Consider the following 68,704-nt stretch of genomic DNA (forward strand, 5'->3'; position numbering starts at 1 on the left):
CAGGAGATCGAGACCACCCTGGCTAACCCGGTGAAACCCCGTCTCCACTAAAAAATACAAAAAAAAAACTAGCTGGGCGAGATGGCAGGCGCCTGTAGTCCCAGCTACTCTGGAGGCTGAGGCAGGAGAATGGCATAAACCCAGGAGGCGGAGCTTGCAGTGAACTGAGATCCGGCCACTGCACTCCAGCCTGGGTGACAGAGCCAGACTCCGTCTCAAAAAAAAGAAAAAAGAAAAAAAAACACATCAATTATGTGACATCGATTACCAGCTGAAACCCCTCCAGTGGCTTCCCACCTCACCGAGTAGAAACCATGGGCCCTACCTCACTGCCCCCGCATCCCCCAGCCATCCTCTTTCACCCTATTATTACTCTGACCTCATTCCACTTTCCAACCTCACTGGCCTCCTTGCTTTCCTCGAACACACCGAGAATGCTCCTGCTTCAGGATCTTGGTACTTGCTGTGCCTGGTCCCCAGAACTCCAATAGCTCTCTCTCAACTCTTTAGGGTCTTTAGAGTCTATTCAACATCACCTTCTCAGCAAGAGCTTCTTTGACCACTGTAATTAAAATTGCACAAACACACACACACACAAATGTAGTAACATGGTAGACACAGGTGTTCTAGGTGTAATTCTTTCAGCTTCTCTGACTGTTCAAAAATTTTCATTATAAAATACTGAAACAGGCCTGGCGCAGTGGCTTATGCCTATAATCCCAGCACTTTGGGAGGCCAAGGCGGGTGGATCACAAGGTCAGGAGTTCAAGACCAGCCTGGCCAACATGATGAAACCTTGTTTCTACTAAAAATACAAAAATTACCCAGGCGTAGTGGTGCACGCCCGGCTACTCAGCTATTTGGGAGGCTGACGCAGGAGAATTGCTTGAACCCAGGAGGTGGAGGTTGCAGTGAGCTGAGATGGTGCCAGCCTGGGGCAAGACTCCATCTTGAAAAATAAATTAATTAAAATTAAAATTTAAAAATTCAAAATACTGAAAACCATACACCCACACAAACCTATCCCTTTCCTTGCTTTATTTTCCCACTGTTCTCACCATCAAATATACATCTTACTTGTCTACCCCCACCCCCAAAATTTCTAGAATACAAACCCCACAAGGGCATGGCAGAGATGTCTGCGTTTTGTTCACTGCTCTATCTCCAGCTTTGTAAAACAGTGCCTGTCAATCACTGCCAACATCAAATTCCTGGTTTTACTGTAATAATGGAAGATGTAACCACTGGAGGAAACTGGCTGAAGGACAGCTTGCCATCCTCACCCTCTCAGCAGCATCTCCGCAACCTCCTGTGGAGCTATAGTTACACACACACACACACACACACACGTTTTTTGAGACGAAGTCTCGCTCTGTTGCCCAGGCTGGAGTGCAGTGGCGCGATCTCAGCTCACTGAAATTTCCACCTCCAGGGTTCAAGCAATTCTCCTGTCTCAGCCTCCTGAGTAGCTGGGATTACAGGTGCTTTCCACTACATCCAGCTAATTTTTGTATTTTTTTTCTAAAGTAGAGACGGGGTTTTCACCAGTTTGGTCAGGCTGATCTCGAACTCCTGACCTCAGGTGATCCACCCCCCTCGGCCTCCCCAAGTGCTGGGATTACAGACATGAGCCACCGCGCCCAGCCTGTGTCTACTATATAGTCAGTACATAATAAACATCTGCGGGATGAATAAATCCCCATGACAGTGAAATTGATTTATATTAAGTGATAATTTACTACCATTTGCATCTAAAAATTATATATATTTGTATGTGCATACACTATCTCCAGATGAATATGTAAAAACTGATCATACTGGCTGCTCTGGCAGAAAATCTCAGTGGCTAAAGAGACTTTTCAACAAACCTTTTGTACCTCTTGAATTGTGAACCACGGATGTTTTACCTATTCAGAATACAATTCAAATCAGAAAAAATTTTGTGTTAGCCTCTTCCCCAGAATCGATGTCAACTTTACCGATCTAGTTTCCAGAAATCAGGTTATTTCCCTTTCTGAAAAACCACTATTGCACTTTTCACACTCTACACCCTTGTCCTTGCAGTGATCCTTCAACCTTCCAGGGCCTTCTCCACCTACAAGAAATTCCTCTTGAACTCAGAGGAGGAAAAAAAAAGCTGTAAGACATTTTAGGAATAGGAAAATTTTAATATCACAATTATCACTGGATTACTGTTATTTTTCTTAGGTTTGATAATGGTATCGTGATTATGCAGAAAAACGTCCTTAATCTTGGAAGATAATTTATGTTAAAGAATTTGGGATGGGAAGGGCCACGACGTCTACAACTTACTTTCACATGGTCCCATGAAAACAGAACTGTGTAGAAAGACAGATGTATAGATTAGACAGATATATGGTATAATAGAGATACGTCTACATGTAGACATGCGGTTTATAGGGATAAAAGTTAACATGACTAAATGTTAATTGGCAAATCTAGGCAAAGGTTATCTATTGTACTGTTCTCACTTTTCTGCTTGAAATTTTTCGAAATAACAAGTTGAGGGGTAACTTTTTAAAATCCTACTGAAGTTTCCAAAAATTAGCTCAAATGCCACCTCCTCAAAGGGCTCTTTAAGATAAATGTTGGGAAAAATGACTCCCTCTTCTGCATCGCGAAGGCACTTTACCTATGTTCATGATTCAATTGACTGAGTAAAAAAATCACGGGGCCCCTAGTTCAAGCCCACACATCTTGGTACCCTCTCACAGACACATCTCTCAGTTCATCCTCACACGTCCATCCCAGCAAGGCCTAGAACACGATTACTGCTTAAAGAAAACAGATACTGGGATGGCTGGGTGCAGTGGCTCACACCTGTAATCCCAGCACTTTGGGAGGCCAAGGCAGGTGGATCATGAGCTCAGGAGTTCAAGACCAGCCTGACCAACATGGTGAAACCTCATCTCCACTAAAAATACAAAAAGTAGCCGGGCGGTGGTGGGCGCCTGTAATCCCAGCTACTTATTAGAAGGCTGAAGCAGAGAATTGCTTGAACCCAGGAGGCGGAGGTTGCAGCGAGCCGATATCACGCCACCGCACTCCAGCCTGGGCACCAGAGCAAGAGTCTATCTCAAAAAAAGAAAAAAGATAACACACTGGGTGGGGAATGTCCACACCTCAAGAGTGAGCAGGAAGGCCTGGGGTGAGCTTATCAAACTCCTGCCAGGCAGTTGTGGGGGAAACCGTCAAGAGGACCAGACCCAAAACAGCTCATTCCCAACATACCCACTACAGACATCCTTTTATCTTGGAGTAAGGTCCAAATTTCCCAGAATTCAATGACTGAACTGCTCCACACCTTTTCCTAATTTTCTAAACTTCCATAGGCTGAGCAATCACTCAGCCTGCCCTTTCAGACCAAGGGGCCGTATGTGTTTGAGCACACACACGTGTGGGCATGTGTGTGTTGGCACAGGTCCACTCACTAGGAGACTTAATCCCATACATTCTCCATACGTTTCCCACCCCGAATACAAACACGAAAGCAGGGCTGTGTCTCTATAACTCCTCATTCTCAACCCTACACACAATTTCGCACGTTTAGCATCCAGCCAGAAACCTACAATTCTGACACCATTGTGCTGAGTGACGGGACAGTCCATTACCCCCGTATGTCAATGGTTCCTCTCTGGATCGTCGACAAGAGGACAGCTATGGAGACATCTGGGGAATACTATGGATACCCTGAAAAGCCCAGCAGACACCTGAGCTTCTGGCTGGGGACTCAGGTGTGGCAAAAGGCAGAAGCAGCAGTCGCTATCTAAGGACATCACTTTATTGGAAACAAAGAGTGGGGTGCAGAAGATGGCTAGGAGTCAGGCTCTGTGGGAGGCGGTGGCTTCTCATCATCAGGGGGACAATCGATGAAGTCGGCCAGCATGGCAGCTGTGTCATCCTGCTCCTTTTAGGCACAAAGACACAAGATTCAGAATAGTCATACACACATACACACACACACAGAAGAAGAGTTCAGGCTGGGCAAACGTCTCCTAAGATAAGCGGCTGCCACCCACTCTCCCGGCAGCCCCACCTTCTCACCCAAGGAGCCTTCCCTGCCTGGCCCTCTCACCTTTTCCTGTAGAGTTTCAGCCTCTGTCTCTGTCTCCATCTCTTCCTCTGCAGGTGTCTCTGGTGGGGGCTGTACCCTGTCACCCCCATCCTCAGTTCCCTCTTCCAGCAGGGTTGGGGGAGCAGAGGGCTCTTCTTCAACAAGCTCCTGGGGAGGGGGGCCTGCCGAGGGGCTCCCCTCTTCCCTCTCCACCTCTCCCTGGGAGGGGAGCACTTCAGGGGCCAGGGTGGGAGCTGTGTCAGCCCCATGCTCCTCCTCTGCCCCTGGCTCCTCCACTTCCAGCAGCAGCCCGGGTTCTGGTTCTGGCTCAGGCTGCACCTTTGGGGGAGACTCAGGGGGAGGCAGAGCTGGAGGCAGGGTTGGGGGCGGAGGTCCACCTTCTTCTACCTCCCCTCCTGCTGCGCCAAACTCCAGCTCTTCCACCTCTTCCAATTCTTCTTCCTCCTCCTCATCCTCCTCCTCTTCTTCTTCCTCTAACTCACCTTCTTCTTCCTCAAACTCTTCTTCAAACTCTTCTTCTTCCTCTTCTTCCTCTTCAAAATATTCCTCTTCATCCTCTTCCTCTTCCTCAAAGTCTTCTTCCTCTTCCTCTTCTTCCTCTTCTTCTTCTTCCTCTTCTTCCTCTTCCTCCTCCTCTTCATCACTGCTGTTGATATTAATAACCGTCAAATCCTCTTCCAGGGCTGGGGGTCCTCCCCCACCAGGAGTCCCTTCAGGGACCAACTGGGGTGGAGGGAGCGTCACAGGACCAGGAACAGGTGGGGGCGGAGGTGGGGGTGGCGGGAGAGGCCCTGGGGCTGCAGGAAGTTCTTCAGGCTCCTCCTTGGCTGGCACAGGAGGGGAGGCTGTTGGTGGCCCAGTGGGGGCTATAGGGGGTGGTGTGGCACCTGAGGGTGGTGGGGGTGGCAGGGGGGGAAGCCCCTCGGGCACGATCACCACGCTGTCATCAGAGTCACTTTCCAAGGAGATCTCCACATCAGATGCCTCCTCCTTATCATAGTGGACAAAGGCTGGTCTGGGCACTCTCCCCCCAAAAGTTTCATCTGGGGGTATAGCAGGTGGGGGAGTCCCACTAGGGGCAAGGATGGGGTCCTCATTTGAGCCTGCCCGGTGGTTCTCGGGGCCAGGAAGAAGCCGGGGAGGGACAGACACTAGGCCTGAGACAGAAAGGCCTAGGTGGTTGGCTGTGGTGGGAGGTCCAGGGCGTGCCGAGGGCACAGGGCCTGCTGAAGGCATGGGTCCTGCTGAGGGCATGGGCCCTGCTGAGGGCATGGGGCCCGGAGGATGGAAGGGTGGGGCCCTGAAGGGCGATGGGGCCTCAGGAGGGGGAACTGGAGCAGGTGTGGGGCAGGTGGGGCCCATGGGCTGCAGGGGAGGAACCCGGGGGTGGGTCAGAGCAGCACAGGTCACCAGTGCTTCTGCGCAGAAAGAGGAGACCTGAGGAAAGAAGAAGGGCAAGTGTGAGCACCAGGAAACAAGAGGCTCCAGGAACCAAAGAGGTTTGGCCCATCACAGTTACCTCAAGGCTATCTTCTCGCTGGCCGAGGGAGAAGGCTTGCAGGGCACAGGCAAGAGGAGGTGGGCAGCGAGGAGAAGGGGCCAGCAGCAGTGCCAGCAGCAGGCAGTAGAGTTCACGACGGCAGCGGGAGCTTGTGTACGGGGAGCTGCCTAGGACCTCACCCTGCTGGACACCCATGACCAGGGGGAGGACCAGATCATGCAGTCTCTGAAAAGGACAGAGCACACCTGGAAACATCCCCAAGACCACCCAACCCTTCTCCAGAGCCTACTCCCAGGTCTGAATGGACCCACCTCTGGGCCACACCCCCCAGTGTGTACAGAGCAGGGGCCCCTTCCCCCATCTCCTCGTTAGTGGACGAGGCTCCACTAACCCTGTGAGTCTCCTCCTTGATGAGAGGTCCACACATGAGGATGGTCCGGCTGAGGCCTGGGGAAGAAGAATGGTGTGTAAAGAGTAGGTTCCCAATAGGACTGACAGCAAGGGCTTCTGAAGCACATAGCCCAACGTGGGCATCAACTCTGCCACTGCCTATCTTGGCCAAGTCATTCAACTTCTCAACTAGAAAATGGGGATCATAAAAGTACCTCTACAGTATAGGGCCACTGACAGTATTTAATTGAGACCATGTAAGTAAAAAATTATAAATTTTATAATTTTCCATTTATATATTTGGGGACAATCAGTTCTCCTCTTCCCATGGGATGAGGTGGCAGGCAGTGAAATATATGGGACTCAGAGGAAAGTCATCCATTAACTGCACAGTATCCAACTAGTAACTCTGTAGACAGGTCAGTGGTTACGGTGAGAGCAGGGAGCTCCTCCAGGCAGCCTACCCTAGGGATAATGTCGACTTCACAGGGAGGAGGCTTCCCCACGTGCTAGAACTCTGCCTGACAGAAAGTGGATACGCCAAGGATGTGCTGAACGCAGGAGGAAGCAGAGGCCTTCGAGGGGCAGTGGCAGCTACCAGAGTCCCCGGTCTAACTGCAGGACCCGAGGCCACCTGCAGCCCTGGCAACAGGGTGGCTGCTTGGGCGCCTCCTCCTGGCCTCTCTGCAGGCTTCTGCCGGGCTCTGCATTTTACAGGCACCTTCCCCTTCACCCGCTGTTTGGGCGATCACTTATCACAGTGGACAAAGGTTGGTCTGGGCACTCTTCCCCAAAAAGTTTCATCTAGGGGTATAGTAGGTGGGGGAGTCCCACTAGGGGCAAGGATGGGGTCCCATTTGAGCCCCAGTGGTCCAGGGCACAGACCTCACCCACCTCTGAGTGCAGCCGCACACACATCACTGTTGGCATTGCTATCCCCTTTCCGGTGGCTTGGCGGGGCCATAGCTTCCCCCACATCCAGCTTTAGCTTCTTGGGGGCGCTGGGCTTCCCAGTCTGCAAACTCCCATCAGGGCTCCCCCGCGGGCTACGCAGCTGGTGGCAGAGGAAACATAAATCACATCCACAGGCAAACAAGAAGGCAGGACAGCCACAGTGGACAGTGTTTGCTGAGCAGGCACACTTGGTCAAAGGGCACAGGATGAGTCCTGAGATGGAGCTGAGGCCTCCTCACCTTAAGGGCATCAGCTGGTGGTGAGATGTCACTGAGCAGGTGGGTGAGCAGGGCCTCTCCAGAGGCTCCTCCCTGAAGCATTCCCGCCGAGGCCCCACAAACCTGCACCCACAGTTCTAACACCGCATACACCTTGGTCCGAACCGTGCTGTGCCGTGAGCAAAGAGGACAGATATGAATGGAGTGTCAACATGCCAGAAGCCCCAGCCCACCTGCACCCCTCATCCCCCTCTCGTCTTTATTCCCTTCCTGGATGGTCACCTGTAAGGCCTCTCCTGGCCGGGAGAGAGGGAATCTCTACCGATGCTCCAGGAATTGAGGACCTGGGGAAGCAGGCGGCTGATCAGGATCCCAAAGCGCAAGAGCCGGCTTCCACACCTGGGGCAGAGAAGGAACAGTGACCCTTGTTTCTGGCACGCCCCATCCCTTCACCACAGCCAGCCCAATCCCACTCACGCGAGGATGAGTGCAGACAGCAGGTCCAAGGCCTCAAGGTGGATAGAGGGCAGCAGCAGCAGCCGCAGGGGACCATCTCCATGCAAGCTCTGGAGAAAAAAGTGGTAAAGACAGAGTAGGGGAAGAAAGTGAGAGCCAGAGAGAGACAGAAACAGGGACAGACTATTTACATATGTACACATAGGTAAGAAACCTACCCCCAATCTCAACTCTCCCAACAAAATCAAAACCCTATCCTCTAAAATAGACCCTGGATGGAAGGTAAGAAGGATGGCTGGGCCTCTCAGCAATGACTCAGCTGATCCCCAAATTCACCCTCCCCCAAGGAAGCATTTGCTACACTCCGACAGTGTGCACCTGTGTCGGGACACACAGAGTAACAGTATTTGGACAAAAGTAGGAAGCCGTCTGGGACAATCCAGGATGACACCGTTTGGGGAGACTCAGGTCCCCAGTACTTTCCTGGTTGCCTGGTGTCCTGAGCAAGGGCTGTGAAGAGATGACAAATCCCACTTACAATATTCTTGCTACTGACGCTGAGGGTCCGGCAGATGAAATCCAGTATTTCCTGCACAGGGACGGACACGGGAGCTCCAAACTCAGAGCTAAAGAGAATCAGAGCAGGGAGACCCTCAGAGCAGGCTCCCTGGTATAACTCCGACACCCACCTTCATCTCCTTTCTCATGATGAAGGTGACACTCTCTCATCAACCCCTCCTGCTCCATGCCTCCGCTCCCTCCAACACCCCCACACACCTGAGCATGAGCCCTAGGCAGCGGGCCAGTCCCGAAAACCTCTGCCGAAGCCGGAGAAGCACATGGGCATCACCATCTTCTGAGGACAGCAGCATCTCCACCCCAGGGCCTTCGTTCTGCACAGGAGCTGGGCAGAAGCACAACTACCCTGTACACTGTCTTTCTTCCATCCCCTCCTCTGTCATTTCTGGTGGACGACCTGCCTGTATTCTAACCCATTTTCCCCAAAAACCAACTGCCCCCTGTCTCTGGGCTCCCCTCCCGTGCCTTCCTGCCACACTTCCTCAGCATCGTTCCACTAACTAGCAGCCCTGGTCCCTACCGGTCTCTGCTCCTTCATACAGGGCCCCCAGCAGGGTGTGCAGTGAGGCCAGCAGACTGTGTAGCTCCTGCTCCCAGCTCTCAGTGTGCTTCAGACCTTGGGAAAAGCCAGCCCCTAACGAGGGCAGCCGGGAGTAACACTCACAGGCCAACTGCGGGACAAAGGACAGAAACCTGGTCAGATGGGGATCCAGCCCAGCCACAGAACCCCCAGCCCCACTAATGCCCAAAAGAGATGGAGATCAGAGAGCTCTGAGGGAAACCTGAGATGGGACAATGAGGCCAAAGGACCCAGATGGGCACATGAAGGCAGGACAGAAAAGCTGAGGAGGAACAGCAAAAGACACTCCAGACTCAGATCCCCGGGCTCTCCCTCTCCCTCCCTGCCCTTTACCTGTTGGAGCTGAGGGCTCAAGGCATCCACCCTAGACAGAAAAAATGAGGCCAGCTTGCCCTGGATGTGGAGGGAAAAAGGAAGAGGCCGGTGAGCCAGCTCTGAGAGCCAGAGATGTACACCCCATCCCAGCAGCAGACTCTAAGCCCAGGTCTTGTTTTTCCTGTAGACACAAGAAGCAAAGCCCTCTATGGGGCATCAACACCGGGCACGGACATGCTTTCATGGTAGAAAGACTCCCCAACGCCAGCTCTGGTCCTCGGCTTCCTGCCTGGGGGGAAAGGGGTCTGGCCCTGTCCCACAGATAGCTGGGCTTCCTCCTTGACAGTTTATGCAAAATTTTTCCCTCAAGTCAAAAGGACCTAGTACTAAAAAACAATCTCCACACTCCAACTCTCTACCAGCTCACACACAAAAATGAGGGTCCAAGCCGGAAGTAGACTTGGACACTAACCAGAGGTATGAGGGCAAGACAAGGTCAAAAAAGAAGGCTGGCTGCTAGAGCAGAAGTAAGGCAGCAAGTCTCGGGGTAGCAATCTGTCATTCAGCACTTTCTCTGTGTGCTGTGTGAAGGTGCTAGGGCAGGAATGTTTAACCTGAGAACCACAATTTAGTTGGGTATACAATCAAAGGGGCCTGTGAACATGGGTGGGGAAAAAAATTACTCCCACTAACCTATTTGTAAAATGTAGTGTTTTCTTTTCTTTTTTCTTTTTTTTTTTTTTTTTTTTTGAGACGGAGTCTTGCTCTGTCGCCCAGGCTGGAGTGCAGTGGCGCGATCTCGGCTCACTGCAAGCTCCGCCTCCCGGGTTCACGCCATTCTCCTGCCTCAGTGGCTAGTTTTTTGTATTTTTAGTAGAGACGGGGTTTCACCATGTTAGCCAGGATGGTCTCGATCTCCTGACCTCGTGATCCGCCCGTCTTGGCCTCCCAAAGTGCTGGGATTACAGGCTTGAGCCACCGTGCCCGGCCATGTTTTCTTTACTTATAAATGCAGACAAATAGCCACAGTAGTATCAGCAATACCTGTGACTGTCACTAATAGAACCATTTTCATGTCACATTATAATTGTAACACATCCTGAAATATCATTCACATGAATCACTAATTTGCAATTATAGTCGATGTAAGACCAGCTTCTAGATCTTATTACTTAACATGTCAATAAAAAAGCACAGGCTGGGTGCAGTAGCTCACACCTGTAATCCAGGCACTTTGGGAGACCAAGGCAGGCGGATCACTGGAGCCAAGGAGTTTGAGACCAGTCTGGGCAACATGGAGAAACCCTATCTCTACTAAAAATACAAAAACTTAGCTGGGTGTGGTGGCGTATGCCTGTAGTTCCAGTTACTCGGGAGGCTGAGGTGGGAGGACCGCCCAAGCCCAGAACCAAGATCACAAGCCAGTCAGTGTACTCCAGCCTGGGTGACGAGAGTGAGACCCTGTCTCAAAAAGAAAAAAAAAAGGCCGGGCGTGGTGGCTCATACCTGAAATCCTGGCACTTTGGGAGGCTGAGGTGGGTAGATCATGAGGTCAGGAGTTCAAGACCAGCCTGGCCAACATGGTGAAACCCCGTCTCTACTAAAAATACAAAAATTAGTTGGGCACAGTGGCAGGCACCTGTAATCCCAGCTACTCGGGAGGCAGGAGAATTGCTTGAACCCAGGAGGCAGAAGGTGCAGTGAGCCGAGATCACGCCACTGCACTCCGGCCTGGGTGACAGAGCAAGACTCCTTCTCGGGAAAAAAAAAGAAAAAGAATTAGTAAGGACAACAAGACAAGCATATGGAAAAACAAGAATCTGGAGCCAACACTGGCAACATAGACGGAAGGGGAAAGAGCAGGCTCACGCTTTCCCCGAGACATCCTGGTGGCGCACACCTGTAGTCCTAGCTACTCGGGAGACTGACGCAGGAGGATCACTTGAGCCCAGGAGTTCAAGGTTACAGTGAGCTACAATCTTAACACTGCACTCCTGGGTCACAGAGCGAGACCCTATCTCCAAAAAAGGCTCAAAAAGCTGGGCTGAGGCCAACAGAAGTCTGCTTATGTGACTGCAATAAAGCAATGTATGGTGAAGTGACATGGCTCTAACCACAGGTCTACCCTGGCTGACCCACAAAGCAAACCAAAGTGATGGCTCCCTTGGAACAGTTCACCCAAAACGCACACACCCAGAGCACGTCCTGGGGCTCTCTCAAGAGTGGCTTAGTCTCTTCCCACCCATTCCAAGGAATCAAGCCGAAGGAAATGAGTTCAAGTCTCTGCAGGAATTGACCTCATGGACTCAGAATGCTTGATTCACATTACTTGGGAGGAGTAACCCTGAGCTTGGAGTCTGCAATTACCCTGAGAGTATCTCGGGAATGTAACAGAAAACACACAGACACTTCAAAACGGCAATTACCAGTTTCCCTAAGTACTAGTCTGCTAGATTGTCCAAGTGCAAACGGCCCCTGCAGCCTCTGCATAACAGATTCTTTTTTTTTTTTTTTTTTTTTGAGGCGGAGTCTTGCTCTGTCACCCAGGCTGGAGTGCAGTGGCACTATCTCGGCTCACTGCAAGCTCCGCCTCCTGGGTTCACGCCATTCTCCTGCCTCAGCCTCCCGAGTAGCTGGGACTACAGGCGCCTGCCACCACGCCCGGCTAATTTTTTTTGTATTTTTAGTAGAGATGGGGTTTCACCGTGTTAGCCAGGATGGTCTCGATCTCCTGACCTCGTGATCCACCCATCTCGGCCTCCCAAAGTGCTGGGATTACAGGCTTGAGCCACCGCGCCCGGCCACAGATTCTTATCTGAAGTGCTGGCAACCGACAAAGCCAAAATCCTCCACACCCTCAACAGAGGGAAGTTCTCCAGATGATTTTTTTTTTTTTGAGACAGGGTTTCACTCTGTCACCCAGGCTAGAGTGCGGTGCCACGGCTCACTGTTTTGTTTTTTGTTTTTTTTTTTGGGACAGGGTCTCACTCGGTTACCCAGGCTACAGTGCAGTGCCACGATCTCGGCTCACTGCAACCTCCGCCTCCCAGCTTCAGGGGATCTCCTGCCTCAAAGCTCTGAGTAGCTGGAACCACAGGCGTGCACCACCAAACCCAGCTAATTGTTTTGTATTTTTGGTAGAGGTAGGGTTTCACCATGTAGGCCAAGCTGGTCTCAAACTCCTGGCAGATGACACTTGATTCTTAGGAAAATAAAGGTACGTACTCCCTGCAAGGACACAGGAACATTTGTTTATTTGGAAAGGGTACTCAAAATGCAGGCCTTAAGTTCAATGGTCTGACGAAAGGTTGTGAATTATAGATAAATTCTCCTGACTACTCACACTGAAACTAAAAAAGCAACAGCAGAAGAACACTTAGCATTCTAGTCTCCTTAACTCTTACTATTCACACTTCTACCCGGTAAGTAACATTCAATTTCCCCTTTCATGGGGGGATGCAGATAGATAAAGGTAATACCGAACAAAGCTGAATCAAAATAGACTTTTGCAGTAAAACCAAACCTTTGTTCAGGGACAAACTGTGGGCCTGTGTCATTTGAGAGGTTAACTTACAGAACATTTGACAAGATAACCAATTTTTACTAAACCTAGTAAAACCTCAGTAAATAACCTCTGCTAAACTTTAACAAAATCGATGTCACTCCAAATACCTTCTTGACAAAAAGTCCCGCCCTGCCTACCCAAAGAGTCTATGAGCTGTGATGAGTGGCATTCACATGAAAACAAGGAACCAGCAAGGACACAACCCCATGCTCACTCAGAACTAGCATCTGCTCAGGCACTTTTCAGATACTGCGCGTAACCAGTTACTAAAGCCACAGCAGGTACCACTCCCTGATCACAGCGCTCAGGCCGGTGGAACTCTGACTCACAGTCCTTCCCAGGCCAGCAAGCTACACAGCCACTAACAATTGATTAGAGCTGCTATCTGCCCCAGTTTTACAATGACCAGATAATACAACCTTTGCTTACGTCACTTAAGTCCCTCTCAGCTGGTTTCCTCCTCTGTAAAATGCAATGATACCAATTCCACAGAATAATTACAATGATAAAATGAGACAACACATCTTAGACACTCAGGAGAGCGAATGGCAGTGGGCACCCACTAGACCAGTTCCCTTTCCCTCCAAGAGCTTACTTTCTTGCTTTGGTCACAGAACCACATTAATCTCACTTTCTTTTTTTTTCTTTTTGGAGACAGAGTCTCGCTCTGTCACCCAGGCTGGAGTACAGTGGCACGATTTCGGCTCACTGCAACCTCCGCCTCCTGGGTCCAAGTAATTCTCCTGCCTCAGCCTCCTGAGCAGCTGGGACTACCGGCACACACCGCCACGCCCAGCTAATTTTTTGTATTTTAGTAGAGGCGAGGTTTCACTGTGTTGCCCAGGCTGGTCTCGAACTCCTGAGCTCATGCAATCCACCTGCCTTGGCCTCCCAAAGTGGTGGGATTACAGGCGTGAGCCACCACGCCCAGCCTCATAACCTCACTTTCAAGACAACCTGAATAGCAAACTCCCCCTTGACTAACAATACTAACTAACAGCCAATACAGTTAACTCCACCAGTTAAACAAAAAAATTACTAATTTGCCACAAATTCCAGCTCTCTAGAGATTTGTGCTTCCATCTTAGTAAGCAGGTGTCCAATCGTTTATCAAACCAATGGTGAATACAACAAAATAAGAGAGAACATTTAATCTACAGGGAACACCTACTTGTTCTTAGGTACAGCTGGCATCCAATTATACTGCAAACAACAAATGTGCCAATTACAAATGGCCCTTTAACTGTGACTGCTTCGGTAGAATCTGTAATCCATTCATGTATGTTATTGCATCTCCTTAAAAACAAAACTGTAATTCCTCTCCTGACCTCCTCCATCATCTGACCCACACAGACCCTGTTTGTACAGTTACCTTGTATGCGTCATGACAACTGGCAGGAAGGGGTCAGGAAGTGACAGAGGGAGTTTAAACAGGAATATATGCAGAAAGAAGTGTTGGGGCAATTGTCCTAGGGAAGTGATGGGTCAGGAAGCATTCCCAGAGAAAATTACAAGATCTTCAAAAATAAAGTAAAGGCTGGGTGCGCAGGTGGCTCATGCCTATAATCCCAACACTTTGGGAGGCTAAGGCAGGAGGATCACATGGGGCCAGGAGTTCAAGACCAGCCTGGTCAACATGGTGATACCTTGTCTCTACTAAAAACACAAAAATTAGCTGGGCGTGGTGGCATACGTCGGTAAGCCCAGCTACTCGCATACGTCTGTAATCCCAGCTACTCAGAGGCTAAGGCACGAAAATCACTTGGAACCCGGGAGGTGGAACTTGCAGTAAGCCGAGATCACGCCACTTTACTCCAGTCTGGGCGACAGAGACTCTCTCTCAAAATAAAAATAAAATGGCCGGGCGCAGTAGCTAATGCCTGTAATCCCAGCACTTTGGGAAGCCAAGGCAGGCGGATCACGAGGTCAAGAGATCGAGACCATCCTGGCCAACATGGTGAAACCCTGTCTATACTAAAAATACAAAAATTAGCTGGGCTTGGTGGTATGCACCTGTAGTCCCAGCTACTGGGGAGGCCGAGGCAGGAGAATTGCTTGAACCCAGGAGGAGGAGGTTGCAGTGAGCCAAAATCACGCCACTGCACTCCAGCCCGGCAACAGAGTGAGACTCCGTCTCAAAAAAAAAAAAATAAAGTAAGATATGATGTGAAGGTTAAAAACTAAAAAAAGATTTTAAAAAAGGAATAAAGTAAGATAGAAAGGGGGCCAGGCACACTGGCTCACACCTATAATCCCAGCACTTTGGGAAGCTGAGGGAGGAGGATCACTTGAGGTCAGGAGTTCAAGACCAGCCTGGGTAACATAGCGAGACCTCCTACAAAAAATTTAATAATTAGCTGGGTGTGGTGGCACACGCCTTAGTCCCAGCTACTTGGGAGGCTGAGGTGGGAGAATTGCTTGAGCCCAGGAGGTCAAGGCTACAGTGAGCCAAGTGTGTGCCACTGCACCCCAGCCTGGGCAACAGAGTAAGACCTTGTCTCAAAAAAAAGACAGGATGGTAGAAAAGTGGGCAGGGCATTTTAAGAGATACAGAAAAGGCAAGGTAGAAAAAGGAAGGAGCCCATGGTTCAGAGTCTGGCTTAGGCATTAAGCAGATACAGGTTCCAATGCCTGCTGATCTTAGGCAAGGTTCTCGATTCCAATTTCTCTGGAAGAATGAGGATTCAGTGAGATGAGTGCTACAATGTGGTAGAAGTGTAGCTGTGGAGATTGGTCACTTTAAAGGATAATCAGAAGATAGGTGCTGAGGAATCTCAGGACAGGAATCTGAGGTAAGAGCTCTCAAGGCTTACACTGGTGGGGAGAGGAGTGCATAAATACTTACTTTGAGAGAACCACAAGCCCGAGGGAAATAGGTCATACAAGCCTTCATTCCTTCCAATGCTGACTGCTCACACTATAGGAAAAACAAAGTGAGAAATGAGAGGCCGAGAGCACCATATCACCATATTCCATCTCCCCCAGCACCCGGCAAGGGCCCTTCTCCAGAAATCACTTTTTCTCAGCCCCTCCCTCTTCTCACTTCTTCAATCCTATTCCCCAGTAATTTCCATCAACAAATTGAACAGTGTGAGAAGGTGAGGACTGTGGGGGGGACATAGGGAAGGGCCCGGGGAGACATCTCACCTCTGGCCTGAGGCCCAGCAGGGAGGTGAGAAGGCCAGGGAGGTGGTTCATGGAGATATCCCGGAACAGTGCAGGCAGCTGGGCTGCATATCGGAGGAGGTCCCTCAGGACAGCCACGGCCAGCTCCATTGTGGCAGGCGGGTCCTGGGTCTAAAGAAAAAATAGTGTCTTGTGCTTCCAGCCTCACCTCGACTGTCACCAAAGAGCAGCAGGAGGCACTGCAATACAAGCATTCTGAGAAACACCACAGTTAATGTCAGTATGACCTTCCAAGCCACTACCTGGCGGAAAAGAGGGCATGGAGGCATGGAGTATCCAAGAGTAACATCTCTGTCTACAGAAAGGACATGCGTTTACGTTTTACTATTAAGGGTTCTAGGGGTATCTGGGGTCCTAGGAATTTGTGTGGGGAAAAAAAGAGTAACAAAGCCATACCTTAAAGACCTGATTAACTGAGTTTTCTTTTCTTTTTTTTTTTTTGAGACAGAGTCTCAGTCAGGCTGGAGTGCAGTGGCGCGATCTCGGCTCACTGCAAGCTCTGCCTCCCGGGTTCACACCATTCTCCTGCCTCAGCCTCCCGGGTAGCTGGGACTACAGGTGCCCACCACCACACCAGGCTAATTTTTTATATTTTTAGTAGAGATGGGGTTTCTTCGTGTTAGCCAGGATGGTCTCAATCTCCTGACCTCGTGATCCGCCCGTCTCGGCCTCCCAAAGTGCTGGGATTACAGGTGTGGGCCACCGCGCCTGGCCGAGTTTTCTTTTCTTTTTGAGACAGGGTCTTGCTCTGTACCCCAGGATGGAACGCACTGAGGTAATCTCAGCTCACTGCAACCTCTGACTCCCGGGTTCAAGCGATTCTCATGCCTCAGCCTCCTGAGTAGCTGGGATTACACGCATGGACCATCATGCCTGGCATATTTTTGTATTTTTAGTAGAGACAGAGTTTTGCCACATTGGCCAGGCTGGTCTTGAACTCTGGGAGTCATGTGATCCGCCCACCTCAGACTCCCAAAGTGCTAGGATTATAGGCGTGAGCCACGGTGCCCAGCCCCCCCCCCCCTTTCTTTTTTTCTCTTTGAGACAAAGTCTCACTCTGTCACCCAGGCTAGAATGCAGAGGCGCAATCTCGGCTCACCGCAGCCCTAGAAGAATTTTCCAATGATCTCATACTAATGTTCCCTGCTAGAAAGGGAGAAGAGCACTTTTCAGACTGAAAACTAAGCCTCAGTCATAACAAAACTGCCCCATCTCTTTGAGGTTGCTACTAGCTGGCTCAAACCCACCCTGGAACTCATGGAGAAAAAAAGTTTGAATTTAAAAGGACTTCCTTAGAAAATTAGTATGTATCTAAGGAAAAAGCATCCAGCACATATCTCCTGCTAGACGAGAGGAGGCTATGTGTCAAAAAAAAGAGAATACTTATGAAGCAAAAACAGGCAGGCCTACCAACGACACACAGGCCCTCATCACTGCCCAGTAATCCTACCGCATTTCTCTCTGGTTAACTCTGCTACTTAAGTTTTCTCCTCCAACTTCCAACTCGCTACTTCTCCCACCACTGTCACCTGCTTAACCTTGCTCATAACTTCACAGAAAAAACCGAGGCCCAGAGATAATTACAAAGAACTATAAAAACAGCAATTACTTTTGCACCAACCTAATAAAACAGCCTTCACTTCCCACTCCCAAACCTCGAAATTTCATCTTCACACTATCCACTCTCTCCTGCCCTCTTCCTACCCAAAGACAGTCCCTCCACTGTGCTTTCAATACGGTCCCCTCCCTTCCTCTCAGAACCTTACACTTTCACTGGCTTTATCTCCCTTGAATTTCTAACCAGTACCAATAACACGGACTCTTCCCACTGACATTTATACAGCTCAAGTCTCTCCCATCTTAAAAAGGCTTGTCTTTTTCATTTTATTTACTGATTGATTGATTTTGAGATGGAGTTTCCCTCTGTAGCCCAGGCTGGAGTGCAGTGGCATGATCTCGGCTCACTGCAACCTCCGCCTCCCAGGTCCTGGTTCAAGCAATTCTCCTGCCTCAGCCTCCCTAGTAGCTGGGATTACAGGCACACGCCACCATGCCCGGTTAATTTTTATATTTTTAGTAGAGATGGGGTTTCACCATGTTAGCCAGGCTGGTCTTGAACTCCTGACCTCATTATCTGCCTGCCTCAGCCTCCCAAAGTGCTGGGATCACAGGCATGAGCCACCGAAAAAGTCTTTTCTTGAGCCCATACTTCACTTGCCAAATCCCAGTAATCACCCCATTTCTCTCCCTCATCATCCATTAGAGCCCAGCATCTTGAAAGGATTTCCCATCTTCCCTCCTTCCGTTTCCCTTCTCCCATTTGCTTCTCATCCCGAGCCAGTCTGGCTTCAGCATCCACTGCTCCAGCAGAACCACTCTCACTATGGTCTTACCACCCATGCTGCTAACCTAATCAACAATTCTCAGTCTGCATCTTGTCCCACCTCAGGAGGCACGTACAGAAATAACTCCTCCCTCATCCCTCAAGGGGTCTTCACTTGGCCCCCTCCAGCCCGCAATCCTGGTTATCTTCTTCTTGCTGTTGGCCCGTCTCAGTCTCCTTCGTAAGTTCATCTTCCTCTACCTGACCATTCAGTGTGATGTGCCTTAAAATCCAGTCCATAAAAGGGCTTATTTTGATAATCTCATCCTCAGTTTCAACTGCCATCTAAACACTGAAGACTCTTCCCTCTAGTAAAAGATGCCAGGCCAGGCACGGTGGCTCACACCTATAATCCCACACTTTGGGAGGCCAAGGTGGGAGGACTGCTTGAGCCCAGGAGTTTGAGACCAGCCTGGACAACACAGCAGGACCCCATCTGTATAAAAACATTTTTTTAACTACTAGTGGGTGGCGGTGTACGCCTGTAGTCTCCACAATTGGTGGGGGCGGTGGGGGGTACTGATGTGAGCACGAAATGTCAAGGCTGCAGTGAGCCATAATCACAACACTATATTCCAGCCTGGGTGACAAAATGAAACCATGTCTTAAAGAAAAAAAAAAAAAAAGAACAAAAAAGGGCTGGGATTGGTGGCTCCTGTAATCCCAGCACTTTGGGAGGCCAAGGTGGGCGGATCACCTGAGGCCAGGAGTTCAAGACCAGCCTGGCTAACATGGTGAAACCCCGTCTCTACTAAAAATACAAAAATTAGCCAGGTATGGTGATGGGCGCCTGTAATCCAGCTATTCAGGAGACTGAGACAGGAAAATCGCTTGAACCTGGGAGGCGGAGGTTGCAGTGAGCCAAAACTGGGCCACTGCTCTCCAGCCTGGGCCGCACAGCTAGACTCCATCTCAAAAAAAAAAAAAAAAAAAAAAAAAAAAGCCAACTAAAGTCTCCACCCACTGAACCATCGGGGCTACACTGAGATGCCTGGCCACTTCCACTGATACCAGATCAAGGGGATAGTTACTAATGGTGCTTCTACTGAATGCTCAAGGCCACAGCCACGGTATCTTCTTCCCATACCTCCAAATCTGTCTTCCAATGTTCAGGAATCCAGGAGTCACCCTGGACATGTGTTCTACTTGATGCTAATCTATCCTCAGCATCTGCCACTCTGCCACTAAATCTCTCTCAAATCTATAACCTTCTCATCAGTTCTACTGCCACAACCCTAGTCCAAGCTACTGTGAATGTTCTCCTAGATTACTTTAGTAACTATCTACATGGTCTTTCTGCTTCCAATCTGTTCCTTTCTAATCCACTATCCACAAGGCAGCCAGAGATATATTTTCTTTTCTTTTTTTTTTTTTTTTTTTGAGATGGAGTCACTCTGTCACACAGGCTGGAGTGCAGTAGGGTGATCTCGGCTCACTGCAACCTCCACCTCCCGGGTTCAAGCAATTATCCCACCTCGGCCTCCCAAGTAGCTGGGATTACGGGTGCCCGCCACCATGCCTGGCTAATCTTTGTATTTTTAGTAGAAACAGGGTTTCACCATGTTGGCCAGGCTGGTCTCGAACTCCTGACCTCAGGTGATCCGCCCACCTCGGCCTCCCAAACTGCTGGGATTACAGGCACAAGCCACCAAGCCCGGTCACAGAGAGATACTTTCAATCACCACCACCACCTCCTTATCTCTGCTTAAAACCTTCCATGAGTTGTCACTACTCCAAGAATAAAAGCCAAAATCCTTAGCATGGTCTATAAGGTCACACACAACTTGGTCCCCAGTCTCCCTATCTCCCCAGCCACATCTCATCAATTCTAGCCACATGCTGGAATTCTTCAAACAGGCTACGCTCCTCTTCTCTCACAGCTTTGGCACATTAGAACACTCTCTTAACCCAATTAACTCCTATTGATCAGTTCAGAAAAGCTCTCCCTGGACTGTTGGCCCTGATCACCACTACCCACACTACCCCAGCTGAAGTCAGATTAACCTGTTACATGTTTTCTGAGAACTATAGTCTTTACCTCCACAGCACCTACCTCAGTTGATCATTTCACATTCATTTATATAATTATTCATTTAATGTATCTTCGCCAGGCACGGTGGCTCACGCCTGTAATCCCAGCACTTTGGGAAGCCAAGGAGGGCAGATCATGAGGTCAGGAGATCGAGATCATCCTGGCTAACACGGTGAAACCCTGTCTCTACTACAAATACAAAAAATTAGCCAAGTGTGGTGGCACGCACCTGTACTCCCAGCTACTTGGGAGGCTGAGGCAGGAGAATCGCTTGAACCTGGGAGGTAGAGGTTGCAGTGAGCCGCGATCACGCCACTGCACTCCAGCCTGGGCGACACACAGCAAGACTCCATCTCAAAAAAAAAAAAAAAAAAAAAAAAAGAACTATCTTCAACTAGAACAGGAATCAACAAATGATGGTCTTTGGGTGCCTGTTTTTGCATAGCCCACAAACTAAGAATGGCTTTTACATTTTAAAGGATTGGAAAACAAACAATAAACAATAGAAACTATACGTGGTTCACAAAGCATAAACACTTCCTATTTGTAAACATTTACTTCACAGAAAAAGTGCTAGACTCTGAGCACCAAGAAAGCAGGGTCACGTACATCTCGCTGTCTCCGCAGAGCTTTACACTGCCTGCCACATGTGCTTAGAAATGCTTGTTCAATAACTAAGTGGAGATGTTATCAAAGGATGTAAAAGTAGGGAAAAATTAAGACGTTAAAAGAGTAACAAAGTATGACAAACCCACAACCAACCTTATACTGAACAGGAAACAGTTGAAAGCATTCCCCTTGAAAACTGGAACAAGACAAGGACACCCACTTTCACCACTTCTATTCAATGTAGTACTGGAAGTCCTAGCCAGAGCAATCAGACAAGAAAAAGAAATAAAGGGCGTCTAGGCCAGGCGCAGTGGCTCACACCTGTAATCCTAGCACTTAGGAAGGCCGAGGCAGTCAGATCACCGGGGGTCAGGAGTTCGAGATCAGCCTGGCCAACATGGCGAAACCCTATCTCTACTAAAAATACAAAAATTAGCCAGGCGGGATGGCAGGCGCCTGAATCCTGCCTACCTAGGAGGCTGAGGCAGAAGAATTGCTTGAACCCAGGAGGCAGAGGCTGCAGTGAGACAAGACTGTGCCACTGCACTATGGCCTGGGCAACAGAATGAGAGACTCCATCTAAAAAAAAAAAAAAAAAAAAGAAGAAGAAATAAAGGACATCTAAATCAGCAGAGGAAGTCAAACTGTTGCTATTCACCAGTGATATGATCATATACCTAGAAAACCCTAAAGACTCATCCAGAAAGCTCCTAGAGCTAATAAATGAAGCCACTGAAGGTTCAGGATACAAAATCAATGTCCACATCAGTAACCAAGCTGAGAATAAAATCAAGAACTCAACCACTTTTACAACAGCTGCAAAAAAATAAAAATACTTAGGACTATACCTAACCAAGGAGGTGAAAGACCTCTACAAGGAAAAACTACAAAACACAGCTGAAAGAAATCATAGATGACACAAACAAATGGAAACATGTCCCATGCTCATGGATAGGTAGAATCAATATTGTGAAAATGGTCATACTGACAAAAGCAATCTACAAATTCAACGCAATTCCCACCAAAATACCACCATCATTCTTCACAGAACTAGAAAAAACAATCCAAAAATTCACATGGAACCAAAAAAGATCCCACAAAGTCAAAGCAAGGCGAAGCAAAAAGAACAAATCTGGAGGCATCACATTACCTCACTTGAAAATATACAACAAGGCTACAGTTACCAAAACAGCATGATACTGATATAAAAATAGGCACCTAGACCAATCGAACAGAAGGGAGAACCCAGATATAAAGCCAAATACTTACAGCCAACTGATCTTCAACAAAGCAAACAAAAACATAAAGTGGGCAAAGGGCACCCTTTTCAACAAATGGTTCTGGGATAATTGGCAAGTCACATGTAGAAGAATGAAATGGGATCCTCATCTCTCACCTTACACAAAAATCAGCTCAAGATGGATCAAAGACTTAAATCTAAGACCTGAAACCATGAAAATTCTAGAACATCAGAAAAACCCTTCTAGACATTAGCTTAGGCAAAGAGTTCATGACCAAGAACCCAAAAGCAACAAAAACAAAGATAAATAGTTGAGACTTAACTAAAAAGTCTCTGCACAGCAAAACAAATAATCAGTAAACCCACAAAGCGGGAGAAAATCTTCACAAACTATGCATCTGACAAAGGACTAACATCCAGAATTTGCAAAGAATTCAAACACATCAGCCAGAAAAAAATAAATAATCACATCAAAAAGTGAGCAAAGGACATAAACAGGCAATTCTCAAAAGAAGATACACAAACGGCCAACAAACAGATGAAAAAATGCTCAACATCACTACCATTTGATCCACTAATCCCACTACTGCACATCTACCCAGAGGAAAAGAAGTCATTATATGAAAAAGACACTCGCGCACAATATTTTATAGCAGCACAATTCACAATTGCAAAAATATGGAACCAGCCTAAATACCCATCAACCAACAAGTGGATAGAGAAAATGTGGTATAGGCCAGGAGTGGCGGCTCATGCCTGTAATCCCAGCACTTTGGGAGGCCAAGGCAGGTGGATCACGAGGTCAGGAGTTCGAGACCTACCTGGCAAACATGGTGAAACCCCATCTCTACTAAAATTTTAAAAATTAGCCAGGCATGGTGGTGCATGCTCGTAATCCTAGGTACTCAGGAGGCTGAGGCAAGAGAATTGCTTGAACCCAGGAGGCAGACATTGAGATCGTACCAATGCACTCCAGCCTGGGCGACAGAGCAAAACTCTGTGTGTGTGTGTGTGTGTGTGTGTGAGAGAGAGAGAGAGAGAGAGAGAGAGAGAGAAAATGTGGTGTATATATTCCATGGAATAGTACTCAGCCATAAAAAGGAACAAAATGATGGCATTAGCAGGAACCTGGATGGCATCGGTGACCATTAATCTAAGTGAAGTTAACTCAAGAATGAAAAACCAAACATCGTTATGTTCTCACTTACAACTGAGAGTTAAGCTACGAGGACGCAAAGGCATAAAAACGATATAATGAAGTCTTGAGGACTCCGGAGGAAGGGTGGGAGATGGGTGAGGGATAAAAAGCTACATATTGAGTACAATGTACACTGCTCAGGTGACGGGTGCGCCAAAATCTCAGAAATCACCACTAAAGAAATTATCCATGTAACCAAACACCACCTGTTCCCCCAAAACTATTGAAATAAAAATATACATACTGGCTGGGTGCAGTGGCTCACACCTGTAATCCCAGCACTTTGGGAGGCTGAGGCAGGCAGATCACTTGAAGTCAGGCATTTGAGACCAGCCTGGCCAACATGTTCAAGCCTCGTCTCTACTAAAAATACAAAAATTAGCCAGGCATGGTGGCAGGGGCCTGTAATCCCAGCTACTCTGGAGGCTGAGGCAGGAGAATCACTTGAACCCAGGAGGCAGAGATTGCAGTGAGCCCAGATCATGCCATTGCCCTCCAGCCTGAGTGACAAAGCGAGACTCCATCTCAAAAAAAAAAAAAAAAAGTTTCTATTTGAAGCTTATCCTCTCCACTATCAGGGAATTGTTTTCCAGTTATTCTGTCCTCAGAACTACATGTCCAAGTTGAAAAGAACATGCCACATCCAAGATGGGGAATAAGGTGGGGGAAGAGGAGGAAGTAGGGCAGCAGCGGAATCCTCACCTGTAACACCTGCTGAATGCTCCGAAGCCAAGACACACAGTGCTGCTGGAATAGCTCTGTGGGGCTCTCCCCTACCAGCAGGGACAGCAGACACAGGCCCTCGAACCTTCGAAGAAACAAGAGAGTCATGATAGGTGGGCAGAGGCTAGACTTCCGAGACAGCGACTGACTGCTCTTTTCTTCTCACTAGGCAACAGAAAGACTTCACTCCCAGTCCACTGTGGTTTCCAACTCCCGAAATACTTGGAGTGAGGTGGAAAAAGCAAAGAAAGAAGGGAGCAGGGGTAATCCCAGGGGGAACAGGACATCTGGGAGCTGGAAAAGGTAGGGTTCGAATCAAGTGAGCTCACACAAGGAATGTAACTGTCCACATTCTTGGGAATAGAGAGGGGTCTTGAATCCTGGGGGCGGTGACAATGAAAGGAAAGATGTACATATGCCCACTTCCTAAGGGAACACGCCCCTGGAGAAGAAACAGGGCCAAAGACTTACCGAGTTTTGATGGAACTGAGACGTGCATTACTGAGACTCACCAATGCCCCAAGAGCTGAAAGGTTCTGGGGGAAAGAAAACGGGGAAGCGAGTCACAAACGGGATGTTAAAAATGCAGAAGATTCTCCAAGCCCTTCTCTGTCCCAGCACCCAGGAAGCCTTTCTGAAGTCACACCTCCTCTGAGGCCAAAAGGCCATCCCACTAGAAGCCTTGGACTTTTCCCTTTTTCCTGTGGGAAAGGCTGTTTCTCCGCCTTTCCTCGAGTTATACTTCGTCTGATCCCTCCCCCCATGCCCCACCCAAGTAGTCCCAAACAGGACAGCCCAACTAATCCCACTACCAGACTTCAAAGATGGGTCTGCTTCACCTCTGTATGTCTGGACAGCACCTAACATAGGAGACATCCATAAATGCTTTTGCTGAATGGACACTGAACTCATCCATTATCCTTCCTTCACCCTCAAACAAATCCTCCTCCTCCTGTTCCTGGCTTCCTTACAGCTGTAAAAATGCCAACATAGACCGGGTCAACCAGAATCCTCCTTCCAGTTCTCCCCTTCTCTCACATTCTGGAAGCCCACGAAAGATGTTTCCTCATCAGCCTCCCAGGTAACCTCTCCATGCCCTGAATGGCCAGCCTCCTCTCACGGCACCCGCATCTCCCTAAAGGCGTGCAGCGCTCCTTCTTCCAATACACACACTATGCACAAGGTTAGGTGAAGGAATACAGAGCTGAATAAAATTAATAAGGTGTCTTCCTTTTGTGGAGGAAAACGTTTACTCATTTGTTCAATAAATATTTACTTCACATGGCTGGGAGCGGTGGCTCATGCCTGTAATCCCAGCCCTTTGGGAGGCCAAGGCGGGCGGATCACAGGTCAGGAGATCACCACCATCCTGGCTAACACAGTGAAACCCCATCTCTACTGAAAATACACAAAATTAGCCAGGCGTGGTAGTGGGTGCCTGTAGTCCCAGCTACTCGGGAGGCTAAGGCAGGAGAATGGCGTGAACCCAGGACGTGGAACTTGCAGTCAGCCAAGACCGTGCCACGGCACTCCAGCCTGGGTAACAGAGCCAGACTCTCAAAAAAAAAAAAAAAAAAAAATTTACTTGACATATACTTCATGTGAGACCTTGTTTTAGGTGCCAGGTGCTTATCTTCTAGGTAGAAGAAACAGAAACAACTGACAAAGTAAATACATAGTATATCAGAGGGTGCTAAGGACTCCAAGGAAAAATAAAGCAGAGTAAGGAAGGAAGGAGTGCCCAGAGTAGGTAAAGAGGACAGGATTTAATGTAGGAGAGTAGGTACAAAAAGCATCTCCAAAAAGGCCATTTAGGCCAGCCTGGGCAACAGAGTGAGACTCTGTCTCAAAAAAAAGAATCCATCAATCAATCAACCAATCAATCAATCAAAAATAAAAAAATACAATGTTAAATTGTATGGTTTGTGAATTATACCTCAATAAAGCTGTTTTGGCCAGGCATGGTGGCCTGTAATCCCAAAATTCTGGGAAACCAAGGCAGACGAATCACTTGAGGCCAGGAGTTCCAGCCCAGGCAACATGGCGAGATCCCCATCTCTACAAAAATTTTTAAAAATAAGGCAGGTGCAGTGGCATGCACCTGCAGTCCCAGCTACTCGGGAGACTGAGGCAGAAGGATCACTTGAATCCAGGCGTTCAAGGCTGCAGTGAGCTATGAACACACTACTATACGCCAGCCTGGGCAAAAGAATGAGACTCTCTCTCTTTAAAAAAAAAAAAAAAAAAAAAAAAATCTGGCCGGGGGCAGTGACTCACGCCTGTAATCCCAGCACTTGGGGAGGCCGAGGCGGGTGGATCACTTGAGGTTAGGAGTTTGAGACTAGCCTGGTCAACATGACGAAACTAAAAAAATCTAAAATTCTACTAAAAATACAGAAGTTACCCAGACGTGGTGCTGTGGTTTCGTCATATTGGTCAGACTGGTCTCCAACTCCGGACCTCAGGTGATCTGCCTGCCTTGGCCTCCGAAAGGGCTGGGATTACAGAAGTGAGCCACCGTGACCAGCCTAATGAAGCTGTTTTTATAAAAAGGCATACTGATAACCATAAAAAACAAAGAGTGTTCCAGGAAAAGAAAAAAACAGAGGCTGGTCAAGGGGCTTATGACTGTAATCCCAACACTGGGAGGCCAAGGCAGGAGGATCACTTGAGCCCAGGAGGTCAAGATCAGCCTGTGCAACTGAGGGAGACCCCATCTCCACAAAGAATTTTTGAAAATTAGCCAGATGTGGTGGAGGGCACCTATGGCCACAGCTACTTGGAAGGCTGAGGTGGGAGGTTTGCTTGACCCCGGGAAGCCAAGACTGCAGTGAGCCATGATCACCACCACTGCACTCCAGCCTGAACGGCAAAGCAAGATCCTATCTCTTTATTTTTTATTTATTTATTTTTTGAGACAGAGTTTCGCTCTTGTTGCCCAAGCTGAAGTGCAATGGCACGATCTCAGCTCACCGCAACCTCCACCTCCCGGGTTCAAGCAATTCTCCTGCCTCAGCCTCTCAGGTAGCTGGGATTACAGGCATTCACCACCATGCCCAACTAATTTTGAAATTTAGCAGAGATGGGGTTTCTCCATGTTGGTCAGGCTGGTCTTGAACTCCAGACTTCAGGTGATCCACCTGCCTCAGCCTCCCAAAGTGCTGGGATTACAGGTGTGAGCCACTGCACCCAGCCTCCGATCCTGTCTCAAAAAAGAAAAATAAAAAGAGCGAAGACTGTGAGATGACAGTACACTTAGTATTTCTGAAGAACACCAAGGAGACAAATCGTTGCTGGAGAAAAGTGAGCAAGGTGGAGAGAAGTAACCAACGATGAAGGTAGTGGGGCCAGACTGTGCAGAGCCATATAGGTGATTATAGACTTTCGCTCTGAATAAGATAAAAGCTGTGAAGGGCAGAGAGAAATTGAGCAGAGGAGTGATAATATCTGACTTCTGGTTTGCCTTTTTTTTTTTTTTTTTTTTTTTTAAACAAACAGCATTTGTGTTGTCTTGTTGAGAAGGAAGAAGCACACAGATGAGTTAGGAGCTTACTGCAATATGCCAGACAAATGATGATGCAGCTTGAAGAATGTGGTAACTGTGGAGATACAGAGCAGTCAAAATCAGGATGTATTCTGAAGGCAGAGACAACAGGATTTGCCATCAAATTGGATATGGGTGGAAAATAAAAAGAAGGGTCCAAAATAATGCCAAGTTTTTTTGCTGAGCAACTAGAAAGATGAAGCTGCCATTCACCGAGAAGGGAACTAATGCAGAAGGAGCAGGTTTTGGGGTGACAATCAGGAGTTCAGTTTCAGAGCTGTTCAATCTGTGATGTGTATTTAACACGAAAATGGAGATGCCAAATAGCCACTGGGTAGACAAGTCTGAAGAGAACTCCTGGCTGGAGATGTAAACTCAGGAGTTGTTGGCCTTGAGACTGTATCAGTTCACCAAGAGAACAAAGAGAGAAGAGAAACAGTGCAAGCACTGTTGTAGGCACTCAAACCTTCAGAGGTCACACAGGTGAGGAGGGATCAGTCTTTACTGGAAAGGAGTAACCAGTGTGGTAACAGGAGAAGAGAAGCTGGGAGAGGTGACTCATGCCTATAATCCCAGTACTTTAGGAGGCCAAAGTGGGAAGACTGCTTGAGCTCAAGAGTTCAAGGCCAGCCTCAGTAACATAGTGAGACCTCGTCTCTACTAAAAATCAAACAAATCAGTTGGGTGTGGGTGCACACACCTGTGGTCCCAGCTACCCAGAAGGCTGAGGAGTGAGGACTGCCTCAGCCTGGGAGATCAAGGTTGCAGTGAGCTATGGTTGTGCCACTGCACTCCACCCTGGGCAACACAGCGAGACTGTCTCAATGAAACAAACAAACAAAAACAAAAAGACAGGGGAGAGACATCCCAGAAGTCAAGTGAAGACAGTTTTTTAAACAGGAAAGTATAATTAACTGTATCAAATGGTACAGATAAGTCAAATATGATGGCCCAAATTGACCTTTGAATTTAATGTCTTGATGGACACCAGTGATCTTCAAGAGTTACCATTTCACCCAGCAAAGGGTTGTTTCGGCAGCATTGAGGCTAAAAGCCTGAATGTAAGGAGTTCAACGGAACAACCATCATAGTAATAATTCATTCAGGGAAGAACCTTTAATAGATGTTAAAATAAGTGGGTGAAAGGTTGACAAGATCTAAGACATTCACATTATCTCCCCCCAAGACACTTAATTACAAATGAAAAACATCATACCGTTTTAACAGTGAAAACACCTGGCAGGGACCCGCTTAACCTAGAACACGTGCTCCTGATAAGATGCACCAAGAATGACACATCATTTCTGCAGAGTTTTTTTCTTTTTTGTGGAGACGGGGTCTTGCCATGTTGCCCAAGCTAGTCTTGAACTCCTGCACTCGCTGATCCTCCCACTTCGGCCTCCCCACTAAGCCTCTGAATCTCATGCTGGGATAACAGGCATGAGCCACTGCACCTGGACGACTTCTGCAATCTTCTTGCTGAAAACGCACAAAGCTCCAGTTTAATTTGTCTGTTGTTTCCTCATGATTAGATTCTAATCTGAGGGGCATCCTACAAAATAACTATCCTGTACTCTTTAAAAATATCAAGATCATAAGACAAAGGCGGAAGAACTATTTCAGATTAAAGAAGACTAAAGAGACATTATAACTAAATGCAAGCTGGGCGCAGTGGCTCATGCCAGCACTTCGGGAGGACGAGGTGGGTGCATCATCCGAGGTCAGGAGTTCAAGACCAGCCTGGCCAACATGGTGAAACCCCATCTCTACTAAAAAATAATAATAATAAAAATAAAAAATTAGCCGGGCATGGTAGCAGGCACTTGTAATCCCAGCTACTTGGGAGGCTAAGGCAGGAGAATCGCTTAAACCCAAGGGGCGGAGGTTCCAGTGAGCCAATATCATGCCACTGCACTCAGCCTACGCGACAGAGTGAGGCTGTCTCAAAAGAAAAAAAAGCAAAACAAACAACAACAAAAAACTAAATGCAATGTGTGACCCTGCATTAAATCCTGGACTAGCAATTTTGTTGTTGTTGTTGTTATAATGGGTGCCTTTAGGAGAACTGATGGCAAAACTTAAAAAAGATCTACAGCTTAAATAATTTATTGTACCAATATTAATTCTCCAATCATGATGATGGAGTGTGGTTATATAAGAGAATGTCCTTGTTTTTAAGGAAATACACACTAAAATATGTCAAAGTAAAAGGACATCATATCTGCAACTTACTCCTAAATTGACCCAGAAAAAATATTTGACATAATTCCTGTATCCTCTTCACCCAGAATTCTCCAATTTTTAAATGTGCATTTACGTTATTCTCAGAATGACAGTTTAGGAGATCTGTCATTATCAGAATGATAACATAAATATGCATTTAAAAACTAGGAAATCCGGCCAGGCATGGTGGCTCAGGCCTGTAATCCCAGCACTTTGAGAGGCCGACGCAGGTGGATCACTTGAGGTCAAGAGTTCAAGACCAGCCTGGCCAACAAAGCGAAATCCAGTCTCTACTAAAAATACAAAAATTACTAGGGTGTGTGGCACAGGCCTGTAATCCCAACTACTTGGGAGGCTGAGGCAGGAGAATCGTTTGAACCTGGAAGGCGGAGGTTGCAGTGAGCTGAGACTCCTCAAAAAAAAAAAAAAAAAAAAAAAAAATGGAGAATCTAAGAGAAGAGTATATATTGAAATTCTTTCAAATGTTGTTCCAACTTTTCTGTAAATTTTCAGTTATTTCAAAGTAATGCTAAAAGAAGAATGAGAGACAAAAAGCACAGATAACACTTTGAAGGAGTTTTTGCCATAAAAGGAAGTACACAAATGGCAAATGTGGCAGTAGCTAGAGGGTGATTTGTTTTTTGAGACAAAGTCTCCCTCTGTTGCCCAGGCCAGAGTCCACAGGCGCAATCTCGGCTCACTGCAATGTCTGCCTCCCAGACTCAAGCAATTATCCTGCCTCAGCCTCCTGAGTAGCTGGGATTACAGGCTTGTGCCACCACACCCAGCTAATTTTTGTATTTTTAGTAGAGATGAGGTTTCGCCATGTTGGTCAGGCTGGTCTCGAACTCCTGGCCTCAAATGATCTACCCATCTCAGCCTCCCAAAGTGCTGGGATTACAGATATGAGTCACTGCACCCAGCCCTAGAGGGCGATTTTTTCTTTTCTTTTTGAGACGGCGTTTCACTCTGTTGCCCAGGCTGGAGTGCAGAGGCACCATCTCGGCTCACTGCAACCTCCATCCCCTGAGTTCAAGCCATTCTCCTGACTCAGCCTCCTGAGTACTGAGAATACAGGATTATAGATGCCTGCCACTGCACCCCGCTAATTTTTGTATTTTTAATAGAGATGGGGTTTCACCACCTTGGCCAGGTTGGTCTTGAACTCCTAACCTTGTGATCTACCCACCTCGGCCTCCCAAAGTGCTGGGATTACAGGTGTGAGCCACCACGCCTGGCCGAGGGTGAAGTTTTGAGCTGTATGCTGATGAAAATGATCCAACAGAAAGCGAGGCCAGGTGCAGTGGCTCATCCCTGTAATCCCAACATTTTGGGAAGCTGAGGCAGAAAATTTTTTTATTTAAGTAGGAGTACACTCTAAAATATGACAAAAAGTGGCCGGGTGTGAAACATGGTGAAACTCCGTCTCTACTAAAAATACAAAATTGGCTGGGTATGGTGGTGGGGGCCTGCAATCCCTTCCCCCCTCAGGAGGCTGAGGCGTAGAAGACAGAACAAGACACTGTCTCTGTCCTTCAAAACAATATACAGGATAAATGACAGTTAGGAATTTGCTTTAAAATGGCCCACCAGGCTGAGCACAGTGGTTCACCACTGTAATCCCAGGATTTTGGGGGGCCAAGGCAGGGGGATCACGAGTCCAGGAGTTCAAGACCAGCCTGGACAACATACAGAGCCCCCATCTCTACAAAAATTTTTTTTAAATTAGCCGGGGTGGTAGCACACCTCCAGCTACTCAGGAGGCTGAGGTGGAAGGATCACTTGAACCTGGGAGGTCAAGGCCAAGGCTGCAGTGAGCCATATTCTGGCCACTACACTCCAGCCTGTGTTAGAGTAAGACCCTATCTCAAAAAAAAAAAAAAGAAAAAGAAAAGTTCCACCAAAAAAAGAAAAAAAAAAATGCCAAGGTATGGGAGGAATGAAATAACACTGGCAAGTGTTCACTGTTAAATTTGGGTGACGGGGGCAGCATAGGGTGGGGTGGTGAAAATATTACTTGTTTATGTCTGAAATTTTACATAAGTTTTATTAATTACATACAAAAACAAATTAAAGACTTGTCAAGTGTAGGGGAGAGAGGTTGTAAGCATATGTGAAATAAATAAACAAACAGTAGGATAAAGAGCAGTCAATCATAGGTGGCCAAGAAATATACCCCAAAGGCAGTGACAAATAAGCAAATTGAGAAGACTGGGAACCAGGATGGGAGTTGGGGGGAGAGCGCTGCATAGAGAGGGATTCCAAGAGGAGAACAGTAAGTACAAAGGCTCTGAGGAAAGAACGCCCACAGGCTGAAGGATTTTTAAAAGCTGCAAACAGGATCAGAATTTTACTTTAGAAAGCTCACTCCAGCTAGGATTAAAGAGGGTAAGACTGAAGTCAAGGAGACCCGTTAGAAGATTGTTGCTATAATATACTCCAAGCTAGATACAGAGCACTGTGCTAGGATGGTTCCATTTTGGAACTACTGAACTTGCAGCACCTGTGGCAAAGACAAGTTGGCAGGTAGATGATCAAACAGTGGATCCCCCTTGCTCACAAGCTCCAGGTCTATTTGCTGACTTTCATGTCTCATCTTAACTAGACTAGGAATTCTCTGAGAGAAAGGACCATGTCTTATTTGTCTACCTAGAGACGAGAAACAGTACCTAAAATATAACAGATACTCAATAAATGTTTGCTGAATGAAACCTTTGGGGAAGGAAAGGAAACCCTCCACATAATCCCATGTACTGAGGATCCAATTCAAAGAACACAAGTAGAAAAAAAAATTCAAGGCAGGATGTATCTAAAAATGTAGCACAGGAAATATTAAAGTGGGGCCCTAGTTTCCCACATCACTTAGCTTCTTTACTCAAAATTCTACTAGACTTCAGACATTTAAGAAAAATAAGCAAGACATTAAGTTCATGTAGTTGACTTTGAGGGAGGAGAGGAAGGCCTGAAAGAGATGAAAGAAATCACACATTTATAGGCAGGATAGGTAATATTTCACAAATACTTATAAAAAAAAATTCTGGGGGGCTAGGCATGGTGGCCCATGCCTCTAATCCCAGCACTTTGGGAAGCGAAGGCAAGTGAATCGCCTGAGCTCAGGAGTTTGAGACCAGCCTGGGCAACATGGCAAAACTCCGTCTCTACCAAAAATACAAAAATTAGCCGGGCACTGTGGCACGTGCCTGTGGTCCCAGCTACTCTGGAGGCTGAGGTGGAAGGATCCCTTGAGCCTGGGAAATGGAGGTTGCAGTGAGCCAAGATCATGCCACTGCACTCCAACCTGGGTGACAGAGTAAGACCTTGTCTCCAAAAAAAAAAAAAAAATTTCTGGGACTATTGTGAGATAAAGAAAACAGGAAAAAAAAAAAACAAAAAAACCCGCTGTAATATAACTGACTGACGAAAACCACATAAATTACAAGAGGGGAATTTAGAGAGAAGAGAAAATACATAATCAGCTGCAGCCTCTGATACTGGGCTGAGATAGCAGAGATATAGTTTTGTCACCCTCAACTATGCAGAGTAATGTTAAAGACAAACAGATAGGGTTATCTGTGATAAATCCGGGGCTTAGGTTATTGAACCACCCAGCAGGCTGTGACAACCGTCTTCCTGGAAGGTAGCATACAGCTGGGAAGGTCCCAGGAATGAAGGGTGGACACAGAAGATCTCCTGTATATGGGTCTTGAAAGATGGGTAGAATTTGGGGGAGGTTTAGTGGGAGAAGGAGGAGGACAGGAGATTGTTAAAGCAGCAGCTATTATGGGCTAGAAATATGCCTTCTTAGAATCAGTGCTTTCACCTGGACAAGATGGCGGGTTCGAGCTAGATTGGGGGCAATGAGAAAGATGGAAAAGAGTGGACAGATCTGAAAACTACTCAAAGGATAAAATCAACAGGACTTGATAGATTGCATATGGAGGTGTATGAAGAAGAGTTTAGAATTTCTTGAGTGTCTAGCTTGCAGAACTGAATGGATATTAGATTCCATTCTTATAGAAGTTCAAAGGTTCCTAACCCGGCCTAAAACGCTCTGCATGACCCGACCACTGCCTACCCACCTCACCAGTCTCATCTGTACCGACTCTCTTCCCCTCCACATCTGAGCCCCAGGAGCGATGTCCTTCTTTCCAGTTCCTTCCTACCACAGGGCCTTCCCACATGAGCTCTCCTCTGACTGAACAGCCCCTCCCATCTTTTTTTCCCTACCCAACACCTATTCATCCTTAGCGTGTCAGCTTAAACGCCGGTTCCTTTGGAAAATCTCTGTCAGTCTTCAGATAAGGTTAGAGACCCCTGATATTCAATTCTCATCTTGTTTCGCAGCATTTTGTATATCGCCACCACGTCTGTAACCGGAGCGCCTAGTACAGTATCTGACCCTCAGTAAGAGCTCGGAAAAATGTTTATTGTTGAATGCGTCATTAGGTCAGTCAAAACAATCCCCGAAACAGATATTGCCAGAGGAAAAAGAGGTTTTTAGATTATACAACTAGTGAGTGACTGGGCCTGGAACCTAATCGATTCCTGTGTGCCGACCAATAGACTAACAACAGAAAAATAAGGCCCATTTTTCCCCTGGAGAAACTCAGGGCCGATGAAGGAGAAATACGCGCATCCCGTCCGGAATGATACCTGGATCCCCTTTCTGCCCGCAGCTCTCCTTCCCTCAACCTTCCTATCGCACTTGCACTGCACCGCAATCCCGGCGCACAGGTGCTGCGCCAACCTCCCCACAGGGCCGCGGGCACGCGGGCCACGGACTCACCTGGGCCCCGCCCACCGACCCATGCAGCCGCAATAGGCACATGAGCCCGGGCAAATGTGGGGCCGAGCGGTTTGGGGGATGCACCGGAGCAACGGCAGACCCCGTTCGAGGTTGCAGCAAACCAGAAACACTCTCCAGCAGCAGCAGGCGGAGCCGCGGGCCCGAGTTCACTGCCGAGAGACCCCCGGTCCCGCCAGGAACCCCAGCCGCGGAGCCCGCAGAGGGCCCACTCAGAACGGCTGCCGCCATCTTCCCCCGGGCTCCAGTGGTGGCGTGGCGCGATGACGCAAACACACCGCGACGGCGGCCTACTGAGGAGTGGGCGTGGGGAGGGGGCTGCGGTCCTGCGCACTGGGTGAAGGCCGGCTGGACTCGCGGGCTCAGGCTGGGAAGGAGCATGCGCGGCGAGAGCAGTCTGCACGCCGAGGCACCGGGGTGCTGGGTTCCTGGAGTGATGGCGGGTGATCGTGTCCGAGGCGGTCCTGTGATGTTTAAGGTACACGTGGTCCGGACAAAAGGCGCCAAAGTCCGAACGATTTTCATTTAGCAAACGGAGTCTCGGGACATCTTGGCTGTAGGAATCAATAACTCTCTTTTTTTTTTTTTTTTTTTTGAGACGGAGTCTCGCTCTGTGGCCCAGGATGAAATGCAGTGGCACGATCTCGGCTCACCACAACCTCCACCTCCCGGGTTCAAGCGATTCCCCTACCTCAGCCTCCCGAGTAGCTGCAGTTACATTCGCGCGTCACCTCGCCCGGCAAATTTTTTTGTATTTTTGTGGAGATGGGGTTTCACCATGTTGGTCAGGCTGGTCTTAAACTCCTGACCTCGGGTGTTCCGCCTGCCCTGGCCTCCCAAAGTGCTGGGATTACAGGCGTGAGCCACCGCGCCCGGCGCGGGAATCAATAACTCTCTAGGTAACTTGAAATCACAGACATTTTTAACTACATTTGCAACTTCAGAAATGATACGAGATGTGCGCCTTGCAAAAGCCAATTCAAACAGTATGGAAGGGCATAAAGTAAAAAGAAAAACTGTCCCTCCCCGCAAGGCCCTGCCCCAGTAGCGTCTATACTCTCCTAATATTAGTCTATGCACAAGCACATAAATGAATATTTTACAAGATTGGGGTCTGCGTGTGGCTTTTTTTCACTCATGACCTTTATGCTGTTTTTTAAACTGTGGTATGAATGAAATGGGTGCACCATGATTTAATAATTGTATTGCTGAATTAATACTTAAAGGCTGCTCCAGCTTTTTGCTAATGCGAACACTGTAGTGAACACGCTAATACCTCTATCTTTGTGTACTTTTGTGATTATTAGATTCAAATCTAAGAGTCATCATTTTTCCTTTTTTTTTTTTTTTTTTTTTTTGAGAAGTCTTGCTCTGTCACCCAGGCTAGAGTGCAATGGTGTGATCTCAGCTCACTACAACCTCCGCCTCCTGAGTTCAAGTGATTCTCCTGCCTCAGCCTGCCAAGTAGCTGAGATTACAGGCACCCGCCTCCAAGCCCAGCTAATTTTTGTATTTTTAGTAGAGACGGGGCTTCACCATGTTGGCCAGTCTGGTCTCAAACTCCTGACCTCAAGTGATCCGCCAGCCTCTGCTTCCCAAAGTCCTGGGATTACAGGTGTGAGCCACCCCGCCTCGCCCATTTTTCCTTTTTTTTTTTTTTTTTTTTTTTTGAGATGGAGTCTTGCTCTGTCGCCCAGGCTGGAGTGCAGTGGCCAGATCTCAGCTCACTGCAAGCTCCGCCTTCCGGGTTTACGCCATTCTCCTACCTCAGCCTCCCGAGTAGCTGGGACTACAGACGCCCGCCACCACGCCCAGCTAATTTTTTGTATTTTTTAGTAGAGACGGGGTTTCACCGGGTTAGCCAGGATGGTCTTGATCTCCTGACCTCGTGATCCGCCCGTCTCGTCCTGGCAAAGTGCTGGGATTACAGGCTTGAGCCACCGCGCCCGGCCATTTTTCCTCTTATTGCCTTCTATCCAATCCTTCAAGTCCTGGCATTCTGCCTCCAAAATACATTAACCCAACAGCGTTCATTTTTCTCCATCTCCACTGCCACTCGGGTCCACATCACCATTCACTCTCACCTAGTCTCTTACAATAGCCTCTTACAAAGCCTTCATTACTCTCTGCTTCCCTCTTGGCACCCTCGTAGTCCCTTCACACAGCAACCAAGGTGGTCTTTTCAAATGTAAACCAGTTCTTGTCACTCCTTACTGAAACCCCTCTGTGGCTTCCAAATGTGATGAGAATGAAATCCCATCTTCTCACTGATGCCTACAAAAATCCACCCAATCTGACTCATACCCACCTCCCTGACCTCAACACATACCACAAGTACAACTTTCCTTCTCTCTTTCTATTCTTGAGCCAAACTAGGCTTCTTGCTATTCTCCAGCAAAACCCATTCCCACATCAGAACCTTTGCACATGTTGCTGATTCTGCTGGAGAAACTGTCCTTTGATCCTATGTAACTGACACTATCTTGCCGTCCTGAGAGGGCTTCTTTTTAGGTAGCTCCCACTCCAACCCCCATCAACCTCCATCACATTTCCCTGCTTATAATTCATGTCATTAGCAGAACTTTATTTGCTTTCTTATTTATTAACTATCTCTTTTGTCTAAAATACAAACTCCATGAAAGGGCTCTTGTCTCCTACACCATGCTATTCCCATCACCTAGAACAGTGCCTGGTACATAAAAGGTGCTGAAAAGGTATTTCCCCAGGCGGGAGTGCAGTGGCACAATCACAGTTCACTGCAGCCTTGACCTCCCAGCTCTAGCGATCCTCCCACCTCAGCCTCCCTAGTACCTGGGACTCTAGGCACTAGCCACTATACTTGGCTCATTTTTGGGTTTTTGGAAGTTTTTTGTTTGTTTTGTTTGTTTTTGAGATGAAGTTTCGCTATTGTCACTCAGGCTGGAGTGCAATGGCATGATCTCAGCTCACTGCAACCTCCGCCTCCCAGGTTAAAGTGATTCTTCTGCCTCAGCCTCATGAGTAGCTGGGATTATAGCCTAAATCTCAACATGTTGGCCAGAGTGGTCTCGAACTCCTGACCTCAGGTGATTAGCCCACCTCAGCCTCCCAAAGTACTGGGACTACAGGTGTGAGCCACTGCGCCTGGCCCCCCCTGCTTTAAAAACTACTGGTTCCTCATGTCCTTCTGTGGGGCCCTCAGTCTTGTCCTTCATCTGCTATACAAAATCCTCCACAACCTGTTCCAGGCTTCCCCACCAACACCACACAACAGGATGTGCCTTGTCTTTCTCTTTGGAATGCCCTGTCTTGGGCATGGTGCCTCACGCCTGTAATCCCAGCACTTTGGGAGGCTGAGGCAGGTGGAACATGAGGTCAGGCATTTGAGACCACCAAGGCCAACATGATGAAACCTCGTCTCTATTAAAAATAGAAAAAGTAGCTAGGCATTGTGGCAAGCGCCTGTAATCCCAGCTACTTGGGAGGCGGAGCAGAGAAGTGCTCGAACCCGGGAGGCAGCGCTTGAAGCCGGGAGGCGGAGGTTGCAGTAAGCCGCCACTGCACTCCAGCCAGGGCAACAGAGCGAGACTCTATCTCAAAAAAAAGAAAAAGAAAAAAAACTTCTGCACATCCTTCAGGAAGACTGTCCTCATATGTTCTCCGCTCTGGACAGCCTGCACTCCCTCTACCCCCGCCCGGGCCGAGCGCTGTTAGTGGCTGTGTCTTCTGACTCAGACCTCTGTAATAGCATTCCTGGGTAATACCTGTGTATGTGTCTCCTCAACTATTCTAGGAAGTCAGGGGCCATGGTAATTCATATGTGTCCCCATCGATTGGCATAGTAAATAGCATAAAATAGGCACGGATGGGTGGGTCAATAGATGGATCGATGGATGGGAGCGAGTGGATGTTAGCTGGGATGGGTGGGTGAAGGAGATGGATAGTCAGAGACATTGGAAAAGGGAACCCTGCGAAGATCAAATGTAGACACCAGGAGGAGCTGACACGCTGCGGTGAAGAAGCGGGAGGGCTGGCCACAGAAGGCGGCACGCTCCGCGTGGAGCAGGTGAGCCGCGCGCACTGAAGCAAGCATCACCAATTGAACTGCTCACCCACGTGTTCCCCCCCACCATCCTCCTTCCCAGACGGCGCTTCAGCTCATTCCACCGCCCCCAACAGCCGGGTCGCCCCCACCGCCACTGAGAAAGCAAACAAAGGGGAGGAGACCCCTAAAGGTTCTGGATGCCGAGGGCCAATCGAAAGACTTAGATCCCCGGGAAGGCGGGCGCCTTGGTTTAGGGGGGTCCAATCGGTTTCAAGGGGTTGCGGCGGGGCGGGGAGATGGACGGGAAGAGCAGGAGCTGGCCCCGCGCGCGGGGGAGGGCTCCCCGGCTGGGACGGAGCGCGAAGGGCTGGGGGCGGAGCCAGTGGCCCCGCGTGTCTGCTAGGAGAGGGCGGGCAGCGCCGCGGCGCGCGCGATCCGGCTGACGCATCTGGCCCCGGTTCCCCCAGACCAGAGCGGGGCCGGGAGGGAGGGGGAAGAGGCGAGAGCGCGGAGGGCGCGCGTGCGCATTGGCGCGGGGAGGAGCAGGGATCTTGGCAGCGGGCGAGGAGGCTGCTAGCGAGCCGCGAACCGAGCGGGCGGCGGGCGCGCGCACCATGGGGGAGAAACCCGGGACCAGGTAAGGGAGGTGGGGCCACGCGGCGGGGCATGGGCGGCTGCTCGGGGCGGGGGCTGGGACGGTCCCAGACGAGGACGCAGCGGAGAGGATCTGGGGGCCGGACGCCTGGGTCCCTAGGGACAGCCATCCGGGGCCGCACGCGCAGGTCCTCGAGGATAATGAGGTTGGGGGGGAAATGCCCGGGCCCCTGCAGAAAGCGAGGCCTGAGGGGGATCAGAAAAACCGGTGTCGGGGTTCTCTCAGGGATGTGGGGCCAGACTACCGGGCTCTCCCGTGGCCAATAGTCTGGGCAGGCTGCGATGCAGGGACGGAGGGAGGAGCAGGTGGCTGGCCCCGAGGGGTCGTGTACGGGGAGGCTGGATACCGCGAGGGGGGATCCACTCCAGACTCGTGCCAAGCCAATGCAAAGCCTCCTGTCCAATATCCCCCAGGTAGTCGCGCTGCCCACACCTGTCCCGAGGGCCGGGTGGCTCCTCATCCAAACTTCTACCTTCCCCTGGGTTGCCAGGAGCAACAGCTTCATCTTGGGAGAGCTGGACCCTCCCTGAAACTAGATCGGATCCCTCTCCCTGGGGGTGGGGGAGGCAGTATTCACGCTGGGCGCGCGTCCACTCCCCGGATGTTTTCTGTGCAATCAAGGCTCTTTCCTTCCACTGATACCCCGAGTTCTCTTTTTTGGTCTCTAGCAAAATCCACTTCCTGTTGTGACTCAACACCCCCAAGGGGTAAGGGGTGAATGCCTGAGTCCCAGGGGAGCAGGAGCAAAAGACAGAAAGGTTGGGGCTGTAGGCCTCAACCCAGAGGGGATGGGGGATAGGGAACTGGTCCTGAGCTCTGGCTTGCTCTGCAAAGCATCATATCGACCCCACTTCCAACCTATAGAGTATGAGAACCCAGGTTTCTGAGCGTCAAGTAGATGAGTATCAGAAAGAGATCACCAGAGAGATGATCGGCGTCCTGGATTAGGGTTTAAACATCCCAGAGAAAGGGGAAGTTGCTGACTTGTGGGAGGCCCCTGATTTCCGTTATGTGGTTCAAGGAGTGGGACAGATGGACCAAAGGGGACTGCTGACTTGACCCAATTTCCCTCACCTCCATCAAATTCTGGGCCACAGGAAATAGAGAGAATAGCAGGAAGTGTGAAAGGACATCTGCTTCAGCTACCCCGGCCCCCATTGGGCACCTCCCTGGTCATCCCCACACTCTGCCTCCTTGGCCAGCCTAGTATCTGCACGCTGCTCCTCCTCAGCCTGGCAGGAGGTGGCTGGGTTAGGATCCAAAGGGCAGGTGCCTTGCAGCTGCTCCAGGGCAGTTGTCCCAGAGCCACACTCCAGTTGGCCCACTGACTGTGGCTGTCACAGCCCTGTGCCAGGGCTCCTAATGGGAGGACACCCTGGGACAAAGAGGAAAACCAGAAGCAAAGGGGAGGGAGAGCCTGGATGATGCCACAGCACTCAGCTCCCAAGTTGGGACAAAAGATAGGATGTTTATTCTAGCTGCCACCATATCGATGTTTATTCTCTTTTATTGGTTAGGAATACCTGGGGGCCTCCATACCCTTTACCTTATAATCTTTGGACAGCTTGGCTTTCTGGGAAGAAGGGACAAGTGAAGTTGTAGCAGAAACTGGGCCCATGGTAGAAACCATTTAGGGCCAAAGGCCAGGGTCATTGCTCTCCTATATGCTCCAGCTGTCAGAGCTGTAGACCAGATGGAAAGATGGTTAAGTCTTACCCAGACACTGCGGCAACCTGCCCATTGGGGTCCTCTGGGAATGGGGTGGTAGAGTTGGAGGAGGGATGGGCTAGTTGGCAGGATTTCACGTTCTGCTGTCTGAGGATCCTTTCCAGGGATCACTGCTGAGGCAGAGTGGATTGGAAGGAGTAAGGTGATGCTTCAAAGAACAGGCTCACAATTGGCCAGATCACTGGGATTGCCAAACACTTCCTTACCCTCCCAGCAATGGGTGGAGTCCAGGCTTAAATTGTTTCAGCAACTGGAAAGCAAATACCCTTCAATTCAACAAACTATTGATGCCAACTACAGAGATGGATAGTGTAATATTGATTGAGAGGATAGACTCGGAGCCAGACCGCCTTGGTTTCTATTAATTCCCACCATTTACTCTCTCTGTGACCTTAAAACACTTAACCGCTCTCTGCCTCAGTTTCCTCACCTGGAAAATAGAGACATTAGGACCTCCATCACTGGGTAGTTTTATTTTATTTTATTTATTTTTTATTTATTTATTTATTTATTTATTTTTCTTGAGATGGAGTCTTGCTCTGTCACCCAGGCTGGAGTGCAGTGACGCAATCTTGGCTCACTGCAACCTAAGGCTGGGCGTGGTGGTTCACGCCTGTAATCCCAGCACTTTGGGAGCCTGAGGCGGGTGGATCACCTGAGGTCAGGAGTTGGAGATCAGCCTGGCCAACCTGGGGAAACCTTGTCTCTACTAAAAAACTACAAAATACAGGCCAGACTCAGTGGCTCAAGCCCGTAATCCCAGCCCTTTGGGAGGCTGAGGCGGGCGGATCACTTGAGGTCAGGAGTTCGAGATCAGCCCGGCCAACATAGGGAAACCCCGTCTATACTAAAAATATAAAAATTAGCAGCCAGGCGCAGTGGCTCACACCTGTAATCCCAGCACTTTGGGAGGCCGAGACAGGCAGATCACGAGATCACGAGATCAAGACCATCCTGGCTAACACGGTGAAACCCCGTCTCTACTAAAAATACAAAAAATTAGCCAGGCGTGGTGGTGGACACCTGTAGTCCCAGCTACTCGGGAGGCTGAGGCAGGAGAATGGCATGAACCTGGGAGGCAGAGGTTGCAGTGAGCCAAAATCGCGCCACTGCACTCCAGCCTGGGCGACAGAGCAAGACTCCATCTCAAAAAAAAAAAAAAAAAAAATTATCCAGCCATGATGGCAGGCACCTCTAATCCCACTTACTCAGGAGGCTGAGGCACGAGAATCACTTGAACCCAGGAGGCAGAGGTTGCAGTGAGCTGACAGCGCGCCACTGCACTCCAGCCTTGGTGATAGAGCGAGACTCTGTCTCGGAAAAAAAAAAACAACAAAATACAAAACATACCTGGGCATGGTGGCTCACGCCTGTAATCCCAGCTGCTTGGGAGGCTGAAGCAGGAGAATCACTTAAACGTGGGAGGTGGAGGTTGCAGTGAGCCGAGATCGCGCCACTGCACTCCAGCCTGGGCAACAGAGTGAGACTCCGTCTCAAACAACAGAGTATTACAAGAGATGACACATTTGAAACACGTGGAACAGTGCTGGGCATGGAGTAGTCACTCTGAAATGTTAGCAGCGTTAGCATCTTCATGATATGGGTGGCACTGTGCTGGAGATGTGTAAATGAATAAGGCCTCCGAGGCTCACAGTCTGAGGAGGGAGGCAGCTAACTGTCCGTGTGTGCTACCACACCACAAGTAAAACATCAACAAGGTGTGACCAGAGTCTGGACTGGGTCAGCTTCCTAAAGGCTGGGCCTTCAAATAGGCTTTTAAGCTGTTGAGGTCGGAGTTGGGAACAGTTGGAGGTGAGTAGAGTAGAGTCAAACTTGGGTAGGGCGTATGGTAGAAACTATCTGAGGGCCAAAGGCCAGGGTCATTGCTCTCCTCTATGCTCCAGCTGTCAGAGCTGTAGACCAGATGGAAAGATGGTTAGGTCTTACCCAGACACTGCGGCAACCTGCCCATTCTGGGAAGAGCCTGGGTGGTTCCTAGGGCAACCAGTGGCCATTACTAGGGAGGGACGGGGACGAAGGAGGGTGGACAAGAGAAGGGGCATTTCCCCTTGCCGCCATGTTAGAAATAGGAAGGACCTTCCGGGAAGAAGGGGAAAGGGGCAGAGCTGGGCAAAGCCCTGCAGCCTCAGGCAGGAGGCCTGGGAGGGAGAGGGTCCTGGTGTGGGGTCCCTGCTGAGTCTGAGGGAGGCAGTGGGGTTTCCCTTTCTGTTTTGTTAGGGTCTTCAAGAAGTCGAGCCCTAACTGCAAGGTGAGTCTCCACAGCACTTACCCTTTCGACCCTCCCTGGGCCCCAACAAAGCCCAGCCTTCCCCTAGACGATCCCCAACCTGCCCAAAGATGATCCCCAACCCCTAGCTCCCCACTTCCTGTGACAGCTAAGAGCCGACTTCCTTCCCTCCTGAAGCCCCTTGCCGCAGAGGCTGCTCAGCCTGAGCCAGCCACAGGCTGGGTGGGGCAGGCCTGGGTCCCCAAGCAGACCACAGAGGAGGCGGCCAGAAGCAAGCCATGTGCCTGTAGCCCTCCTAGGGCCCAACCCAAGGTGCGTGGGGCTGGGAAAAGTTAACAGCCCCCACCCAGGCTATGGCCTATTGATCCTAGAGCCCCTTGAGGGGACCTCGTGAGGGTGGCAGCTGCTCTCTAGCTGGCTAGTTGGACTGAGTTCTCCCTGAGGATCCAAAGACACACACACATAGACACACGGACACACACAGACACAAATACACACACACACACACCCCTCTGGCTGGTTGAGGATGCAAACACACACACACACACAGACACACACAAACACACCTCGCTGGTTGGACTGAGTTCTCCCTGAGGATCCAAAGACACACACACATAGACACACGGACACACACAGACACAAATACACACACACACACCCCTCTGGCTGGTTGAGGATGCAAACACACACACACCGACACACACAAACACACCTCGCTGGTTGGGCTGAGTTCTCCCTGAGGATCCAAAGACACACACACACATAGACACACGGACACACACAGACACAAATACACACACACACACACCCCTCTGGCTGGTTGAGGATGCAAACACACACACACACAGACACACACAAACACACCTCGATAGTTGGACTGAGTCCTCCCTGAGGATGCAAACACACACACACACACAGACACACATGCACATACATGTTCACATGCGCACCTGACTGGGTGGGCTGAGGCCACACACACACACACACACCCCTGACTGGTTGGGCTGAGGACACAAACACACACACACACACACACACACACACACACACACACACCGGGCTGGTGGGCAGAGGTGTGCAGAGATTAGGGAGCAGCTAAAAAGCATTAATTAAGGTCTACTAGTCTGAGAAACGCCGCCACCCTCACCTTCCAACACTGTTGGGAGGAAACCTGGAGAAATTCCTTCCTGATAGCCCAGCCTGGAGATCCCCGGGCAGGGCAGCCAGTTTTGAGGGCTCCGATGCCCTGTCACCATCCTCCCCAATCTCCCCTGTGACCCCTTGACATCCTCAGCTCACCGTGTACTTGGGCAAGCGGGACTTCGTAGATCACCTGGACAAGGTGGACCCTGTAGGTAAGTGTTCCCAGAAAGGGGCAGCTCATTCCCCAAGAGGGGAAGAAGTTCCCGGGCCCAGGAGAGGGGGCGGCGGCTCTTTCGGGAAGTGAGCTGGTATGTCCCCCTCCTAGATGGCGTGGTGCTTGTGGACCCTGACTACCTGAAGGACCGCAAAGGTACTGGCCCCAAGTCCAGGGGGCTCAGGGCAAGTGGGGGCTAGGGAAGTGAAATGGGCTGGCCTTGGAAGGGCACCCCAGAGAGATGGAGGCTGGAGGTGGAAGCCAGGAGTAGGGTTCAGGCAAGTCTTATGCTGCTGAGGGAGGAGCAGCGGCTGCTAGGTGCTGGGGACTGGGGAAGCGGGGCTCTTTACCACACATCTTACCCTCCCTTGCCAGTGTTTGTGACCCTCACCTGCGCCTTCCGCTATGGCCGTGAAGACCTGGATGTGCTGGGCTTGTCCTTCCGTAAAGACCTGTTCATCGCCACCTACCAGGCCTTCCCCCCAGTGCCCAACCCACCCCGGCCCCCCACCCGCCTGCAGGACCGGCTGCTGAGGAAGCTTGGCCAGCATGCACACCCCTTCTTCTTCACCGTGAGGATGCCCCACCCTCTGAGGGCCAGGAGGCTGGGCTGGGACTGTGTCTGGGGTGGGGGTAAGGCACCGCTATGGGCAGATCTGGAAGAAACAGTGAGGCAGAGACCCTAGATCCACCTCCCTTCAGGGTGCCCATGCATTCAGGAAGCCCTTGATTATCTGCCTCCTCTCTGGGTCCCTTCCTTCCTCCTTTCTCATCCCCAAGAGTCCTTTCTCCAGCCTCTTTTTCTTTTTTTTTTTTTGAGACAAAGTCTCACTCTGTCGCCCAGGCTGGAGTGCAGTGGCACAATCTTGGCTCACTGCAAGCTCTGCCTCCTGGGTTCAAGCGATTCTTATGCCTCAGCCTCCTGAGTAGCTGGAATTACAGGCGTGCGCCACCACACACGACTCATTTTGTATTTTTAGTAGAGATGGGGTTTCGCCATGTTGGTCAGGCTGGTCTAGAACCCCTGACCTCAGGTGATCCGCCCACCTCGGCCTTCCCAAGTGCTGGGATTACAGGCGTGAGCCACCACGCCCAACCTCTCCAGCCTCGCAAGTTGAGATGTGGAGGAAGATCTGGGGGCTTTCTGGAAGAACTGAAGTCTTCTCTTTCCTCTGCCACAGATACCCCAGAATCTTCCATGCTCTGTCACACTGCAGCCAGGACCAGAGGACACAGGAAAGGTATGGGAGGAACAGCTCTGAGGGCTCCTAGGGCAGGACAGGGGCCAGCAGGAGCCTGGAGGCACAGCTGAGCCAGAGGGTGAACTGTCGAGATGCCAGGGTGGGGCCGAGGGTAGGCCAGTGTCTCCATGGAAGTGGGGTGTGTATGGTGGTGCACGCGTGACCCTGCCTCCTGCTCTCTGGACCTGCATGGATCTGGGGATGGGGACTCCCCTTGCCCCTTGCACTACCATGACCAAGCCTCTGCCAAGTTCGGGGCTTTGGAGAGGAAGAAGACTTGGTCGCCAGGGTCATGAGACCACAATGGGGCAAGCATCCCTGCCCAAGAGGAGGGAAGGGGGAGGAAGGAAGGGGAGTGATGGTGGCGGGAGCCTTGGGTAAGATGTGGCCTTTTCTCCCCCTCCTGAGGCCTGCGGCGTAGACTTTGAGATTCGAGCCTTCTGTGCTAAGTCACTAGAGGAGAAAAGCCACAAAAGGTGAGGGAAGCGACCTCCTCTATGTGTAAGAGGAGGCTTTCCAGGAGCCCAGGCCCCGTTCGGGGGAGGAGTAGGGGTCTAGGTATCTGAGGACTGACCCCCTTCTGCCCCCACCCCCATCCCAGGAACTCTGTGCGGCTGGTGATCCGAAAGGTACAGTTTGCCCCAGAGAAACCCGGCCCCCAGCCTTCAGCAGAAACCACACGCCACTTCCTCATGTCTGACCGGTCCCTGCACCTCGAGGCTTCCCTGGACAAGGAGGTGGGGTGTGAGAGGGTGACGCGGATGCCACGGTGCAGTTTAGACCCAGGGGAGGGGGGGCGAAGCCACACGTCAAGATGACATTTGTAAAGGAGGTTGCCTTGGCTGGATGTGGAGAGTTGCCGTATGCTTGGGTTTGATGGGAGGGGGCCAGAACAATGTGCTGTGTTTGGGGACACACTGATGATGGGACCAGTAAAAACCAGATCCAATTCACATGACCCCCTCCCCCCAAAAGCTGTACTACCATGGGGAGCCCCTCAGTGTAAATGTCCACGTCACCAACAACTCCACCAAGACCGTCAAGAAGATCAAAGTCTCTGGTAGGAGGTGGGGTTTGGAAGGGGGTCTTCGGGGAGGGCGTTACTGCACAGGTGGCTCCTGGTGTGATCTCAGCCCAGGCCATTTCCCAGGGCGGGAGACCCACCAGGGCTCAAAGAATTTAGGTTGTTCCAGAATGATACAGGGAGCCTCAGTGTTTACTGCTTCCGGGGGAGGAGCATGGAGGGGCCACGCCACGGGGTCTGGAGTTGTGTCATGGGGGTGGCTTGTGCTCCGTCCAGAGCTGCCTGACCCCGTCCCCCCCACAGTGAGACAGTACGCCGACATCTGCCTCTTCAGCACCGCCCAGTACAAGTGTCCTGTGGCTCAACTCGAACAAGAGTGAGTATCGGGAGAGACCCAGGTCCCAGTCTGGGGGAGAAGAGCAGGATCGGGAGAATGTGAGGTGGGGGAAGAATTCTTCCTGAGCCATCGCCACTATTTTTTTTTTTTTTTTGAGATGGAGTTATTGCTCTTGTTGCCCAGCCTGGAGTGCAATGGGGCGACCTCTGCTCACTGCAACCTCCACCTCCCGGGTTCAGGTGATTCTCCTGCCTCAGCCTCCCAAGTAGCTGGGACTATAGGCATGCACCACCATACCTGGCTTATTTTTATTTATTTTTTTAATTTTTTTTTTTTTAATTTTTTTTTTTTGAGACGGAGTCTCACTCTGTCACCCAGGCTGGAGTGCAGTGGTGTGATCTCGACTCACTGCAAGCTCTGCCTCCCGGGTTTACGCCATTCTCCTGCCTCAGCCTCCTGAGTAGCTGGGACTACAGGCACCTGCCACCACGCCAGGCTAATTTTTTGTATTTTTAGTAGAGATGGGTTTCACCGTGTTAGCCAGGCTAGTCTTGAACCCCTGACCTCAAGTGACCCACCCGCCATGGCCTCTCAAAGTGCTGGGATTACAGGCGTGAGCCACCGTGACCAGCCACCATCTTCACTTAAAAGGGTATTCCCTCTACAGCCAGGTACCTCTGGGCTGCTAATTTTCTTGAGCACGTTGAGCCAAAACCTACTCCTTTGTGACCTGTGCCCAAAGAGAAAAGGGACTGGTGAAGGGGAGATGCTGCTTGGGGGTGATAGGCCGCCCCTCGCCCAGTCCAGCCCCCTGAAGCGTCTTGTTCTCTTGTCCCCACCCCCAGTGACCAGGTATCTCCCAGCTCCACGTTCTGTAAGGTGTACACCATAACCCCGCTGCTCAGTGACAACCGGGAGAAGCGGGGTCTCGCCCTGGATGGGAAACTCAAACACGAGGACACCAACCTGGCTTCCAGCACCATGTGAGGGTGGGGCTGGGGCGGGTCCCCCGCAGGCCAGGGGCCAGACGTCAGTTGAGTGCTAACTATGTGCCAGGCTCTATCCTAGGTGCCAGGGAGGTACAGTGAACAGAAGAGACAAAAAGAACTCTTACATTCTAGGAGAGGGAGGCTAGACAAATCCAATCAGTGGTCACTGTACAGCAGGTTTAGTGACAAGTATGAAGGAGAAAAAGCCAGGCAGAGAAGGGAGGGATGGGGGGCAGTGGGATGCAAAGGTGAATTCGGAGCAAGGACCCAGCGGAAGTAAGCAACATGGGTGAGCAGGAAAGGAGGGTTCTGGGCAGAGAAAAAACAAAGACTCAGAGGTGGGGCAGCCTGGAGTGTTAGAGGAATGGGGAGGTGCCATCGTGCCCTCGGGCAGGAGCAGCCCTGGAGGTCCCCAGCTTCACAAAGGGCTGGATTTCACCTTTCCTGGTGCCTTTGTTCAGGATTCTCACTGCACAGCCACATACAGCAGGCCCGGAAGGCAACTTAGCGAGAAGAACTAAGTAGCAGGAGAGGAGGAGGAGGTGAGGTCAGGGGCTAATGGAAAGCCAGACGGTGCAGTGCTGTTAGCGGAGAAGGACGTCAGCTTTTACGGGAGAGAAACCACAGGAGGCTCTGCACGGGGAGTGCAGTGCGCACTGTACCGTAACCGCACGCCTGGGCTGCTGGGGCCCCGCGGGCCTGTGCGAGTGTGTGGTCCTGCCCAGAGGCCCCATGGGAACCCCACAGTGGGCCAGGTGACAGGGTGATGGGCCCTGGTCTGACTCCACCACCCTCAATTGCAGCGTGAAGGAGGGTGCCAACAAGGAGGTGCTGGGAATCCTGGTGTCCTACAGGGTCAAGGTGAAGCTGGTGGTGTCTCGAGGCGGGTGAGTGTCATGAGGGGGCCTGGGTGGGGGTCATACTGGCTCTCGATAGTCCTGTGTCGTCATCCTCTTCACGATCCCTCTCCCCTTCCCCAGGGATGTCTCTGTGGAGCTGCCTTTTGTTCTTATGCACCCCAAGCCCCACGACCACACCCCCCTCCCCAGACCCCAGTCAGGTGAGCACACCACCCATCCCAAGCCCTCAGAGGGAGGGCCTGAAGCAGGGCCAGTGGAGGAAAACTGGCCCTTCCAGCACCCACCCCCACACCCCCTCTTCCCATCCCCCCAGCCGCTCCGGAGACAGACGTCCCTGTGGACACCAACCTCATTGAATTTGATACCAAGTAAGAAACTCATTCCCCTACTTCACCCTCTTGGGACAAAGATTCCTGTCACATTCAAATCTGCCCTCATACCTCTTCCTTGCTTTTTGGGGGGAGAAGGGGATTGCAGCATCAAATCAAGGTGCCTTGGCCTTGTGAGGCTGCCTCTTGCTACCTTTGTCCCTTCCTGTGAATACCTCTGGTCTCACTGCTGTTCGAACGCCTCTGTCCCAGAGGCCCAGCCTGGGGAAGGGCAGGCAGTGGGAGGCTGGGAAAAGAGTCAGAAGCCCTCACCTCACACCCCTCTTTCCCACCACCAAGCTATGCCACAGATGATGACATTGTGTTTGAGGACTTTGCCCGGCTTCGGCTGAAGGGGATGAAGGATGACGACTATGATGACCAACTCTGCTAGGAAGCGGGGCGGGAAGAAGGGAGGGGATGGGGTTGGAAGAGGTGAAGGCAGGACCAAGATCCCCACTGTCGCTGGGGGATTGTCCCAGCCTCTCTTCCCTTTCCCTCCACCTGGAAGCTTCTTCAACCAACCCCTTTACTCTCTCCCCCGCACCCCCCACCATGATACGCACTGGACCCTCTTTTGCTGAATGTGGGCATTAATTTTTTGATTGCAGCTCTGCTTCTCCAGCCCCGCAGTGGGTGGCAAGCTGTGTTCATACCTAAATTTTCTGGAAGGGGACAGTAAAAAGAGGAGTGACAGGAGGGAAAGAGGGAGATAAAACTCCCACTCAACCTCACACCAACACCTCCCATGATCACTCTGTCTGCCCCCATTCCTTCACGAGGAGACCCTTTGTGGACAAGGCTGTTTCTTTGTTTCTGAGCATAAAGAAAAAAATAAATCTTTTACTAAGCATGAGTGTGTTTTCTCTGTAGTGTTTAGAGAGTGTATACTGTGCTTGTCCATGATTCTGTTAGCTTGTGGGGGAGGACCCAGTCTCTCTTCTGCACCCAAAAGCCACCTGACACAGAGGCTCTCAGTAAATGCTTATGGGATGACTGTGCTGTGGCTGTGTTCCAAGGTAAACATCAAAACTTGACTTAGTCCAAACTCAGGGGTGAGGCTTGATAAGACCACAAAGTAAACTTAGTCATTTATAGGGGTCGTAATAGCTAACCCGCCTGCAGACAGACACTCACAGGAGCTAGCCAGGGCAGGCTCTTCCCTGTTGCGGCTGACATGCATGACCACCTGTGACCTATTGTGACCGAGTCGTGTTCATTTCCACTGTTCCTTATGGTTGCTCAAGCAGTGTGCTCCTGTGGCTCGGTGGGGCCACAACCGCGGGCCTCGCCAGAAAAGCCACAGGACGTCTCTGGAGTCTGGTACCTACATTCTAACACAGAAGCTGAGGCTTGGGCAGCAAGAACGTCGTGCTGCCATGAGGCCCTGTCCTAGGGACCACATCCTAGTGCTGCTCCTGGGACATTCATCAGGGACTCTCTGAGGCTTGACTGAAGCCCCAGGCTCGCCTGGAGGGAGTTAGCATCACTCCATGAACAATTCTCACCTCTATCATCTCCTTCCACTGATGTAGCCCAACCTTCCTCCTAAAGCTCCTTCATTCATTCCACAAACAATATCTTGATTTGAGTCCCTACAAGGTACGAGGCATAGTATAGCAGTAGAAGGGAAAAAAACCTTAATTCATTCCTTTTTTTTTTTTTTTTTTTTGAGACTGAGTCTCAGTCTGTCGCCCAGGCTGGAGTGCGATGACGCCATCTTGGCTCACTGTAACCTCCACCTCCCGGGTTCAAGCGATTCTCCTCCCGAGTAGCTGGGATTACAGGCGCCTGCCACGACTCCCAGCTAATTTTTGTATTTTTAGTAGAGACGGTGTTTCGCCATGTTGGTCAGGCTGTTCTCAAACTCCTCACCTCAAGTGATCCACCCGCTCGGCCTCCCAAAGTGTTGGGATTACAGGTGTGAGATATCGTCCCCGGCCTCCCTGGTTACGTAACTACAATATCTCTGCTTCAGAGGAGAAGTACCGGAGCTAGGAGAACACGTGACAGGGAGTTCTGAGCTAGGCTGGGTTTGGGGAAGATTTCCCTGAGAAAGTGACCTTTAAGCAGAGAAGTGAAAGATGAGGGGAGTTCGGGGACGGTGCAGGGATGAGCGTTCTGGGCAATGGCAGTGTCGTGTGAAGGCAGGAGGAAACAGAACATCTGGAACCTGAAGAGGCCAGAGAGACTGGGACAGAGACAGCCACAGGCAAAGTCGTTCCTTCTGGCTGCTGAGCCAGATGGGGGCGGCTCGCACAGGCCTTTAGTCTATGTTATGGCTTATGACGTCTAGTTAAATCGCCATTTACCCACAAGCTTTAAGTGCTGCCCAAAGGCCCGTGACCTTGCTTACCCCGCCACAGCAGCAGCCTCCCCTGCAGACCCTGGACTTTCTCATGCGGAAGAACCATCCCCTCTAAAACCATCTCCAGCATCCCTCCCGTTCCCGTCCACCTGCTCCTTGACCTCTAAGCCCAGGGACCTCAATTTTTTTTTTTTTTTTTTTTTTTTTGAGACAAAGTCTTGCTCTGTCACTCAGGCTGGAGTGCAATGGCATGATCTTGGCTCACTACAACCTCTGCCTCCTGGGTTCAAGCAATTCTCCTGCTTCAGTCTCCCCAGGAGCTAGGATTACAGGCACCCACCACCACACCCAGCTAATTTTTGTTTTTTTAGTAGAGATGGGGTTTCACCATGTTGGCCAGGCTGGTCTTGAACTCCTGACCTCGTGATTCACCCACCTCAGCCTTCCAAAGTGCTGGAATTACAGGCGTGAGCCACCACGCACGGCCTTTTTTTTTTGAGATGGTGTCTCGCTTTGTCACCCAGGCTGGAGTGCAACGGCACAATCTTGGCGCACTGCAACCTTTGCCTCCCGGGTTCAAGCAATTCTTCTGCCTCAGCTTACCAAAATGACTGGGACTACAGGCACACACCACCACGACCAGCTAATTTTTGTATTTTTAGTAGAGACAAGGTTTCACCATATTGGCCAGGCTGGTCTCAAACTCCTGATCTCCTGATCCGCCCACCTCGGCCCCCCAAAGTGCTGGGATTACAGGCGTGAGCCACCGCGCCTGGCCAATCTCAACTTTTTTTCAGGAGAATCAGAACCCTCGGGGTGCCATGGTAAAAATCCAGAGTCAGGCTCCATCCTTCCAGATTCTGAGTCAGAAGTTCCCAAGAAGAATCCAAAAATCTAGATTTTTAATTAGTACACACTTTGAAAAACTGCCCTTTTTATTTATTTTATTTATTGATTGATTATCTTTTTTTGAGATGGAGTCTCATTTTGCCGCCCAGGCTGGAGTCCACTGGGGCAATCTCCGCTCACTGCAACCTCCACCTCCCGGGTTCAAGCCGTTCTCCTGCCTCAGCCTCCCAAATAGCTGGGATTACAAGTGCATGCCACCATGCCCGGCTAATTTTTGTATTTTTATAGAGCCAAGATCTCACCATTGCACTCCAGCATCGGCAACAAGAGCGAAACTCTGTCTCAATAAATAAATAAATAAATAAACAAATAAATAAATACATAAATAAATAGTCTAATTCAATGGCATTTAGTATATTCACGATGTTATACAACTATCACCTCTGTCTAGTTCCAAACATTCGGCTTCCTGTATTTTTAATAATACATAAATGTTTAAAATTTTTCTTTCTTAAGGCTGGGCGCAGTGACTCACACCTGTAATTTGTAATTCCAGCACTTTGGGAGGCCAAGGCGGGTGGATCACCTGAGATCAGGAGTTCGAGACCAGCCTGGTCAACATAGTGAAACCCTGTCTCTACCAAAAATACAAAAAACTAGCTGGGCACGGTGGTGGGCGCCTGTAATCCCAGCTACTCGGGAGGCTGAAGCAGGAGAATCACTTGAACCCGGGAGACGGAGGTTGCAGTGAGCCAAGATCGTGTCACAGCACTCTAGCCCGGGTAACAAGAACAAAACTCCATCTCAAAAAAAAAATTATTTTTGCTTTTTAGGTTCATATACTAGAACAATTTTCTATTTTCATGTAGTCAGTTATAATAGCCACTAAAAAAAAAAAAAAAAAAAAAAAAAAGCTTATGGTGGGGCGTGGCGGCTCACGCCTGTAATCCCAACACTTTGGGAGACCGAGATGGGCGGATCAGGAGGTCAAGAGATTGAGACCATCCTGGCTAACACGGTGAAACCCCGTCTCTACTAAAAAATTAGCTGGACGTGGTGGCGGGCGCCTGTAGTCCCAGTTACTCGGGAGGCTGAAGCAGGAGAATGGCTTGAACCCCGGAGGCAGAGCTTGCAGTGAGCAGAGATCGGGCCACTGCACTCCAGCCTGGGTGACACAGCGAGACTCCATCTCAAAAAAAAAAACCAAAAAAGAAACAATGACAACAACAAAAAACAGTTTATTGGGTTTTTTGTCACAAAGCTTTCGGCCCTTCTGTTTTCTCACTACTTGACACTTCCTTTTCTTTCCAGACTATGCTTCAAGATCATCATATCAACCCCTATCTCGTCAGCACACTCGACCCTCCATTCACGATCGTGTTCTCAATCCACAGCCTGGATTCATCCAACTATCTCCCTTCTCTGCTCTGAACACAGGGGTTGGTGCTCATACAACCGCTTATTTGTTCATTCAACACATTTTTCTTTTCTTTTTTTTTTTTTTTGAGACAGAGTTCTCACTGTGTCACCCAGGCTGCAGTGCAGTGGCCCAATCTTGACTCACCACAACCTCCGCCTCCTGGGTTCAAGCGATTCTCCTGACTCAGCCTCCTGAGTAGCTGGGATTACAAGTGCCCGCCACCCCACCCAGCTAATTTTTGTATTTTTAGTAGAGACGGGGTTTCACCGTGTTGGCCAGGCTGGTCTCGAACTCCTGGCCTCATGTCATCCACCTGCCTCAGCCTCCCAAAGTGCTGGGATTACAGGCGTCAGCCACTGTGCCTGGCCAACAAACTTTTTTGAACACATTCTAGGTACCAGACACTAGGTATGAATCTAGGGCTGCTAAAAATGTACAGTCTCTAACCTAAGGTGGGCCCCCAATGCCAGATAAGCTCTTGTCTCTCTCCAAGTCTCTGGTTACCTCCCTCTCCTGCTCCCATCCTATGCGCTAATTCTCTTTTTTTTTTTTTTTTTTTAAGATGGAGTTTCACTCTTTTTGTCTAGGCTGGAGTACAACAGCACAATCTCGGCTCACTGTAACCTCCACCTTCCTAATTCAAGCAATTCTCCTGCCTCAGCCTCCTGGGTAGCTGGGATTACAGACGCCTGCCACCACGCCTGGCTAATTTTTGTATTTTTAGTAGAGACGGGGTTTCACCATGTTGGCCAGGCTGGTCTCAAACTCCTGACCTCAGGTGATTCCCCCGCCTCAGCCTCCCAAAGTGGTAAGATTACAGGCGTGAGCGCCCAGCTACTTGCACACTAATTTTCTGCCTTCCTCATGCTCAAAGTGACTTCTGTTTTTCACAGAGATTAGGCAATGAAGAATGAATAATTTCAATTTCCCACCTCCTACTGACAAACAGTGACATCTACACCAATTCTCCTACACAACCAAGGTTAAGATGCCCTCTCCAGTTCAAAGCTAATCCCTCCACTTGTGCTCAGATCACTGTCCTCCCACCTCCACTGAGACCTTGATCCACCAAACCACACCCCTCTCCAACCTATGTCTATGGCTCTTCCTCCATGGTAAATAAGCCCACATAAGTCTCTTCTATTTAAGGAAAGAGGGAGGGAAGAAGAAAAAAAAGAGGAAGAAGGAAAGGGGAAACCAAACAAAACACTCTCCTCTACACTTATGTCCCTTATTTATTTCCTCTCTTCTTTGTTTTTTTTGTTTGTTTGTTTTGTTTTTTGAGACAGAGTTTCGCTCTTGTCACCCAGGCTGGAGTGCAATGGCGAGATCTCGGCTCAATGTAACCTCCGCCTCCCAGGTTCAAGTGATTCTCCAGCCTTAACCTCCTGAGTAGTTTGGATTACAGGCACCCAACACCATATCCAGCTAATTTTTGTATTGTTAGTAGAGATGTAGTTTCACCACGTTAATCAGGGTGGTCTCGAACTCCTGACCTCATGATCCACCCACCTCGGCCTCCCAAAGTGCTGGGATTACAGTCATGAGCCACCGCGCCCACGCCCTCTCTTACTTTTCATTCTTTTTTTACTTTTTGTTTTCAAAGTTATGTATATACATAGTTTAAAGAGTCAGATAGTACTACAAGACCTATTACAATAAAAAGCAGACCCTTCCCACTCTAATTTCCTCCTCCTCAGAGGCAACTACTGTCACCACCTTTTTTTTGAGACAGGGTCTTGCTCTGTCACCCTTGGCATGATCCCAGCTTACTGCAGCCTCCTTCATGCCCCAGGCTGAAGAGATCCTCCCACCTCAGCCTCCCAAGTAACTGGGACTACAAGTGCAAAAGCCACCATGCCCAGATAGTTTTATTTATTTTTCATTCTTTTTTTTTTTTTTGAGACAGAGTCTTACTCTGCCACCAAGACTGGAGTGCAGTGGCACCGTGTCGGCTCACTGCAACCTCCGTCTCCTGGATTCAAGCAATTCTCCTGCCTCAGCCTCCCAAGTAGCTGGGATTACAGGCATCCACCACCATGCCTGGTTAGTTTTTATATTTTTAGTAGAGACAGAGTTTCACCGTGTTGGCCAGGCTGGTCTCAAAACTCCTGACCTCAAGTGATCTGCTCGCCTCAGCCTCCCAAAGTGCTGGGATTACAGGTGTGAGCCACTGCGCCCGGCCAGTTTATTTTTTGTAGAGATGTGGTCTCCTCATGTTGCTCAGGCTATGCCCGGCCTACTTTCACCACCTTTAGATGTTTATTTTGGCATTTACCTCCCTATCTCTAAACATGCTTATTTGGCAACTTCTTGATTTTTGTTTTTGTTTGTTTTTTGTTTTGAGACAGAGTCTCACTCTGTTGCCCAGGCTGGAGCGCAATGGCGTAACCTCGGCTCACTGCAACCTCTGCCTCCTAGGTTCAAGCGATTCTCCTGCCTCAGCCTCCTGAGTACCTGGGACTACAGACGTGTGCCACCACGCCCGGCTAATTTTTGTATTTTTAGTAGAGATGGGGTTTCACCATGTTGGCCAGGCTGGTCTCGAACTCCCGACCTCAGGTGATCCGCCAGCCCTGGCCTCCCAAAGTGCTGGGATTACCGGCATGAGCCACTACACCTGGCTCATGTGATCGATTCTTTTCATTACCTCCCTCATGGTTTGATTTTTCTAGGGTGTTTTTGTTTCTTTTGTTTTGTTTTCGAGACAGAGTCTTGCTCCAAATTGCAGTGTTACTGATACCTTCCAGTCTTCCGAAAATAATGTTCTTGGAGGAAGGGATCAAAAACTGTGGCACCATCATTTAAATTCCCTCAGGACCAACTCTATTGGACACATAAACAATAGCAACAACATCTACTCTCAATAAAATGTTGGCATTGCTCTCTGCCAATTACCTTGAGAGCCTGACTCAGGAATGAAAAGCTCTATACCGACCCTGGCCTCGAGCTCCTGACCTCAAGTGATCCCCCCACCTTGGCCTCCAAAAGCGCTGGGATTACAGGTGTAAGCCACCACGCCCAGCCAAGGTTGCTTTTTTTGGATTCAATCATGTTTTATACTATCTCTTACCTAAGAACTTGAATAGTTGTTCCCACCTCCCCCTTTTTATTTTGGTTTCTCTCTTTCGTGTTAGAAAGTTTCTTTAAATACCTAGAAATCTTTGCTTTCTGCTCACATTTGAGAGCGGGTGCTTAGCGTGACATGGTGGCTCCCATCTGTAGTCCCAGCTACTCAGGAGGCTGAGACAGGAAGATCACATGAGCCCAGGAGTTCAGGACTACAATGAACTATGATTGTGCCACTGCACTCCAGCCTGGATGACATAGAGAGGCCCTATCTCAAGAAATTTAAAAAAAAAAAAAAAAGAGTGAGGTGCTAAGAAGTTGACTAGAATTTCCATGTACATAGTTGGGACTTACCAACTGTGAGTTTCACTATGAGGTCATCTGGCCAACTGACTGGTTGGAGAGCCCCTGATGTTCATATCCTGAGGTCTTTTCTCATTTATCAAATTCCCCAGAGAAGAGTCTTCCAGTCTCTTACCTGGAAAGTATAAGCCTTGCTGATGGAGTTCTGGAAACTACCACTCACTATATAAACTTTCGGCGGGGGGGTTGGTTGTTTGTTTTTGATACAGGGTCTCACTCTGTCACCCAGGCTGGAGAGCAGTGGTGTGATCAGGACTCACCGCAGTCTAAACTCCCAGGCTCAAACAATCCTCCTATCTCAGCCCCCTCCAAGTAGCTGGGACTAGTTTTGTATTTTTTGTAGAGTTAGGATCCCACTATGTTGCCCAGGCTAGTCTCAAACTCCTGGGCTCAAGTGATCTTCCCGCCCTGGCCTCCAAAAGTGCTAGAATGACAGGCGTGAGTCAACTCATCTGCCCCTAAACTTGCTTTTGTTTTCTTTTTTTGAGACGGAGTCTTGCTCTGTCTTCCAGGCTGGAGTGCAGTGGCACAGTCGCGGCTCACTGCAGCCTCCACCTTCCAGGTTCAAGCAATTCTCTTGCCTCAGCCTCCCAAGTAGCTGGAATTACAGGGGCCCGCCACCGCGCCCAGCTAATTTTTGTAGAGATGGGGTTTCACCATGTTGCCCAGGCTGGTCTCAAACTCCTGACCTCAGGTGATCCTCCCACCTCGGCCTCCCAAAGTGCTGGGATTACGAGTGTGAGCCACTGCGCCCAGCCTAATCTCTGTTTTCAACGCAGTGCTCTTGCCCTCAACTGTACTCAGGTGCTCTCTAAGCTAAAAACCTGTTTTCCATTTCCAACAAAGAAACCTCCAGTATCTGATGGGTTGGGGAAGATCAGTTGCCAAGACATAGAGAGTCAATAAAGAGATCTGGAGGTCTAACTTCAAACAATCCTCCTAATTTTAGTACCACTTTCACCCCAGTTGTACACGATGCTACTAATTTCATGGTAAATCAGGTTGCTTGTAAGCTTTCTTTGCTGCTGGCTTAGTTACCACTTGACTACAAAATCAGTCTGTTTTCCAACATCCGTCTAAAGTTTTGCTATTAACTCCTCTCCCTTTGACTCCTTTTAAAAACAACTTTAGGCCAGGCACAGTACACTCACACCTGTAATCCTGACACTTCGGGAGGCCAAGGCAGGAGGATTCTTTGAGTTCAGGAGTTCAAGACCAGTACAGGCAACACAATGAGATACTGTCTCTACAAAAAAAAAAAAAAATTAAAAATTAGCCACATGTGGTGGCCCACACCTATGGTCCTAACTATTCAGAAGGCTGAAGTGCATCACTTGAGCTTGGGAGTTTGAGGCTGCAGTGAGTCATGATTGAGCCACTGCATTCCAGCCTGGGCAGCAGAGTGAGACCTTGTCTCAAAAAATACATTTTTTTAAAAAAAGCCACTTTACTGTCATTTGATTAGCATTTAGGGAAGGACTAAGTCAAATGCCAGATGCAATCAAGTGTTCTGGGTTTTTTTGTTTTTTTTTGTTTTTGAGGCGGAGTCTCGCTCTGTCGCCCAGGTTGGAGTGCAGTGGCCAGATCTCAGCTCACTGCAAGCTCCGCCTCCCGGGTTCCCGCCATTCTCCTGCCTCAGCCTCCCGAGTAGCTGGGACTACAGGCGCCTGCCACCACGCCCGGCTAATTTTTTTGTATTTTTAGTAGAGATGGGGTTCACCGTGTTAGCCAGGATGGTCTCGATCTCCTGACCTCGTGATCCACCCACCTCGGCCTCCCAAAGTGCTGGGATTACAGGCTTGAGCCACCGCGCCTGGCCAAGTGTTTTGTTTTTTGAGACAGGGTCTTGCTCTGTCATCCAGGCTGGAGTGCAGTGGCACAATCCATGGCTTACTGCACCCTCGACCTCTCAGGCTCAAGAAATCCTCCCATCTCAGCCTCCCAAGAAGCTGGGAAGACAGGTGTCAGCCACCAAGCCTGGCTATTTTTTTTTTAATTTTTAAATATTTATATTTATATATTATTATTATTATTTATTTATTTGAGACGGAGTTTCACTCTTGTAGCCCAGGCTGGAGTGCAATGGCACAATCTCAGCTCACTGCAACCTCTGCCTCCCAGGTTCAAGCGATTCTCCTGCCTCCGCCTCCCAAGTAGCTGGGATTACAGGCATGCGCCACCATGCCCAGCTAATTTTGCATTTTTAGTAGAGACGGGAGTTTCTCCATGTTGGTCAGGCTGGTCTTGAACTCCTGACCTCAGGTGATTCACCCACCTCGGCCTCCCAAAGGGCTGGGATTATAGGAGTGAGCCACTGCACCCGGCCTTTATTTTTTTAACTATAGAAGACAGGGTCTCACTATATTGCCCAGGCTGGTCTCAAAGTCCTTGGTTCAAGTGATCCTCCTGCCTCAGCCTCTCAACGAGCTGAAATTACAGGAGTGAGCCAACATGCCCAGCCCCCCAATTTTTTTATAAAGACAGTATCTCACTACATTCCCCAGGCTAGATCATTCAGTTTAACTGAGTATAACCTTCATTTGCTAACCTTGGGCAAACTGGTTTCATTCTTGATAATCTTCTATAAACTGTTACAAGAGATCTTTCCAAAAAAGGTAACTCTGGTCATAACACACTTCTTAAAAACACTTTAAAGGCGCAAATGCCTTCAAACTCGAGTCCAAAGTACTTAGCTTCCAAGACTTTTCCTGATTCCACTCCTCTCTCCAGCCTCACCATTGTCATACCTAACCCCCACCACACTCCATTCACTCCAGGCAGACACAATCCCTTGCTGGACTCCACATGTGACTCCACATCACAGCACCATGCTCTTGCCTATGCCGTCTCCCTTTTCCACTACAAGCTCTCATCCACGTAGCTCACCTTTAAGATTGAGCTCACACCTGTAATCCCAGCACTTTGGGAGGTCGGAGCAGGTGGATCACTTGAGGTCAGGAGTTCGAGACCAGCCTGGCCAACATGGTGAAACCCCCGTCTCTACTGAAAATACAAAAATTAGCCGGGAGTGGTGGTGGGCGCCTGTAGTCCCATGTACTCAGGAGGCTGAGGCAGGAGAATCGGTTGAACCTGGGAGGTGGAGGTTGCAGTGAGAGAGATCTTACCACTACACTCCAACCAGGGCGACAGAGTGAGACTCTGATAAATAAACTCATGTATAATAAACTAAATAGAGGCCACAGACGGTGTCAAGAAGGCGGACAGGTCTGAATGGCCTTGGGCGAGGGGATATTCCACTGTCGCCTCTGACTACAGGTGGTCCTGTGGCGGAGGCGCCGCGGGCCCTGGGAGTTGTAGTTCACCAGGTGGACCGAGTGGGGGCGAGGCTGCGCTGAGCATCCTGGGAATTGTAGTGCTCCCTACACGGTGCCCTCTGCGCAGGCGCAAAACAAGAGCCACTTCCGGAACAAGCGTCGCGTTTCTCAGGAGAAACTCCAGGTGAGAATTCCCAGAGTGACAATGGCTACCTATAGTCTGGCGAACGAGAGACTACGCGCCCTGGAAGACATTGAACGGGAAATCGGCGCCATCCTTCAGAATGCAGGTTCGGGATGCGACAACCCGGACGGCGGGGAGCGAAAGCGTGGCCGGGCTGCACGCACAGGCTGACCCGGTACTTGGAGCTGGGTTGGGGAGGAACTCCTACGTGCGTGCGCAGCCAAAGGGCGGGATTGAGAGGGGCTGGCCCTAGGGCGGGGCTACACTGGCAGTCTCCGTGTGTCCCCTCCCTCTCTCCGCCCTGGCAGGTACTGTCATCCTAGAACTGTCCAAGGAAAAAACCAACGAGCGGCTTCTAGACCGGCAGGCGGCGGCCTTCACCGCTTCAGTGCTACACGTGGAGGCGGAGCTGTCGGCTCAGATCCGCTACCTCACCCAGGTCGGTGTGTCTGGAGGGTGCTGCGAGCGGACCCCAGCTCTGGGTCAAAGCCTCAGCCTTGGGTGATCCCGGGTGGAGCATTAACTGGGCAGGCCCAGACCTCCCCAGCCGGCCGTCCAGAGCCGGTTTCTTCCTCTAAAAGGAAAGAATGGGCCGGGCGCAGTGGCTTGACAGAATTCGAGACCAGCCTGGCCTACACGGTGAAACCTGGTCTCTAACAAAAATATAAAAATTAGGCTGTGTGCGGTGGCTCACTCCTGTAATCCCAGCACCTTGGGAGGCCGAGACGGGTGGATCATCTGAGGTCAGGAATTCGAGACCAGCCTGGCCAACATGGTGAAACTCCATCTCTACTAAATACACAAAAATTAGCTGGGCGTGGTAGTGAGCACCTGTAATCCCAGCTACTAGGGAGGCTGAGGCAGGAAAATCGCTTGAACCTAGGAGGTGTACTTAGCCGAGATCATGCCATTGCACTCCAGCTTGGGCAACAGAGCAAAAACTCTGTCTCAAAAAATAAAAATAATAAATAATAAAATGAAAGAATTAAAGGTGGCCCTGCGTACCTCACTGGGTAACATCACATGTGCCTGGGAGAAGATGTGTAAATTATGCTAGAACTACAGAACTTTGTCACTGGAAACTTGGCGTGACTTCAAGGCCACGGGGTCCCAGATCCTTATATCCTGAGAAGAGGGGGAGGATTGAGAAGATTCTGAACTTGTCACAGGGACCGCTAACATTACTAATTTTTACGGTGTGCCAGATACTCTGCATTATTTTATCTAATCCTCAACAACTCTAGGAAGTAGTTATTGTCAATCCCATTTTACAGACAAGATTAACATAAGTTAAATGATTTATTTATCCAGCTACCAGGTGGCCTAACAAATTCAAACTCAGGTAAGAAATGAGACAAGAGACCTGATGCCTGCTTGGAGTAAGGGTAAAGGAGACGGTGCTCCATTGATAGTCTGTCTTGTAGGTGGCCACAGGGCAGCCCCATGAGGGCTCCAGCTACTCTTCGAGGAAGGACTGCCAGATGGCTCTGAAGCGAGTGGACTATGCCCGCCTCAAGCTCAGTGATGCGGCTCGAACCTGCGAGCAGATGCTGGAGAACTAGGCCAGGGAGGTGGACCCAGAGCTCCGAGGGAGACCATCACCTGCGCCATGGGACAGAACCTGAGAACGTGTAGGGTGGGGAGTATGGGCACCAACATGCCCTGCTCGTCAAAGTACCCTAAGACAAAGGGGCAAATGGTGGGCACAGAAAAACTGAAGCCCAAGCCTGCGCACAGCTATGCCCTGGCCTCTCCAACAGGGTGCTCCTGTTCTGCTCTCCACAAACACCCTGACAGGCTCAGAGAGGAGATGGAAACTCCCATACCCAACCCACTTCCTCTAACACTTCATGCTGCTGCCCCAGGCTTCCCGCAGACTTGGCCTAACGAAGACACATTCTTCTTCATTCAGAGAGACAAAACAAGAACTAGAGTCTCAATAATAATAAAAGCAATAACAATAAAAACACGATCAGACTCTCACTGGGGTGAGCAAGAGACTGAGGAAGTGAAACCAGCCCATGTGGTGTCCCAGCATAGCGCCTGCTAAGGAGGGAGGGTGGGAAAGCCCAGGCCTTCGTTGCGGGGACAGGAGGACGCAGGAGAGGGCTGAGGTGGGGAGGAACAACTGGTGTACTGGGGGAGATTTGGGACGAGGGGGAACCATGAGCAGAACAAGCTGAAGCCAGGAATCATGGTAAGGGTGCAAGGGCCTGAGGCCGGTTGTTTCCATAAAGAAGACTCAATCATGACAAAAATAATTTTTAGTAGTTAAAAAAACACACATAGGGCCAGGTACAGTGGCTCATAGCTTTAATCCCAGCACTTTAGGGTGCCGAGGAGGGCGGATCACTAGATCAGGAGTTCGAGACCAGTCTGGCCAACATGGTGAAACCCTGTCTCTACTAAAAATACAAGAATTAGCCGGGTGTGGTGGTGAGTGCCTGTAATCCCAGCTACTCAGGAGGCTGAGGCAGGAGAATCGCTTGAACCCGCAAGGCGGAGGTTGCAGTGAGCCAAGATCACACTATTCCACTCTAGCCTGGGCAACAGAGTAAAACTCAGTCTCAAAAAACAAAAGAGTCCATCATTATAAAAATAATTTTTAGTAGTTAAAAAACACACATAGGGCCAGGCACGGTGGCTCACACCTGTAATCTCAGCATTTCGGAAGGCCAAGGCAGGTGGATCACTTGCAGTCAGGAGTTTGAGACCAGCCTGGCCAACATGGTGAAACCCTATCTCTACTGAAAATACAAAAATTAGCCAGGTGTGGTGGCACATGCCTGTAATCCCACTCGGGAGGCTGAGGCAGGAGAATCACTTGAACCTGGGAGGTGGAGGTTGCAGTGAGCCGAGATCGTGCCACTGCACTCCAGCCTGGATGACAGAGCGAGACTCCATCTCAAAGCAAAACAAGACAAAAAATACACATAGAATTTGTCCAAGTTATTATTACCCTGTATGAAAAGCACATTTTATAGTATAACCATTTTTAAATGAGGGGCCTAAGAGAGGGCAGTGGCTGGTTAGTCCTATGTTAGATATTAACAAATACGTGTAGGCTGAATATGGTAGGTATCGCTTCTAATCCACACACTTTCGGAGGCCAAGGTGGGAGGATCACTTGACTCAGGAGTTCCATAACAGCCTGGGCAACGTACAGCCCGTACCTGAAAAACGAAAAACAAAAACAAGTATACAGTGCCTACCATGTTGTCGGGTTGATCTCCTTTATTACACCTTTTGTAAAAATAAACCAGTTTACACTCACAAGGTTCCATTCTTGGCTCAGGTATTAGAGTCAGACGCCACAGGTATATAATGAAGCTGCAAATCTGGAAAGGATGAAGAAATTGAGAGATGAGCTCTGAGATCAAGGAGAGTGATGGGGGATGAGGCTTGAACTAGGGAATCAGATCAAGACATTAACCCTACGACCTGGCCCACAGTAGGTGCTCAGTGAAAATGTGTTAATTGAATGACTTGCCCTCACCTCCCTCCGCAGCTTCATCTCCCACTAGCTTGCTCTAGCTATCTTCTCCGTGATGTTGCAGCAAGCACTAGTCCTTGTGCCCATGGTGGCTTCCTTCCCTCTCCACTCTCTACAGTCCCTGGCTGACTGTCCTCAGAGGGCCCAGAGTCAACCTTGTGCAGACAACCTTGATACTTGTGTGCAGAGGCTAGGTTTCCAGCCACCTGAGAGCCACTGGGTCAGGATTGCTGTCAGGAAGGCTCTGGGTCCCTGGGGGAAGGGTTCAGAGGTCCAGTTTACCTGGAGAGGACTGCGGTGACTGCCCCCTCCTCCTCTTGCACAGCACATAGGAAAGGAGTGCGGTGAGGATGAAGACGATGGCCAGGAGGGACAGGACCGGCACTGTGGCTGATGTCCCGGCTGTGGGACCAGCATTTTTTTTCAGCTGCTTCTGGTTCTCCCCAGCCTCAAGCCCAACTCCCAGACTGTGGCCCGCAGTGGGAATGGTGGTTTCACTGGGACGAGTGAGCTCTTTATCCAAGGACAGTGATCCTGCTGGGAGGGTGGGGCGCTGGGTTGACTGCAAGATGGACAGGAGCATCTGGGTAGGGGTGCGGATGTCTGAAGATGCCCCCTCTGAGGCCTGAGAAATGGGGGTGCTGGTAGGAGGTAAATGCTCCTGGTGGGCCACACTCCCCAAGTAAGCATGTCCACATTCTGGAAAGGAAAGAAATGAGGAATCAGGACTATCAGGAGAAAAGGTGAAAAAGCAGATAGACGTGTAGGGGAGAAAAAGTAATATCTTTTCCTCACCCATCCCAAGGGTCAAGGCTGATACCCCTATAAATAAAAAACATTAACAAGAGAAAAGCCTAACATTTATTTAATCACAGTTTTACATGACATAGGAAACTTCAGAAACGAAGACCCAAAGACCCAAGGAAAAGTGTATTTTTATGCTTAGGCTTGCTGTGAAGAATAGACAGTTGTATAGAAGTATGATTGGATTGGCTGGGCATGGTGGCTCACGCCTGGAATCCCAGCACTTTGAGAGGTGGAGGCGGGCAGATCACCTGAGGTCGGGAGTTCGAGACCAGCCTGACCAACATGAAGAAACCCAGTCTCTACTAAAAATACAAAATTAGCCAGGCGTGGTGGCACATGCCTGTAATCCCAGCTACATGGGAGGCTGAGGCAGGAGAATCGCTTGAACCCGGGAGGCAGAGGTTGCAGTGAGCCGAGATCATACCATTGCACTCCAGCCTGGGCAACAAGAGCAAAACTCCATCTCAAAAGAAAAAAAAAAAGTATGATTGGACAAAAAGGGTATGATCTAATGGTAATAAATGGGGGACGGGGGGGACCAGAAAGGCCTGTCCAGATTCTTCTTGGCCTCCAAGTATAGGGCAGGACCCCTCTGAAACGAGGCCTATGACCTACTTCCAGATGAAGTTAGAGAATTCCTTTATGGCTAGCTGTCACAGAAAAACGGAAACAGCAGACTGAGCTACTTACTTCTGCTGTTTTCTTAATGACCAAAGTGCCATGTTTTGGAGTGTCGTGTTCTGAGCTCCAACAGAGGGAAGAGCAAGTCAGGGAGGATATCAAGCTAAAGGCCAGAAGAGGAAGGCAGTGACAGACGGAAAAGATAGGGGACAAGGAAGTGAGCAAACCACGAGACAAGTGGGTGTCATGAACTGGGAAATCAGAAGACCAGGGTTGGAATCCAGGCTCTGCTGTAAAGTAGCTGTGTAACCTCAAGTAGCTGTGTAACCTCGCCCCTTGTCCCTAACCTCTCCGGAAGTGATTTCTTCCAGCTGTAACATGAGGATAATTGTAGTACCAAGGGCCAGGGTAACTGGGAAGATGAAAGGAAATCATGTAGGTCTAGGCAGACTTAAAGGCAGTATGGATGACACAGATCGTACAAAACTTTAGCTAGGACATGGAAGAACCTTTTGTATTTTAAAGGTTGTATATTTAAGAGAAAAATATAACCAGTGCATCAAACTTGTGACTTCACAGATGTTATTGCTTAGGATAATTTACTATTTAAGTTTTCTTTTTTTTTTTTTTTTTTTTTTTTTGTTGCCCAGGCTGGAGTGCAATGGCGTGATCTTGGCTCACTGCACTCCGCCCCCAGGTTCAAGCGATTCTCCTGCCTCAGCCTCCCAAGTAGCTGGGATTACAGGCACATGCCACCATGCCTGGCTAATTTTGTATTTTTAGGAGAGATGGGGTTTCACCATGTTGGTCAGGCTGGTCTCAAACTCCTGACCTCAGGTGATCCGCCTGCCTCAGCCTCCCAAAGTGCTGGGATTACAGGCATGAGCCACAGCGCCCGACCTCTCCAGCCTCGCCAGTTGAGATTTGGAGGAAGATCTGGGGGCCTCTACTTAAGTTTTCAAAACTAGTTTGTGCACACTTAAAAGTAATTCATTTCATTGTATGTAAATTTGAACTCGAAAGAGAAGAAAGCATTAAAATATTGAACTCTACTTAATATACATGCTGAAATGTCTTGGGATGAAGTACAACGATGTCCGCAACCTGCCTTGAAATGCACCAAGAGGCTGGGCACGGTGGCTCACGCCTGTAATCCTAGCACTCTGGGAGGCTGAGGCAGGTGGATCACCTGAGGTCAGGAGTTTGAGACCAGCCTGACCAACATGGAGAAACCTCGTCTCTACTAAAAAAATACAAAAATTAGCCGGGCACGGTGGCGGGCGCCTGTAATCCCAGCTACTTGGGAGGCTGAGGCAGGAGAATTGCTTGAACCTAGTAGGCGGAGGCTGCAGGGAGCTGAGCACACCATTGCACTCCAGCCTGGGTGACAGAGTAAGACTCCATTAAAAAAAAAAAAAAAATGCATCGAGAAATAAGGTGATGGATGATGGATAGAAGGATGAATAGATTATACTTAATAAAGCAAATATCGTGTAAGTGCTGTAAAATTGATAGTGTAAAATATATGTTTATGTAAATATGTAAAATATACATAAATAAAATTGTTGAATCTAGGTGGAGGCATTGGATATTCAGTGTGCCATTCTTTCAACTTTTGTATATGTGTAAATTTTCATAATAAAATATTGGAAAAGAAAAATAGGCCAGGTGTGGTGGCTCATGCCTGTAATCCTAGCACTTTTGGAGGCCGAGGCGGGCGGATCACAAGGCCAGGAGTTCAAGACCAGCCTGGCCAACACGGTGAAACCCCGTCTCTACTAAAAATACAAAAATTAGCCAGGCTTGGTGGTGCGCACCTGTAATCCCAGCTACTCAGGAGGCTGAGGCAGGAGAATCGCTTGAACCTGGGAGGCAGAGGTTGAAGCAAGCTGAGATTGTGCCACAGCACTCCAGCCTGGACGACAGGGCGAGACTCCATCTCAAAAAAAATAAAATAAAATAGTACTTTGATTTCAAGAAAAATATTAATAAGTAGACAATAGCACACGTGGTAGAATGAATTGGCAAAAATCATGAAGGTGATGGTGAATGATCAACCCGCTGGCAAACCGGGACTGAGTCTAAGTACTTTGGACAGGATCAGAAGAAGGTTCTGGGAATGTGCGGCCCCAGGGGAAAAGCCTCAGGTAAAGAAGACGGTCAGGTGGAAGCTGCTAAGCCTTGGAGGCAGAGCCTGAAGAGCAGTGGGGAAGTCTCACCTTTGAGATCAAGACAGCTCATCAATTCCCGAACCCATGGGTCCTTACTGCCCCCACACACGCTCCAGGAAGGCAACTGGAACCTGCGGAGGAGAGACCTGGGCTCAGCTGCGGCTCCTCCTTTCCTTCCTCATTCCAAAGGCGTTAAGTCGCTACCAGGAGCCCTTTCTGCTGGGACTGGGAAATTCCCCGGTAGGTGCGACGGAGTCATGAAATTTCGGGCAATGGGAGCAAACAGAACCCGGAGATCGGGCTAGGTGCGCCGGGAAGGAGTTCAGGTTTGACCAGAGAGGGTCCTGGACGCACCTGGCAAGGAGGGGCCGCGCAGGGGCTGCCCTCGCAGAGGCAGGTGAAATTACCTGATGTAGTGTAGACAGTGATGGTAAGCTCTCAGGTGTTTCCGGAGACGATTCATGAACTGAGCCGATGGCGGGGAGTCAGAAGAAATTCTTTTACCACAATGACAGCTTCCAGTGACGGTGCCCTCGTTGCCATTGCCTGAGCAGGACAGAGGTGGTCAGCACCCGTTCCCAGGCCTAGGGTCCCCACTCCGCTGTTCGCTGGCCTCCAATCCACAGCTCCATGACAGCCTCTCCCGTGGACCCAGGGTCAGAGCGCCAGGCTCACCCCACACATTATCACAACCCCCACAACATCCATAATCCTGCC

General features: G+C 49.6%; 4 protein-coding genes across 7 annotated transcripts in view; 2 read left to right on the forward strand and 2 right to left on the reverse strand.

Moving 5' to 3' along the window:
* Window positions 1-3,780: 3,780 nt before the first annotated feature.
* On the reverse strand, window positions 3,781-34,998 carry PELP1 (proline, glutamate and leucine rich protein 1). The gene is made up of 17 exons (XM_008009928.3): window positions 34,579-34,998; window positions 24,497-24,561; window positions 24,005-24,110; window positions 15,802-15,951; window positions 15,500-15,571; window positions 9,108-9,167; window positions 8,715-8,865; window positions 8,393-8,519; window positions 8,154-8,241; window positions 7,637-7,725; window positions 7,442-7,558; window positions 7,181-7,328; window positions 6,882-7,041; window positions 5,989-6,044; window positions 5,616-5,822; window positions 4,097-5,533; window positions 3,781-3,928 (listed from the first exon to the last, which is right to left on the reverse strand). Exons 1-17 carry the CDS (start codon window positions 34,975-34,977, stop codon window positions 3,836-3,838), a joined length of 3,525 nt encoding a protein of 1,174 aa, XP_008008119.3. The 5' UTR covers window positions 34,978-34,998; the 3' UTR covers window positions 3,781-3,835.
* A 4,015-nt stretch (window positions 34,999-39,013) lies between these two features.
* Window positions 39,014-50,283, forward strand: ARRB2 (arrestin beta 2). Of its 4 annotated transcripts, none has more exons than XM_073004601.1 (16): window positions 39,014-39,257; window positions 43,242-43,272; window positions 43,429-43,563; window positions 44,546-44,606; window positions 44,720-44,764; window positions 44,984-45,180; window positions 45,790-45,849; window positions 46,258-46,325; window positions 46,451-46,586; window positions 46,825-46,909; window positions 47,177-47,249; window positions 48,056-48,193; window positions 49,003-49,086; window positions 49,180-49,259; window positions 49,373-49,427; window positions 50,039-50,283. In XM_073004601.1, the coding sequence occupies exons 1-16, from the start codon at window positions 39,235-39,237 to the stop codon at window positions 50,085-50,087; spliced, it is 1,320 nt and encodes a 439-aa protein (XP_072860702.1). In that variant the 5' UTR covers window positions 39,014-39,234; the 3' UTR covers window positions 50,088-50,283. The 4 variants fall into 4 exon arrangements, with proteins under 4 accessions (XP_072860702.1, XP_008008122.1, XP_008008126.1 ...); XM_008009931.3 differs by having other exon boundaries at window positions 39,021-39,257; window positions 49,728-50,283; XM_008009935.3 differs by lacking the exon at window positions 43,429-43,563 and having other exon boundaries at window positions 39,033-39,257; window positions 49,728-50,283.
* Window positions 50,284-60,834: 10,551 nt separating this feature from the next.
* Window positions 60,835-62,864, forward strand: MED11 (mediator complex subunit 11). Its single transcript, XM_008009937.3, has 3 exons — window positions 60,835-61,001; window positions 61,204-61,334; window positions 62,320-62,864. Exons 1-3 carry the CDS (start codon window positions 60,917-60,919, stop codon window positions 62,455-62,457), a joined length of 354 nt encoding a protein of 117 aa, XP_008008128.1. The 5' UTR covers window positions 60,835-60,916; the 3' UTR covers window positions 62,458-62,864.
* A 317-nt stretch (window positions 62,865-63,181) lies between these two features.
* The window catches only part of CXCL16 (C-X-C motif chemokine ligand 16), a 6,385-nt gene continuing 862 nt past the window's right edge, over window positions 63,182-68,704 (reverse strand). Inside the window, exons 2-6 of the mRNA XM_008009948.3 lie at window positions 68,395-68,533; window positions 68,036-68,118; window positions 64,671-65,087; window positions 64,170-64,233; window positions 63,182-64,068 (exon numbers count right to left, since the gene is read on the reverse strand). Of these exons, the coding sequence (XP_008008139.3) occupies window positions 64,187-64,233; window positions 64,671-65,087; window positions 68,036-68,118; window positions 68,395-68,533 (686 nt within the window). The 3' untranslated portion in view covers window positions 63,182-64,068; window positions 64,170-64,186. The remainder of the gene's footprint in view (window positions 64,069-64,169; window positions 64,234-64,670; window positions 65,088-68,035; window positions 68,119-68,394; window positions 68,534-68,704) is intronic.

Source organism: Chlorocebus sabaeus, chromosome 16, assembly GCF_047675955.1.
Source record: "Chlorocebus sabaeus isolate Y175 chromosome 16, mChlSab1.0.hap1, whole genome shotgun sequence".
Lineage (NCBI taxonomy): Eukaryota > Metazoa > Chordata > Mammalia > Primates > Cercopithecidae > Chlorocebus > Chlorocebus sabaeus.

Bases quoted from the DNA above. Each gene is read 5' to 3' on its own strand.
- PELP1 (XM_008009928.3), bottom strand. From the start codon at position 34,977: ATGCTCCTTCCCAGCCTGAGCCCGCGAGTCCAGCCGGCCTTCACCCAG. The intron at 15,572-15,801 runs GTGAGATGTCTC...TTTTTCCTATAG, and splicing joins TGCTGGGCCTCAGGCCAGAG to TGTGAGCAGTCAGCATTGGA. The intron at 9,168-15,499 runs GTAAGTATTTAT...CTCCACATCCAG, and splicing joins GGGCTTGTGGTTCTCTCAAA to GGCAAGCTGGCCTCATTTTT.
- ARRB2 (XM_008009931.3), top strand. From the start codon at position 39,235: ATGGGGGAGAAACCCGGGACCAG. The intron at 46,326-46,450 runs GTGAGGGAAGCG...CCCCCATCCCAG, and splicing joins GAGGAGAAAAGCCACAAAAG to GAACTCTGTGCGGCTGGTGA. The intron at 47,250-48,055 runs GTGAGTATCGGG...CCCCACCCCCAG, and splicing joins GTGGCTCAACTCGAACAAGA to TGACCAGGTATCTCCCAGCT.
- MED11 (XM_008009937.3), top strand. From the start codon at position 60,917: ATGGCTACCTATAGTCTGGCGAACGAGAGACTACGCGCCCTGGAAGAC. The intron at 61,002-61,203 runs GTTCGGGATGCG...CCGCCCTGGCAG, and splicing joins CGCCATCCTTCAGAATGCAG to GTACTGTCATCCTAGAACTG. The intron at 61,335-62,319 runs GTCGGTGTGTCT...TCTGTCTTGTAG, and splicing joins AGATCCGCTACCTCACCCAG to GTGGCCACAGGGCAGCCCCA.